The 70,176-nt window shown below is 37.1% G+C and overlaps 3 protein-coding genes across 3 annotated transcripts; all 3 read left to right on the forward strand.

Annotated features, from left to right (window-relative positions):
- The first annotated feature begins 8,330 nt into the window (after positions 1 to 8,330).
- LOC115960067 lies at positions 8,331 to 44,886 on the forward strand. Its single transcript, XM_031078763.1, has 10 exons — positions 8,331 to 8,979; positions 21,916 to 23,008; positions 23,116 to 23,427; positions 23,532 to 24,512; positions 24,598 to 25,119; positions 25,236 to 25,820; positions 25,911 to 26,500; positions 26,583 to 26,751; positions 28,446 to 29,132; positions 44,191 to 44,886. The coding sequence occupies exons 1-10, from the start codon at positions 8,465 to 8,467 to the stop codon at positions 44,884 to 44,886; spliced, it is 6,150 nt and encodes a 2,049-aa protein (XP_030934623.1). The 5' UTR covers positions 8,331 to 8,464.
- Positions 44,887 to 44,922: 36 nt separating this feature from the next.
- LOC115960718 lies at positions 44,923 to 48,352 on the forward strand. The gene is made up of 5 exons (XM_031079696.1): positions 44,923 to 45,469; positions 45,576 to 46,243; positions 46,907 to 47,548; positions 47,788 to 47,905; positions 48,005 to 48,352. The coding sequence occupies exons 1-2, from the start codon at positions 45,176 to 45,178 to the stop codon at positions 46,206 to 46,208; spliced, it is 927 nt and encodes a 308-aa protein (XP_030935556.1). The 5' UTR covers positions 44,923 to 45,175; the 3' UTR covers positions 46,209 to 46,243; positions 46,907 to 47,548; positions 47,788 to 47,905; positions 48,005 to 48,352.
- A 5,189-nt stretch (positions 48,353 to 53,541) lies between these two features.
- Positions 53,542 to 57,137, forward strand: LOC115960069 (putative disease resistance RPP13-like protein 1). The gene is made up of 4 exons (XM_031078765.1): positions 53,542 to 53,986; positions 54,029 to 54,148; positions 55,138 to 55,591; positions 55,673 to 57,137. Exons 1-4 carry the CDS (start codon positions 53,542 to 53,544, stop codon positions 57,135 to 57,137), a joined length of 2,484 nt encoding a protein of 827 aa, XP_030934625.1.
- Positions 57,138 to 70,176: the final 13,039 nt, after the last annotated feature.

Consider the following 70,176-nt stretch of genomic DNA (forward strand, 5'->3'; position numbering starts at 1 on the left):
GGCTAGCATGAAAACCACCTTTCTACTTGCTCTTATTTTCCTTCTTTTGCAAACTGAGTTTATTTCACTTGAAGCTATATGGTCCAATTCTAGTGCTGGCAACTCCACTGTGGGTTGCATTGACATGGAAAGGGAAGCCCTTCTTAAATTTAAAGAAGGTCTTGATGATCCTTCAAGAACTCTTTCCTCCTGGGTTGGCGAAGATTGCTGCAACTGGTTGGGAGTAGGCTATAGCAATCGAACAGGTAACATCATAAAACTCAACCTCAATGGCCAACTTTTATGTGATCAAATGTCTGGTTATACATGTTGGACGCCTTTGGGTGGTGTTTTATCTCCTTCTTTGCTTGAATTAAAATATCTAAATTACTTGGACCAAAGCCACAACTATTTCCAAGAAATTCCCATCCCAAATTTCATTGGTTCTCTCAATAAGTTTACTTACCTTAATCTCTCAAATAAAAAGAAGTTGTATTAGGTTTAGGGTTAGTGCCGTGGAGGAATAATTCAAATTTATTATTTTATAGAGTCTAAAATGAAGTAGGAAATACATTAAAGTAAAAAACCTAAAATAAAAAAGAAAAAGAAAATAGTGATGACGTGGAAAATTGTGGGAGTCTCAGAGGCTTCGGTTTTATATATATATATAGATGATCAGTTTAATTTAGCCATTTGTCTATTTTTTAATTTAAATATTTATATTATGATTTCTCAAACTTTTTTGTATATGTATGTGTGTGTGTATATAGATGTACATATATTCTTTAAAAAAATATATATAACAGATATAATTTTTTTATTTGACCTTGCAATTTGACTGATGACTTACTAGTTAAACCGGTAACCTAGTGACCCAGCTCATAGGCTGGTCAATGTTCGGGTGGGTTTAATAACTATAATGATTGCAATTGTTGAAAAGTATATTTCACATATTTTTCTTGTCTGTCAAGTTTTACAAAGTCCTTAAATAGGCCTCTAAGTCTGTAAACGTTTTTGATAGACTATTATTAATAAAATACAGGCTTTTTGTTGAATTCTTTCTCTAGTAGATTCTAGTTTATCACCTTGTGGATTTAAAGAACCCCTCGTGGATTCGAGGTTCACTACCCAAAAACTAACATTTTAGGTTCTGTTCATCAAAGAGGGCATCGTGTGTGCTTTCTTCGGACTTCTATGACATCAATTAGTATTAGAGCCTTGACTTATCCTGGCCTGGTGGTTGACGTATGAGACGGTAGCAATTCCGATGACAGAAAACTTAGCAAGTATTACGTGACATACAGTTAGCACTCATAAATATCTTTGCTAGGATACCGTTGTTGGAACATGGAAACAATACGGATAACTGTCGCAAAGACATAACTCATGGGCAATCTATTGGTAAGCAAATTTCATATAAACCTTATAGATGAATTGCAAGTTTTAATAGTTATTTTTATAAAGACGATTTTCTTAATTAGTTACTGGATCTAGAGGATTTATTTGACTATGAGAATATTTGTGATGAGAAAAAAAATTAAACTTGCTTTGTATAAACTTAGTGGATATGCCTTACATTGGTGGGAACGATTACAATCTAATAGAACCCAACAAGGTGAAGACAAAATTCGTTCATGGCCAAAGATGAAAAAGATGCTTGCTATCAACTTTTATCCTTTGGATTGTGATGAACTTTTGTCGTATACAAAACAAGATTATTATTGGCCAAAACTTTCATACTTGAATTGTTTTGAAGAGCCATATATTCCACCATTAAAGGAAGAATTGCATGTTGAAGAAATTATTGTTCTTGAAGATTATGTAGAAGTCAAAGAACAAAATATAGAGATTTTTGAAGAAATTAATGAAGGTCTTGTTATGGAAGAAGATCCTAAAATCAAGAAAATACCAAAATATAGAGATTTTTATGTAATTTATTATTTTTGGTATTTTTATGTAATTTGTTATGGAAGAAGATCCTAAAATACCAAAAATAATAAATTACAATAATTAAATAGTAAATTGTATCCTACATTAGGAGAGAGAAATGACGTGATGTAAGGGAAGGAGAGAGAAAAAGTGATTTCGGCAATGGTATTGTCAAAGCTCCCCAACTGAACTGACCTAACCGATTGTTTTGATTGAAACAAGGATAAAAAAAAAAAAAAAAAATTGAATTGTGACAATGCTATTGCTGAAATAGGAGGAGAGAGGAGAGAGAAAAGAATTGAATTATGGGAATCTCATTGCCACAATTCAACTTAAAATTTGTTTTTTTTCCTCTCATCATATTTTCACACAAGAAAGAAGAATCTCTTCAACTTTTCATTTTAATATATTTTTTATGTACCTCTATGTGTTGCAACTGTATTTTTTTTTTGGCAACTGTGTTGAGATGGGGAGAATGAGAACTAAAAATATAAGAGGCGGGGGATCATAATATGCAGAGGAGTCACACACTCACACCTATTCTTCATAGACGATGGTCACTTTATTTTTATTTTTTAGGCTATAGAAGGGGAATGTATTTACTTCTGATTAATACAAAATTTGTTAAAATTTAATCTAAAATATTTTTTAGATAATAAAAATTTATTGAGTAGTATAACATTAATAAATATTTGAGGGGTTAATTATAATTTTAATAATGGGATTTTATTTAAATTTTATTTTTTTATTTTTTTGCCTGAGTAAAAGTTGAGGGGATTTGACCACCACATTTCTAACAAAACATATAGGTGAAATGGCATTGGACCAGATGGCTATTAGTTTTTATGGCAACACCTTCATTTACCTCTTTTAATTTTCCTTAAGATTAAGGTAAGTGGCTCAAGAGAATTTATTTATTATTTTTTAAAAAGTTCAAGGACAAAAAGTATAATGTTTCCAATGATTATGGGGAAAAAAATGTTTTTTTTTTTTTTTTTTTAAGCTTAGGAGTTAGGAACAAAAATTGAATGTCATTCAAACTTTAAGAACGTACGAAAAACACCATTTTAGCATAATATGTGTAATTTTTTTTAATAAGTGCTTAAGAGTATTCACATCTGAAGTGCTAAAAACTTAGCATTTAACACCCCCAAAAAGCTAAAAGTGTTTTGGCTAAATATTGCTTAAACATGAGTTTATGGGCTTTATGTGTTTAAATATTGAAATATCTTCTAATTTTAGCTGTCTACTGGTTGTTTCTTACGGTGAAGAACTTTTCCTTTAAAGGGGAGCCTTTTAGATTTAGTATTTGGTGTTTGGAATTTCGGTAATGAATTTGGTGCTCAATCACCAAAAATGCTATATTACCATTCCAAACACTAAAAAAATAGCGTTTGCCCAAAAAAAAAAAAAAGGTGCCAAATATATTTAGATTTAATATATGGGATAAAGCAAGTTTTTTTGGTGTTTGGAATGCTAATATAGCATTTTTGGTAATTGAGCACCCCTAATGTGAATGCTCTTATTATATACATTATAATATTATATTTTATGCATAACTTTTCAATCATATTGCATGTGTTTGTGGCTAACTGAGGATATTCCTATCTTATATCTTTATGCCAAACTTTTCATATATATTGCATATGTTTGTGACTTAGTGAGGATGATATTTACTCAATGCACTAATTTTACGCAAATCCCTAATAAATCAACTGCAAAACAAGACATGAAAGGTGAATTTATTGATCAAAATCACGTTATAAAAATTGTTATAATGTAAACAATGAATAAGAATCTTGTGCGACATATAAAAAGGGAAAAAAAAAAATTGTACTTGCTAAGTAGATAGCATTATTCATTTAAAAAAAAAAAATAGATAACATTATTGACCCTATAAATTAAGCACAATCAATCAAAAAAACAAAAAACAAAAAAGAAAAGAAGCAAAAGCACTCGATATCCTTGTTTTTGTAATACTTTATATATAATAACTTGGAAGGAACCTCATAATATATTAACTTGAAAAGAAGATAAAAAAGAATGGTTATAATACGAATATCCTCCTTTTTTAAAGAACAATACGAATATCCTTTCTTTTTCTATTACTATAATGTCATATTGATTCATTGCATCTAATCATATGCATGATCCTAACAAATCATTTAACCAAAAAAATCAAAAGTAGAAATTATCATGTTGTGCAACATGCACATAAAAAAATAAAATAATAATAACAAAAATAAAATAAAATAAAAAAACTTTGTATGTGGCAACTTCCAAGTAAACCACCATTATTCTTCTCAAAAAAGAAAAAGTAAAAGTAAACCACCATTATCGTGGAGTTTCATTCCTTTTTAGCCTGTGGGCCGTTGTGGCAGAAAAGACTTGTCATTTCGGACTGGAGTTTTGTAGAATGCCTCTGCTACGTTCACCAAGTATTTATTTTTAATCATTTTTATTAGGGTAAATTGTAAATTACACCCCTAAAGTTTATGAATAGTTAGATTTTATACCTTGAAGTTTTAGAATTTATATTTTACCTCTTGACATTTGGGGGTGTTTGGATTTTACACCATGACATTTCAGAATTTGGATTTTATCCCTTATATTTTAGGGGTACACTCTAAAGTTTCAAAATTTGGAGGTGTAAAATCTAAACATTCCCTAACTTTAGGAGGAAAAATTCAAATTCTAAAATGTTAAGGTGTAAAATCCAATCACCTTAAACTTTAGGGGATAAAGTCCAAAGTTTGAAACTTCAGAATGTAAAATCTAAATACTCTCAAACTTTAGGGGTGCAATTTCCAATTTACCCCTATTATTATTATTATTATTATTATTATTATTATTATTATTATTATTATTATTATTATTCGGAGTTAAGTATTCTATGGAATGAGCTTTGTTGACTTGGCTGGTGAAAGAAACATAAAGTATCAACTGCTTTTGCAAAAGCCATATTATCTTGAAAACATTACAATAGAATTTGCAAATAGGATTAATTGTAATAGAAGTTGTGAGTATGTGATTATGATAGAACAGAAAAATAGTATTAATCGTATAAAACACACCCTGAATTAGGGATATTTGTATTTTGCAATCAAAACTATGAAAATTTGCAATTTAATTTTTTTATTTTATTATTATTTTTTTTTATGAATGAAATTTGCAATTATAACCTTGATTTTATCATAATAAATCATATAAATAATACCCTATATCATCCTTTTTTTAAAAATTATTTATTATAGATAAAATGAGATTTTAATTTATGACATCCATTATATAATAATTTACTCCCTACTATCAAATTAAGGCCCAAATTAAGTCGTTTTTATGATTTTTGTTGTTGTTGTTGTAAGATTCAATCCAGGTCCCTCATTTGATAAATAAATAAAAACTTTGATAGCTTTTTACTTTATGCTTAGTAAGCCTAATATATTAGTTTGCTTGTTTCTCTCTCTCTCTCTCTATATATATATATAGAGAGAGAGAGAGAGAAATACGTATACCTTTTTTAGGTTTAGAGATAAGTATGGAATATTATAAATAGGAGATTGTAAATGAGATTCTAATCAGAATATCAACATTAATGACTATCTTTTTTTGACCGTTGGATATACTTAAATCTAATGATTTAGAAAATGTGTAACTCTTTAGAGTTATACTTGGTGTAACTTGACCCATATATATATATATATATATATATTTGTATAAATTGAAAGTTCAATTAGTGTGAAAACACTAATACTTGTTTAGATCCTCAATTTTAAATTACGACATAATTGTTTTTACTCTAACTTATCTAAATGCAGAACAAGGGTAAATAAGGGCCTGTTTGGTAAGAGTATTCTTGAGTTACCTGTGGTTTGGCCGAAATTTAAATTACCTACCTGTGGTTTGGAATTTTACACTTTATCCACCTGAGGTTAGCTTAGTTAGAGTTCCATAACCCACACTGTTAAAAACAAAGCTAAATATGTAATTTTACTAAACTTTTATTTCTCTCTCCTCCAAAAATATAAAAATACATAAAAATACAAGATCAAATAAGATAAAAAATGATCTAGTGGAACACATGCATCATGGAATTTCAAAACACAGTTAGACAACTTAAATTTGGTGGATAAAGTATCAAATTTCAAATCACAGGTAGACAATTTAAATTTCAGTCAAACAATAGATGGATAAGTTGTAATTTGCCGTAAAATGAATGAAACTCATCAGTCTAGTCATGGCATTGGCAACTTCCATGAAAAAGGGGAACCCAAAAAAGAAAAGAAAAAAGAGGACAATTATTTAAAGAAATGACGTGACAATGATGAATTGTATAATTATTTTAAACGGACCAAAGGAAAGATCTTTTTTTTTTTTTTTGAGAGGACCAAAGGAAAGATCTTTAGAATTGTTTAATATTGCTACAGCAATTTTTAATGATACTTATATGATTTTTGTCACTAAGTTTATTTTTACTTCTAATCTAATTAACAAATTGGACTTAAAACTGGTTAATAGATGTTTTAACAAGGATCTAAAATCCAACAAAATACATTGCATAATTGATCTTATTAAACACGTTAGTAATTTGGCTAATTAAAATCAACTACATGCTTCTTCTCAAAAAAAAAAAAAAAAAAAAATCAACTGCGTGCTGTATTTTTTTTTTACTAATTGCCACCACTTCTTAGATGATTAAGTAAATGAGGATATACAAGAAAGATAAATATACTTCTAGGCAATTTCAATATATCGTACCTCACTACCAGGTTCTTTATTCTCACATCATTCCTTCGTAAAGTTATTTTAGATGGTTAATTATGGAGGACTACTTTCCATAATTTTTTTTATTTTTTTATTTTTTTTTGTAGTTAATGGCAGATGTGATTCCGATAATGTGATTAATTCATGGCTTAACTAGTGTATATAACACCACTAAGGCATGGGAGAATGCGTGAGTTGTTGAATCCGAACCTTACACGTGTAGCAGCTGTGAGGGAAGGGAGAGTAGGTGTTGGCTAAGAGATTTTGTATTTTGTTTTTCATTATTTATTTACAGGAAGATTTTTTTTAAAGGACTCGGTAGTTTACATTCAAATCTAAGGATAGAATGGGAAAAATAAATAATTCATTTAAGATTCCTAAGAATAAACCAGACATTATCATCTCACATTCCTAGGAATCTTAAAATATTCCTAATAAAATCAAATATAAGAATAGCTACATTCCTAGGCATCCAGATTGCAATGAATCACATTCCTAGGAATCTGGATGCTAGGAGTAATGTGGATTCCCTCGTACCAAATGCCACCTAAAGGCGTGGCTGCCTTGGAAAGGAAGTGAGATTTACGCTTGACACGGTACTCAAGCACTCACCAAAAAGGGACATAGTGACTTTTCAGGGTTAGAGGCTATGAGGACACTCCTTATTGGTTGAATGCACAATGAGTCACCTCAGGGACACGTGTACCAATCACAGTACTCTTGATGTCCATCTCAATATCCAAGACTTGTCTCCCAAGCAGTGACAAAGCTACCTACCTACAGGTCCCAGTGCCACGTTGGCACAGTTCTTATTCCTTAGTTAGCTGATAATATCAAAGGTGTGAAAAGATCCAAAAGAGAGAATATGATGACTTGACACCTGTCCTTTGTACGTAGCCATATTCCTCAGAGTATAGGACGAACATGCAGCTGTGCTATTAGGGCAAGAACCCAAGTAAATATTTTGAGATGAAAGTAGAGAGTTGATAGGAGACAAAGGCAACTTCATTGTAAACTGATTTCTTTTTCACACATAATACAAGCCAAGCTGAGTAAGAATGTTATGTTCTTGCTCAAATCGTGGTTTTTTATCCCTTCTCTAGGATTTTCCACGTACAGCTTGTATTGTTTTGATAATCAGTTTCTTTGTCTTGTTTAAATGTGCATCTTTTTCATGTTCTATCATCACTTTCTTTATTTCTTGTTTGAGTGTCATGTCAAAATTTGCATATATTCGAGCTTTCTCATGTAGATGTACTGTTAGATAACTGATTTCACTTTCATAAATAAGCTCAAATCTAACTTGCACGTGTATATATATGAATTATATTATTCATCTTATTATATATCTTTAAGTGTATCCATGCATATGCATGGGGTTACAAGCTAATTAATGATAATAATAATAGATGAAAGGATCACATTAACAATAATGGCAAACTTAGAGGCAAAATCGTTCCTCCAAAAAAAAAAAAAAATCAGAGGCAAAATCAATAAAAATTGAAAGTCTAGGTATCAAAATAATAACTGTCTAAAATGAACTTTTAATCTATTTTCAAAGCGTTCGGTGAGTGCGTTTTTGGTCATGTTCCCACTTAAGCACCTATAAATGCTTCTCCCACGTCGCCAAGAATTTAATACCGCGAATGATTCTGAAACATTGATACAGAAAGTAGAAGTTCTAATAAAGCTTTTCCCAAGTTCCATTCTCTCTTTTTCCTTTAAAAAAAAAAAAAATCCATTCTCTTTTAGTACTCCCTTTTCCATGATCAAGCCATAGGTTGAGTTTCCAATGGCTTCCATGTGCACTGAAAAAGCCTGTACATCCTTCTCATCGTCATCTTCTTCTAATCCTCTATGGAAATATGATGTTTTTCTTAGTTTCTATGGTGAGGACACCCGTAAGAATTTTACGGATCATCTATATGCTACTTTGAAACAAAAAGGTATTAACACTTATAGAGATAATGAAAATCTTGAGCAAGGAAAACCCATTGCTTCTGGGCTCATGAAAGCAATAGAAGAATCCAAGTATGCAATTATCGTTCTCTCAAAAAACTATGCTTTTTCAAAGTGGTGCTTGAATGAACTTGTTAAAATTCTTGAATGCATGAAAGACAAGGAGCTGAAAGTTCTGCCCGTTTTCTACCACGTAAATCCCTCTGATGTTGGGAATCAGAGGGAGACTTTTGGGAAAGCATTTCTCAAGCATGAAGAAGATCGCAAGGTTAGCATAGAACAGATACAAAAGTGGAGAACTGCACTAAAAGAAGTGAGCAAGATCCGCGGATGGCATTTGTTGGATAGGTAAGATTCTACCTTTTCTTCTGGTCATATCATCAATGATTTGGATAACCTCTGAAAAATTATTTTAGTTTTGTTCTAATTATTTGAAAAATTATATGAAAAAACAAACACACGCACTAGAAGCGTCGATTAGACAGACTAATAAACGATCAGATTTTTTTTTTTCTTATCTAATTGTGTTGAAATATGTCCATAGCATACAAGAATTTTCTCCTTTTATTTTCTTATAATTTTCTGAACTAATCTCACCATTCACAATCACAACTCTCAAAACCCATTCAAATTCAACGGGCCGCAACCCATCCCACAGCCAAACCCACAATCTCCACTAGCAAACCAACGCCAATCTCCACTGGAAAATCTAATGCCGATCTCCACAAGTAAACCAGTAAACAAGAGAGAGAGAGGGGGAAGAGAGAAAGAGAGGTCTGAGAGAGGGAAGATAGAAGAGAGTTTTTGAGAGAGGAGAGAGAGGTGAGACTTGTTGAGAAACAGAGAGGAGAGAGAGAAGAGAGATATTGAGAGACAGAGGCGAGAAAGAGTCAGCAGAGAGGAGAGAATATTGAATAAAAAATAGTAATTAGTTTTAGAATTTGTGACTACGCTTCTATCACAGTTAAATTTTTTGGTATTCTACACATCTCATGTAGAGCCATTTTTCATGTTAGGTGTGCTTAATGCCAAAAATTTGATATTTATTAATACCAAAAATAAATTAATATGTTCAGTTTGTTTAGCACAATTTGTGTTAGTACTCTATGAGCATTTACCATTTACATTAAACTAGCTAAAAATTTAGCTTTTAGCACTTTAAAAAATTATTTTATCTATTTTAACATATCGTTTTACAATATACCCTACATCAAATACTCTATTTTTACATACAACTTATTAAAATAATATAAACAAACCGAACATATTAATTTATTTATAACCTCTCTCTCTCTCTCTCTCTTTTTTCCTCTCCAACCTATGAAATTAAATAATTTAAGTATCATGCTATAATGGTTTGGTACTAGTAATAGATCACTGTAGCATGTTGCTGAATTTTTAGCTTTAGCATCTTTGATATAGCATGTACTTTGGTGTTTGAAGTGCTAAAAATAGTTTTTTTAATTGTTTTACAATCACCACTCTGAATGATCTAACACGATTAATATATACTTCGTTTTTCTAAATTTTATTCTAGGATCCAATCTAATAACAATGAAAACAAAATTAATTAACAAACATACACACACATAAAGAATTCAAAAATTTACGTGGTTTAGTAATATGCTTAACTTTGTGGATGACAACAAACATAAGCATATTATTCAATGGGTCTCTATATGGAGGGAGAGTCTATTTCATGGGTAATCTTTTGTTTCATGGATTAGACAGTGTACAAAGTGTCATGTCATTTAAAATTTTAAATGACATGGCACTTGATATACCTTTTGTTGTGAAAATGTTTACACAAGATTAAAGAGGAGAGAGAAGAGAGAAATCAATACAGAAAACTTATGTGGTTCGGTAGTTGTCCTTTGTCCACAATAGTGAGTGGCTAATGATCTATTATATGAGGAGTACAACAATGTTTAAAAAATATATAAAAACCCTACCTGGTTCAAATTCCTAAAATACCCTTAATAACTAAAATATGGCTCACTTTGTTACACGAATAATGCTAGAGATACAAACTATTTTACAAATTTTTTTACAAATTGTTGATATGGTGAGTGATTATTGGTAAATGAGAAAGTGATATTAATGGTGGGCCTAGATGAAAATCAATAAGAGGTTGGTCACATCAATATTTTTGTAAAAATATTGTAAAATAGTTTTTGGCTGTAGCATTACTCTTGTTCCACTCTACTTGCTCCACCCTTAAGGCCCCCAAGCTAGTGGCCTAAAACCAAATATAAGCTGACATTCACGAGCAATGACAAGCACTCTTCCAATAATTATAAAGACAAAATTATTAATAATTAATGGCTTAGTGCACATTGAAGAGAAAAAATTATTAATAATTTTACCTTATAGGAGAGATTTGAGGAGATCATTTTGCATTAATTAATTAATGCAGCAGTTTTTTTATTTTTTTATTTTTTTTTGAGGGGGAATTAATGTAGCAGTTTATATGAAAAAAACTCATTATATAATCTTACTGCTAGCCTTTCAACTTATGAACTTAATGAAAATGGGATATTTTTGGAGGTTATTTTTTCTCCATCAGTGTTTTAAGCCACGTAGTGTAATGTCAAGGAAATATTATTTTGGGATTTATTTTTAATTAGTCCTTTAATAAGTAATTTAAGGGTCTTGAAATAATGTAATGTCAAATAAATTTTTTCAATTTTTTTTTTTTTTAATTACTAGTGTACTATAAGTCTATAATGCTAACGGAATATGGACAAGTCTGGGTTTTTTTTTTTTCCTGGAGGATCAACGATGGTGTGTGATGGGTATGGGTTTAGGTGGTTTGATACTTTGATAATGGCAACTGGGTTTTCAGTTTGGCTTAGAGTGTTGGGTTTTCTTGTGGGTATGAAATTTTTTGATGGGTTAATGATAAGTGCTGGCGAGGTTTTTAAAGCCGACAAAGTGGGTTTGGTTGTTTTCCTTCTGTATAGAAATTGGACCCAATTTAGGCTTAGACATAGAGCCAAGTTGATACTGAAGCTGTAGGTGAAAAGTGATAAAAGAGTAACAAAAAATAACAACAGCAGCAACTAACGGGTGGTTAACAAAGAACTGAATTGAGAAAAAAATGAAACTTAGAAGACCGAAATGATAAAACTCAAACTTAAAAGATTGAAATGACAAATGGTGAAACTTAGAAGGTGAATTTTGCATTTTGGCCTTTTTTTAAGAGGAAGTGGAGTAGTCATTTTGTATCATCCTAAAATGTGTTAAATATGTATGACATGTACAATTTATTTTTTGCCATATGGCATTGTAAGTATACATCATTCTAGAAGATGACACAAGTTAATGTTATATGCATAGGTAAAAGAATACATGTCATCATTTTGTGCATCCACTAGTTTTGGGATTCAACTTTTATAATATATATAGATTGATGACGTTGTAAGTATACATCATTCTAGAATATGACTATGTTAATGTTATATGCAGATAAAAGAATACGTATTATCATTTTGTGCATCAATATCCAACTTTTATAACATGGTTTGACTTACCTCTAGTACTTTTTTTTTTAAAATCTCCCTTTGGTTTAATGAGAGATTGTCATATCATCTACTAATTAAATAAAAGGTGAGGATTAAAACTCATTACCACTTGCTATTGTATATTTAAAATAAAAGGACATGTCCAGTTAAAAAAATACCGAAGGTAAGCCAAACCCTTTATAATATATTATAGATATAGATATTATGGTTAGATATATTGATGATAATTAAAACTCAATAAATAATGCTATAATAAATATATTATAATACGTAATATACATTGCTATTTAATAATTATTTATTTATATTTGGTACTATAAAAAAAAAAGATGGGTTCAAGTTAAATTTGGTGTAACTTCACAAGATTTCACTTTTTTTTTTTACCATTGATTAGTATTAGATCTAAGGGTAAAAAAACACTTATAGTAATGTCATTATTGTTTTCTAGAAATTAGTGATTTAGGCATTAAATCTTCTTATTAAAGGAAACAAAAAAAAAAAAAAAAAAAATTAGTGATTTAGGCATTAAATCTTCTTATTAAAGGAAACAGGAAAAAAAAAAAAAGTAAAGTTAGGATCACAACTTTCCTCAAAACTTTTGCCACAACTTGCTCACATAGCAAGTCATGAGTGGTGGAGTAAAAGTGGTGGGTCCACAACTACACTACTCACGACTTGCCACGAGAGCAAGTTATGGCAAAAGTTGTGGTCTTCCTCGTCATCATCTTCTTGCTATCGGTTTCCCAAAAAAAAAAAAAAAATCTTCTTGCTATTGTGCAAACTAATGGTAAAGGAAGCAAGACAGAGGATGATTGTACATTTAGCTACTTAGGTTTGCCGTGACTTTCATTGTAGAAGTCGGCAATTAAATTGTTATTTTGGAGTGTGGCAAGCATTGGAGGAGGCTGTGGGCCATATCATGGAGGACATTAATTAAACTTCAACTCCAAGGCGGTGGTCCTTGGAGTGTTTGTTGATTATCCAAAGACAAATAGCGCCACCAATGTACTAACCTATTTAATTGCTTGGAGTGTTTGTTGCTTTGCATATATAGATGTAAGAGAGCCCATCTTTTTAAAGAGTTTTCAAGGGCCATGGTAGGAGATGATGATATGGTTGAGAGATAGTGTTGACTGTTGTTACAGCACTAATTTTTTAAATTGACTTTGGCCATGAGGGTTTTTTATCCTTAGAAATTCTCGGCCTCAACAATTATCCTCTAAAACAATTATGACTTTGGCCATGTATACTATTAAAAAATCAATGGAGGAGACCAAAAACTATTTAGTGCAAGAAGAAAGAAGTGAGAGAGGATGAAAGGAAGCAAATGATGACGTACAGGAGAGTGTGAGAGTTAATGCTGTTATTTATTTATTTATTTTCCTTTAATAAGAGTAATTAATGCCTAAATCACTAATTTCTAAAGAACAATAATGACATTATCATAAATGTTTTTTCACTCTTAGATCTAATAATAATGTCCAAAAAATGTGTTAACTCTTGTGAAACTACACAAGATGTAACTTGAACACATCTTTATATATATATATATATATATAAATGTATATATATTGTGTAGTAAATGGATTGAGGTATATATAGAATATCTTCCATATATATATATATATATATATTTATGTAAGATAATTGTAGGTGTTTTCTTAGATAAATAAAATCAATTGTTTAATTTTTTTTTTTTTACATCTAAACAGTAGTTTACACTTTGTTATTCACAATTTTCTTTTATATAAATTTGTTATATAATTAATTTATATAAAAAAATCTTAACTATTGCTAAATCTTCTGTTCCAAGTTCCAACTATATGTTGAACCCCTAAAAAGGCTTTAAAATGTGAAAGAGAGATGGTTAGAAAATTTAGTTCATAATAAATTATAAATATTTAAATGCAATGAAAGAACATAAGATACAACGTAATAGAGCTAAATGTTAATTTGTTCAAGTGGCGAGCCAGAAAATTTGTCTTGGGGGCCACGCTAAATATAAAATATATATAACTTATTATCTCCAATTAAAGATATGTTCATTGAATAAAATTCATCTATTATAATTTCTATAGTGAGTTTTCTTTTTTCTAAAAAAAAAAAATTATATAGTGAAATTCTTAAAATATTTTATTTGTGATATAAATTACTAGATTACCTACTAAATTGAATAAAAAAATTTCAATGAAACCTATCAAAATCTTCTAAAATACAAATGACCTAAGACTTTATCTGATACAAGAAGAAGCTATATAAAATGAAATCAAGTTAAAAGGGTGCGTTTTCTTTAAAATCACTAGGCCATTTAGCCATTTTTTAAATTTTATTTTAAGACTATCGAGTGAGCCTACTCAAATTAGGGGGAAGAGGAATTGCTATTGTAATGGGGGAAGCCTTTAAAAAGTTCTAAAGGCATATAGACTATGGTCTATAGAGTTTCTCATACAGTTTGTAAAGGATGCAATTATTATAAGGAAAAATAATTCAATTTTTTTCATGGATTTTGTAATATAAGATGTTTTAGGGTCTGTTTGAGATCTGCTTATTTTGCTGAAATTGAAAACTTTTTGTTGAAAGTATTATAGATAAAGGTAAAAGTTAGCTGAAATAGTACAGTGAGACCCATGAATAGTACCAAAAAGTGCAGTAGGGCTCATGAATAGTAGTAAGAATAACCTGAATAGTAAAATAAACTGAATAGTTTCTTTCCAGAAACATAGGCCCCAACATGCAATGGGTCTATAACTCCCAATAGTTCCATTCTCTCTAGAGAAGAAGAAATGGAACTTGCATGCAGCAACAAGAAAGTGAAGGATATACATCACGCAGACTTTAGATTCAACAATGGAGAGGGGGCATCCTCACAAGAAAAAACTAGAAACAATGGGTTATCTTTCAAGGAAAAGCTTCTGGGGGAAATACCAGGAGCCTATAATCAGGCCTTTCAATTGGATGGTCACGTGGAAGATGATGAAGACTTGGAGAGCACTTCCTATCCATAAGACCATGGGAGCCTAACTTTAAGCCATTAGCAGCAAATGTGGCATCCGTTGCAGTTTGGATTAGACTCTCGAACTTCCAATTGAATACTATGATATGGAAGTGCTTAAGTAGATTGGAAAGTCCATTGGGAATGTCTTGAGGATAGATACCCATACGACTTCTGAGTCCAAGGGAAGGTATGCTAGATTATGCATTCAAGTGGATGTTGAGAAGCCAATGACCACTTCGCTTATCATCGGAGGAATAGAGCAGCCTATTAGCTATGAAGGCATACATAAACTCTGTTTCTCATGTGGGCAGATTGGCCACCAGAAAGATGCATGTCCGTTTTTGGTATGCTCCACCTCGTCGAAGAAGGGAGAGGAAGATGGCATGCAGCAGGATCGGGAAGGGACAACATGCAAGAAGCATGATTCAGGGCCCCACATGCGTGAGTTAGGAGAGGACACGTTGTAAGAGAGTATTGATAGTATGCATGTAGAGGGTAGCTATGGACCGTGGGTAGTGGTGACTAGGAAAAGGAGTGGGAATAATAGTCCAAAAAAGGTTAGTGCCTATGCTAGCTCAGCTTTTGTACAAAAATGATAGAATTGGTTATTTAAATGGTGCTCTAGCTAAGACGATGACCACCAGTAAAGCCATGGGGGCTGAGTTGGGCCAAAAAAGAGATGGGAAAAGGAAGGCTGGACCTTTAATTATAGGCAAGAGCTTTAGTGGGCTTGAGGGCTTAGGCTAGGACATTGAACTGAATAGAATGGATTTTTTTATCAAAGCCTAAGGGTGCAGAATCTATAAAGGGTAAGAAGGTAATTGCCCATTCAATGGCTTCAGCAAACTTAGCTAATAGATTTTCTAAAGAAGTGCAGAACCAGCCGCCACTCCCAAACCAAAAGTAAGGAAGCTTTGCTTTTTCTTTGAATCATGATGTCCAGCCAATCCTCTCAACCTCACAAGGGGACGAGATGGTCCATAAATCTAGAGGGCTCAGTGGTGGAGATTCCAGAGATAGTCATTGCGGAGATTCGAGCAAATCCAACTCATTGATGGGTTGGTTTAACCATAAGCTGAAGAAAGCATGGAATTTCATATTTCCACTAACGGAAATGAGTGCAAAGGAGGGGACCCTTCCACTGACAAACCCGTTGTGGGGGGAGATTCCAAATCCTTGGTGGATATTTCAGTTAAACGATTTGTTACCGGAGGAGGAACGACGAGTGGTTTGGGAGACAAACCCATATATATCCCCAACTCTATTCCTTTGCAAGGTGAACTCGTTGGAGAAGCTAACAGAAAGGAGAATGCTTGAAACCATGCTGCTCTCAACCAACATCATGAGCAGCAGAAACTCCACAAAGCTCCTCCAAATCTTTTAGCTAACTCTAGAGATCAATCTGCACTCCATTTTGCACAAGATGGAAGTAGGAGTTCTAGACCATTGTCTCACCTTGATGCTAGGAAAGGGTCAGATGAAGGAGATAATTCGATAGATGGGATGGAATTTGAGGGAGGAAGCGAAATGCCGAACTCAAATTGAAGAATGCCCTACTCTTCACCATCATCTCATCATGAATATCATAGTGTGGAATAGTAGGGGCTTGCTATAGCCCAATTTTCAAAACCATGTTTAGGAGCTAACTCGATTGCATGACCCAACCATTTTTGTTGTGATGGAGACCTGGCTTAGTGGTGAAATAGCGAAAGAAATCACAGATATGCTGCCATTTGATGGTGCAATACATGCTGACACAATTGGGTATGCTGGAGGATTCTGGGTGTTATGGAAGTAGGAGAAAGTAGAGGTAGCTCAGCTTGTGAACACAGAGCAGGAGATTCATGTATTGGTTAAGGTTCATAGCTCAGACTTAACTTGGATTTTTTTTGCTATTTATTCTAGTCCTAGGGAGGCTGAAAGGTCTATTTTATGGAATAATTTGGTTAGAGTAGCAGATTCTCATAGTTTACCTTGGGTTATTGCCGGGGATTTTAACGAACCCCTCACTAACAATGATAAGCTTGGTGGTAGAAATGTTAATGTGAATAGGTCTTTGTTCTTTAAGGAGTGTTTAGACAGGTGTAACATGATTGATCTGGGATTTTCGGGACCAAGGTTTACCTGGACGAATCGCAGAGGCGTTGAAGATCTCATCCAAGAAAGGATTGATAGATATTTTGTAAACCCAGGGTGGTATAGTCTGTTTCCTGAAGCCAGGGTTACCCATCTCACCTAATGTCACTTTGACCACTGCCCTGTGCTATTGGAATCTCAGCCTAGGCCTGCTCTTTTCCTGGAAAGACCATTCAAATTTCAAATTTTTTGGATTTTGGATCCAACTTTTCCTTCTATGGTCTCTAATGCATGGAAAATCTCTACCCCTTTCCCAGAAGCTATTGAAAGTTTTTCCAAGAGTGCTGACCATTGGAACAGAACTCAATTCAGAAATATCTTTTGGAAAAAGAGGAAGCTTATGGCCAGATTGAATGGGATTCAACATTCTCTCGCCTTATCCCCTTCGAGTTTTCTAATTGAGTTGGAAAAGAAACTTCAAATGGAGTTGGATTTAATTCTCACTTAGGAGAAGGAACTGTGGGCATTAAAATCTAGAATTAATTGGATGATCTTTGGAGATTGGAACACTTCGTTCTACCATTTGTCTGCTATTGTGAGAAGAAAAAGGAATAAGATCCTGGCTATTAAGAATAGTGTTGGCGATTGGCTAACTGATGAGAGGGAGGTAATGGATTGCATTAGGAAGAGTTTTATAGAGCTTTACACCACCTCCCATAATCAATCCAATTGGAATCTGACTCTTCCTTCTAAATGGCAGCCAACCCTAACTAAGGAAGAACATGGCAGTTTGGAAAAGGAGGTGAATGATGAGGAAATTAAAGCAGCGCTTTTGTCTTTGAAAGCATCCAAAGCTCCGGGGCCGAATGGCCTTCATGCGGGTTTCTTTCATTGGTTCTGGCTACTTGTTGGAGGTTCAGTCAAAGATGAAGTTAAAAGGATATTTGGGCAGAAGATAATTCCAGGTTACTTGAACAAGACACTCATAGCTCTCATTCCTAAAATCCTTGGGCCTGAGACTATTGGGAGTTATAGACCCATTAGTTTATGCAATACAGTTTACAAAATGGTCACAAAGATCATAGTGGCCAGATTGAGGCCATTTCTAAGCAAGCTAGTGTCCCTTCTCCAAACAACCTTTGTGCCGGGTAGAAGGAGGACATATAACGCAATTATTGTGCAAGAACTAATCCACATCATCAATCGGAAAAAAGGAAGGGTTGGGTACATGGCAATAAAAATTGACCTTGAGAAAGCTTACAACAAGTTGGAGTGGAGCTTCATTAGGGACACCTTGAGATGAGTGAACTTACCTCAAAGCCTGACCGATATCATCATGAGTTGTGTCTCCACTATCTCCACCTTAATCCTTTTTATGGGGGCTGGCTTGAGGGATTTTTCCTAACAAGAGGAATTAGCCAAAGGGACCCTCTCCCCCCTTATCTATTTATACTCTGTATGGATTACCTTGGGCAACTTATTGAAGAAAAATGTGAAGCTAAGATTTGGACCCCGGTGAAAGCTTCAAGATGAGGACCTGCCTTCTCCCATCTGTTCTTCACCGACGACCTTGTGTTGTTTGCCAAGGCAGACCATATCAATTGTCTAGCTATTACGGAGGTATTAGACTGTTTTTGCACTAGATCTGACAGATTCAGTGAGTCAAAATCGAGGGTCTATTTCTTTCCAAATGTGGATAAAGATACACGAGAAGCCTTGGGGGGGATATTCTTGGCTTTAGGACTACTCCTGCTATAGGAAAATATCTCGGAATCCCTATCAAAATCTCGGGTTCATCTAGTTAAGATTTCAACTTCATTTTGGATAGAATGAAGCAAAAATTAGCGGGATGGAAGGTGAATCTGCTTTCCTTAGCGGGAAGAGCTATTTTGGTTCAAGCTTCCTCAGTAGCCATACTTGTGTATGTTATGCAATGTACTTTTCTCCCCAACAAGATTCTAGAAGGAATAGACTGGGTGAATAGGAATTTCCTTTGGGGAACCACTGACAAGGTTAGAAGGATGCATTGGGTTAGTTGGAGCAAGATAACGAGACCAAAAGCTGAAGGTGGTGTGGGTTTGCAAACAGTCAAGGGTAAAAATATTACCCTATTAGAAAAGTTGAATTGGAGATTTCATACGGAGGGTGAAGCCTTATGGGCTAGAGTACTAAAGAATAAATATTGTTCCCAGTTAAGAGTGAGATCAAGGAACCAAGATAAGCTTCCTTGCTCTTAAATTTGGACTGGAATGAAGAAAGGGAAGAATGTGTTCAAACTAGGTACAAGGTGGATGCCAGGGAGAAACAGCCAGTTGAGCTTCTGGTTTGATAATTGGTCAAAACAAGTTCTGTTAAGGTAGGTGATACAAGTGCCTCTACCCTTAGCTAGTGAGGAGGACAAAATGGGGGATGTGTTCACAAACCTTGGTTGCAATTGGGATGAGATTCCTTTTGAGTTTCCACCTAACAGTAAAAAGGAAATACAAGCAACTCCGATCTCCATAGTAGCTAACAAACAAGATAAGCTGATCTGGATGGGAGCAAAACATGGAGATTTTGATTTAGGGAGTGCTTACAGACTTGCTATGGACCTTGGTCCACCTCAGCCTTTTCATGGTAGTTGGATTTGGTCCATTGAAACCCTCCCTAGAATGCAAATCTTCTTATGGAAGTGCTGCCATAATAGTATTGGTGTCAAAGAGTGCCTGGCTGCGAAGGGTATGGAAATGGAGACTTGTTGCCCTTTATATCACGGTGGTATTGAATCCATTGATCATGCACTCAGAAGCTGTCCTATTATTGCTGTGGTTTGGAATGCACTAGGAATAATCAACATTAATGGGTCTTTCTTTGATCAAAATTTTCACACTTGGTTAGTCATGAACTGTACCACAGAGAAATTTGCTCCTTAAGGGCTACCATGGAAGGTCTTATTTCCTTTCGCAGTATGGATGATTTGGGACAACATGAATCAGGTGGTTTTCAAAAACAAAAACTCAAACTTGAACCTTTCTAAGCTAATAATGCAGAGAGTAAGGGAGTACTATCATTGTGCATATAATCCCAAGGAAGTAGAAACACGGGTTGTTAAGGCAATCAGATGGGAAAAACCAGTTAGAGGATGGGTGAAGCTAAACATTAACGGTTCCTCCTTGGGTAATCTTGGGTTGGCAGGTGGTGGAGGTCTAATTTGGGATGAGAATGGTGAATGGATATTGGGTTTTGCTAGAAATATGGGCATCACCACCAGTTTTCAAGCCAAGTTATGGGCCCTCCACGATGGTCTTTCACTGTTTGTTGATAGGAATTTTTCTACTGTTAAAGTTGATTTAGATGCTAAATTTTTCATTGATGTTCTGACTTCCCCATCTTGCTCTAACAATTTGACTTTCCTCTGGTGGATGATTGCAAGCTGTTGGCTACCAAAATTCCCTAGATCAGATTTAATCATTGCTATCAAGAAGCAAATAGAAGCGCTGATAAGCTAGCTAGGTTGGGAGCTGTCCAAGATAGCTGTTTTGAGATTTTTACCTTTCCGCCTATGGACGTAGTTAGAACTCTTAAGTCTGAGTCAGATAGTTTGTACTTAAACAGGGTGTGCCCTAAGACCTTGTATTCGATTTTGTTGCTGTAATGAATTTCATGTTTTACCATGATGGTTGCTTAATTTTGCTGAAGTTTAAAAGGTTCTTAGAATTTTTTTTTTAAACCTATAAGTTTATATTTGTGAAAAATTAAATCCTATATATTTAATTTTTTCAATTTAACCTCCATATTTTCATTAATGTGACAATCAAAACCTTTATTCCCACCACTTTTTGGTATTTTTTTTAAAAACAAGGGTGATGTTTTAAGTACTCTAATGTATTTTTCCCTTTTTGATAAATCTCTCTCTCTCTCTCTCTCTCTCTCTCTCTCTCTCTCTCTCTCTCTCTCTCTCTCTCTCTCTCTCTCTCTCTCTATGGGAATGAAAGTGTAGAGGTGTTTAAATTGACACAATTAAAATAGAGGGTTTATTTATTTATTTTTAAGTAGAGATAATTACAATATGTAGTTAACTCACAGCTAGAACCTTTTTCCCCCTCGACCTTTGTGCATGAGAAAGTACCAATTCAGCTATAAGGCCCTTGGTTTAAGTATGAAAGAACAAGTTATTTTATTATTATTATTTTTTGCCTTTCTTCATCTTCGGGTTGTTTTGACTGGTAATAGCATTCGCATCAGTTCGTGCAAAAATTCCTGTCTATTTTAGCATAAGAAACTACTTTTTATATTTTACATATTTAGTTTTCAAAAAACCACAAATTAGATTATCTATTTTGCACTACATTTCGTTAAAATATCAATTTTTCTTGATTTTTTTTAATTTTTTTTTATTTGCATACAACAACTACCATTCACTCTCTTTCTTTATCCTCAAGATACATAAAGAAATAATAAAAAACTAAAGACAAAATGAACAGTGCCATTACAAATTTACCCAATTACTATAACAAACTTTAAATTTATACAATTATACACTCACTGAGTCATTTTTAAATGCGTAAATTTTACACATTTTTCTAATACTCTTAAAACATGGCTCGTATTTTTCTACTGAAGCAAAATATCTTACATTTAATGCTGTTTTGTCTCTTTGTGGCTAGCACCCTTGTCTCATCAAAATTATTTTTTTATTTTTTAATACAGTCATGAATCAGAAGATATTCAGGAAATCACAAAAAACATATTTGATGAATTGAATCATGAAATCCCAAATGATCATGAGCACCTTGTTGGTATAAACTCACGTGTGAAGGAGATGATGAACTTATTTAGTACAATGTCAGATGCTGTGCACTTCATAGGGATTTGGGGGATGCCAGGGATTGGTAAAACCACTCTAGCACTTGCCATTTATGGCAGAATTTGTCATCAATTTGAAGCTAGCTGCTTTATTCGTGATGTTAGAGAAACAATTGAAAAAGAAAAAGCTGGTCTAGTTAATTTACAAAAACAACTTCTTTTTAAGACCTTGAAGGTAAAAGAAGAAAACATATGGGACTATCATGAGGGGATCAAAGTCATAAAGACTAGACTATCCAATAAGAAGGTTCTTATTGTTATTGATGATGTTGACAAAGTTGAACAACTACAGGCATTAGCAGGGAGTTGTGATTGGTTTGGCCGAGGGAGTAGGATCATTATCACAAGTAAAGATAAGCACTTGCTAATAAGGCATCATCGGGATACTATTGTACATAGGGCAAATGGATTAGATAATGATGAAGCTTTGGAGCTCTTCAGTTGGATTGTGTTTGACCAAACCTATCCTAAAAAAGATTTTGAGGATTTGTCCAATGGTTTTGTGAAGTATGCTAATGGGCTTCCTATAGCTCTTAAAGTTATGAGTTCCTCCTTGATTGATAGACCAAGAGAGGTATGGGAAGATTACCTACATCAATTAGAAGAAATCCCTGAAGGAGAAATTCTTGATAAACTTGAAATAAGTTATAGGGGATTGAATGAAATAGAACAAAATCTATTTTTGGATATTGCGTGTTTCTTCAAAGGGGAGGATAAAAACCGAGTGGCACACATAGAAGGTTTTGGTTGCGAGAAGAATATAGAAACTCTCGAGGACAAATCTCTCATTGCCATTTTAGGGGGAAAATTATGGCTGCATGATTTAATACAAGAGATGGGTTGGAGAATTGTTCGTCGTGAATCACCTCAAGAGCCTGGAAGACACAGTAGGTTGTGGTTTTGTAAGGATGTGTTTCATGTGCTAAAGGAAAATACAGTAAGTGGATTAGTATATAGACATAAACTTAGAGAAGTGTGTATTTCTGTCTAGCAATTTTTTGCTATATCTTTCCCAACGCTAATTTCATTGTTCTTGATTACCAGGGAACAGAAGTTGTAGAAGGCATAGTTCTTGATTTCCAGGGAACAGAAGTTGTAGAAAGCATGGTGCTAAACTCACCTCCACGTAAAGAAAACTTGAATGACAAAGCCTTCTCAAATATGAAAAGTCTAAGGTTGCTTAAAATTTCTAATGTGCACCTTCCTACAGGCCTCAATTTTCTTTCTAATAAGTTAAGAATGATGGAGTGGCACGATTATCCTTTGAAATTCATGCCGATCAGTTTTCAACCGGACAATCTTGTTGAACTCATCATGCCTCGCAGCCACATTGAGCAATTACCAGAGGGACTTACTGTAAGTTTTCCATTAATGCATGCTAGTGTTGCTTTTTTATTTATTTTTAAAATGCGGATCGAGTTCTTGACTACTTAATTTCCAATATCTATTTACTATCGTAGAACTCGGCCAAGTTAAGACTCCTGGATCTTAGCGACTCTAAAGTCTTAGCCAAGACTCCTAACTTCATCGGATGCCCAAATCTGGAGAGGCTGATTTTTCAAGGATGTACAAGTTTGTATGAGCTTCACCCATCTGTCGGAGCTCTCAATAAGCTTACTTTGTTAAATCTGAAAGATTGCAGAAGTCTTACTGGCCTCCCTTGCGAAATAAACTTGAAATCTCTAAAAATTTTTATTCTATCTGGCTGTTCAAGTCTCAAGAAGTTTTCAGAGATTGGAACTAATATGACAAGCTTGTCAGAGCTGTATTTAGATGGGATTGCTGTGGAAGAATTGCCATCATCACTCAAGCGTTTGACTGGCATGACGGTCTTGAGTCTTCAAGGTTGCAAAAACCTTTCGAGTTTTCCAAGTGTCAATTTGCCGTCTCTGAAAACTCTTAATCTATCGGGATTTAAGTATAAACCACCTAAATCCTGCCTTTCGCACGGATTCTCTCTCGTCCGTGCTGCACATGCTTTTTTCCAAGGTTGCTTCCCTATCCAAGAGGCCATCAACCTGTTGTTGCCTAGGTTAAGATTTATTGTATCTCTAAATCTAGCTGACCGCAATTTATGGGACGGAGGACTCCCTGATGATCTTAGTGGCTTATCCTCGTTGCAGGAACTGGATTTGAGCGAAAACAACTTTAAACGCCTGCCTGATAGTATTTCTCAGCTTTCTAAGCTTAAATCTCTTAAGATGAATGAATGTAGCAGGCTTCAATCATTGCCAGACCTTCCGTTAAGTGTAGGATATGTAAGGGCAAGAAGATGTCCTTTATTGGAAAAGTATTCAAATCGGGATGTTGCATGGACTTCGGGTGAGACAGGGTTCACTATGGTTGTTTGTAACAACAAGGATGATGACCAAAAGTGTTCAATCCGCATTCCGATCTTACCATACGATGACTTCGATCCATCCTTAGAAAGATTTGTTGAGGTATCTCTCTCGCACTCACAACACAATGTCACAAACACCCGCGTTGAACAACTTTTTTATGCTTATGCATTTTAATATTTTACAGGGTGAAATTCAGCAAAATAAGTGCTTCTGCGACTTTTCAAATTCAACTGAAACTCCAGAGTGGTTCAGCCATCAGAGCCCTGGGTCATCTGTAACAATTCCGCTACCTTCTGATCTGCGTGATGATAGTAGTTGGATAGGGATTGCTTTGTTTACTAGTGTTGTAATCCTTGAAAATTTGAACAATATTTCTTCTGCCCAGGATGGTGAAGTTTCTATTGACTTTATTTGTAGATCAGACATAATTGAAGTTCCACGTATAAATTGTCCCTTAAACATAACCCGATATCTACCTGTACCCCTTTTCCATGCTCGTTCATTTGGATTGAAGGTACTTATTCCAGCCGGGAAACTTAAAGACCATTTAAAGGATTGCAGTTGCATTAGGGCTTTTATTAGGAGCAAGTGCACTTATTTCGAGATCAAAATGTGTGGTGCGCGTGTACTGTACGAGCAAGATCTGGTAAAGTTTATACGAGTTAATGGCAACCTTGATGAGGTGGAATCTTCTAGATTGTATCAGGTCTCCCCCTATTCCATCACTTAACTTCATATTTCTGTATTTCTTTTTATCTCTCTCACACAACACAAACACGTGCGTTGAACATCATTGTAATTATGTATTTTAATATTTTACAGGAAGAAGATCAGCAAAATAAAAGCTTTTTAGAGTTTTCAAATTCAACTGAAATTCCAGAGTGGTTCAGCCATCAGAACCTTGGGTCATCTATAAGAATGCCACTACCTTTGGATCCGCATGATTATAGTAGTTGGCTAGGGATTGCTCTGTTTGCTGTTGTTGTAGTCCATAAAAATTTGAACAGTCAGGATTATAAAATTTTTATCGAATTTAATTGTAGACCAGACATGGTTGAAGGTCCTGTAGATAGATGTACCTTGGACCTTGACATCTCGGAATTCGTACCTGAACCCCTTCGCCATGATGGTTCATTTAGTTTTAAGTTATTTGTTCAAGCTTGGCTACTTAGAGACCTTATAAAGGAATGCAGTTGGATTAGCACTTTGATTACGAGTGACAGCCCTTATGTCAAGATCAAGATGTGTGGTGCCGGTGTAGTTTACAAGCAAGATCTGGAAAAGTTTGTACAAGCTGAAGGCAAGATCAATCAAAGATCCAAATGCCAGATGGATAAGGTGGAATCTAGTCAGTCCAACGACCGGCTTAAAGGAAAGCTAATGTCATTGCTTTTAAGAGTGTATCAGGTCTCCCCTATTCTTCACTGAACACTATATTTCTATATTTATTTTTGTCTCACTCATTGGAACTATTTTTTAATTCATTTTATTTTACAGGGAGACTTGGCTCGAAACCATAAATATGATTATGTCTTTCCTCATACGACAGTCCCAGACTGGTTCAGTAATCGAAGTTTTTGTTCCGACATTAGAATTAGACTCCCCCCCAATTTGCAGTGTGATGGGAGATGGATGGGAATCGCTGTGTGTGCTTATTATACTGTCCACAAGCAACCAGCAATTTCTGGTGACAATAAGAATTTAACAAGTTTTCTCAACTTTTATAATCCTTTAATTAGCCGTCGAGTTCACCTCACTCGTCACAGAGTCTTTCAGGAATCTAAAGACATTTTTGTTGAGTCATCCCATCGAATTTTGGTATTTTATATACCCCACGTGTTACTTAGGCTGAAAGAGCGCCAACATATCGGGGCTTCATTTGAGCACAATAAACCAGATGTGCAGGTTAAAGAGTGTGGACTCCGCCTTGTATACGAGCAAGATGTTGAAAAGTTTGTGCAAACATTAGCCCAGTGCATGTTAGAAAGTCCAGATGCCTATCATGAGTGTTTTTATCAAAATTTGTTACATCAAGTTGAGGAAAGAGTGGCAAGCAAAGATTTTGGTTTCTCTTCCTCACTGCAATGGTATTTTAACTGGGAACAATTTTTTATTAACCTGAATTTCTAAGATGTTGAATTTCTAAGATATGTTCTTTGATACCTGCAGGATGCCTCAACCCACGCCCATCCTTCAACCAAGTATTGAAAATATAGCCGAGGGCTGTACCTCTTCGGAAACAAGTCCGAGCTCTTTTATTGGTTTTCTCGCAACAGCTAGGAAAGAGCAATGTGCAAGTATCATGTCAAGTGAATCTTTGATCAAAGCACGTTTAGAGGTTCTCTCTCTTTCTCTCTCTATCAAGAAATTTAACCTTAGTATCATAACATACATACAGAGGATAAACAAGACACAATTTAGTCTTTTCTGCTCACAACTAAAATTATTATAGTTGCTAATGGGAAAATACATAATAAGCTTAGAATTCATAGATACATTTAAAACATCAATATGGATAATCTAGTCAAGGTTAATTTGTCATTTTTTACATTGCCTCCTTCAAATTAAGTTTTTAATGAAAATACTATATGCAGATGCCATCATTTTGAAGTTATCATAATAATTGAATGGTTCATAGGAGTAGAATTACCGTAGTATTAGTACCCCTTTTATAATGTGCTTGAGACCTACTTTATAAGCTTCATTCACTTAGCCAAAAAAAAAAGTGTTTATGTAGAATCAACTTTCTAAGTGTCTTCACCTTCACGTACTTGCATGATCAATGCACCATTTGAGTCCGTCTTTGTAAAGGGAACCTTCCTAAGCTATTCAGACATCAATTAATTTTTGTTTTTTTGAGTAATCTAAGCCATTCAGATTTATGATCTTAGTTTTGAACACCATCCTTGAGTGTCAATAAACTTTCTATTCGTGAGAAATCATTAACTTCACAGCACGTCCTATAAAAACAATGTGAATTTATAATTTAGCAATATTACTAGACATATGAACTGATACAAACTCTAACAAACAAATTATATCGTATTTGGAAACCAAAATTTGCAAATATTATTGGAAAGCAAAAGTATATTGAAACTTCAAGGAATCAAGAATTTCCATCTTGTCAAGGTAAATCAAGTAAAAGAGTATTTGCTCTATGTATGAACAGAATCTTTTATAAAATTTTTTTTCCTCAATCACTTTACTTTCTTTAACTACATAAGTCTAGAAATTTCATTTGCTGCAAAAACAATTGACCAACTAGTATTTTTCATTAAAAACAACTTTCAGCATTTCAACTTCTGGATTTCGATTGTACTAGAACCTGACAAGCAACGTTTATCAACCTTAATTCTTAACAACTTAAATATTCCTTCAATAAAATTGAATCGATTATTTTTTGATGTGTCTTCAGTTACAGCATTAATTGTCACCCCCACATGCCGTATTTTTCTAGAGCCAATTTTTTCTGTCAACATATTTATAGGATATATATATAGTACAAGTTGTATTATTCTCTCTCTGAAACTCTGTTCTTTCAGAATATCTTTTTAGCTAAACGGGGGTTTTAGACCAACAATTAAGTATTATTATAAATAATAAAGACTGTACAACTTGTTCACTCATTGAATCAAATCGGTCACAAATATTCTCTTCAATATTTTTCACAATTATTGATGTGCAAAATTGTAATTGAAATAACAACCCTATCACATTGGTATGACATTACTGATCATAACATACCATCTCATCAGTACCGTGAAAAGGATTTTAAGAATTTTTGTGTTTTTAGACTTTTTGTTAAATTACCAATATATTAGTAGATTTTAGTTAGCTCAAATTGCTCAACTAATAATATTTTTTGTTGTTAAATAAGGGAAATGAGTTCGAATTTAGCCTACACCAAAAGGGAACTCATTGGTGTATGGTCAAAGAATAATAACCATTTACAGATTTCAAATACCATTGTATCTAAAAAAAATAAGAAAAACTTTGATCACGCCTGATATAAATTTCTGCCATGTTTTCCAGAAAAATTTCGATGAGGGTGAAATTTTCCATTGCTGTTTTGCTGAGCGTGAAATCCCACGGTGGTTTTGTTGCGAACATAAGCAGTCAATGGGAACCCCGCTATATAATCCTGATTGGATGGGATTTGCACTATGTGGTCTTTTCTTATTTAATAGGCATCCAACTGCCGTTCGACAGAGTCTGGGTTCAAAAAAAGCTGTAGCGTTCCCATTCTGCTGTTTTTTCCGGACCAGCTCTTGTCATTCGCGTTTAGTATGCAATGGATTATTGAATATCAACAACGAATTAGTTACATTAAATCAACGTGCATTCATTTGGGTAATGTTCATCCCACGTACAACGCATGCACATTTTTGGAGTCAAAGTACTAAGGTCGAATTCTGGCTTAACAGCTCAGTTCCAGATTTGTCTGTAGAGAGTTTTGGGATCAATCTTGTATACCGGCATAACATGGAAGAGTTAAGGCAAATACTGGTGCAATGCTCTGCCCCATTTGATAGCTTCCTTGACTCCTGCAATCCCCGGGAATTCTGCGATATATGGCATAATCATCCTGAGGTATTCATTGGAACAAAGAACTCTTATGAGGAACTACACCCCCAAAGGTTATTCATTTCTCAGGAGGAGACTAGTGTAACTGCTCAATATTCTTATGAGGAGGACTCATACCCTCACAATTGTTTCCGGGTAAGAATTCTTAACTATTTGTGCAAATTTAATTAATTCTATGAAATATTTATAGTCGTCTGTGTTGGAAGTTGGTGGGCCTTCATAGACTCTCAACACTGACGTCAAGGATCCTGGATTTTAAATTTCTTTTAAGCAGTATATAACTATATATATTAATTTATCAAATTTGAAGCTTTTTATTAAAAAAAAAAAAAAAAAAAAATCATGCATGGCCTCCCTCCAAAGGGAAATTATTGTGTACTCCCGAAGTGTCATAAATACATACTCTCTCCTCTTACATGAATGGTGGGTCTCACTAATTAAATTCATTGTGGGACCCACATTTATGTGAGAGAAGGAAGTACGCATTTATGGTACTCCGGGAGTACTTAATAATTTTTCTCCTCGAAAATTGGAAATGAGCTCTTAAACCAAAAAACTCAAAAATTAAAGTGATCACCTAAGAGATTAGTAACATCCTAAAACGAAACAACAAAAAAATCCATTTTTACTAACCCAAAAAAACATCTCATATATATATATATATGTACGGCACCAAGATCCCAAAGCCCATACTGGCCTTGGGCCCAGGCCCATACAGGCCCTGGGCCCAGGCCCATATTGGCTTTGGGCACAGGCCCAACGGAAAGGTCCAGTTACCCTATGCCCTTCTTGAAACTGCCTTAATGTAAAAACAAGTTTTGGGTATTGAGTTCCAAGAGGTGATCGGTTAAACTTTCCCGGGCAAGCGTATGAGCCGTGTCCGGGAAAATCATGATATGCACGGGAAACTGAGTTGCCGAACATAATCGATCAAGTTGGAACCAAGTTCCAAGGCCATAAATGCTGCACCGCCCTCTCACCTAAACATCCACTTTAACCAGATAATATTGGACCTTCAGTAGCACCAACGGTGGCTGTAATCATGATCTCCCCACTAACCTTGGCTATAAATAGAGGAAATTTGGGAGAAGAAGGGGTTCAGAAAAACTGAGAGAAAACAGTCAAGTGAGAGAGTATCAACTGAGTGTTGCTTTGAGTCTCTCTACCGAGAACGACCCATAGTAGGAATTCTTCAAGCCCACTACAAATAAATTGTGAGCCCAAGTGATTTAAGGCCCAGAAGTCTCATACTTGGTCCCTACAATTGGTGCCCCCCGTGGGGCTCTCCTACGAAGCTGTGGTTCGACTGAGACTCAAACGAGGGAAATGTCTGAGGAGCGTTCAGGAGAGCGTGCACCGAGCAGTTCCATAGGATCTTCTCTGGGATCAACGTGGAGGGAGAGAAGGCAGAAACGGCGGGAAGATAGGAGCACCCAAGAGGGGAGGAAAGGTCCGGATTGGGAGAAGGGTCGGCCCAGACACACCGGACGGTTTCAGGCGTCTCGACGCATCGGCAGTATGATGATAGAGACCGAGAGCTGGAGCGGTTGCGCAGACTGGTAATGGATTTAGAGCTGGAAGCAAGGGGTCGGTGACATGAAAGGAATCGCAACCCCCAGCGAAGAAGAAATCAGGGCGAGGAGGGCTCCAGCCGATCTGGTACGCAACGATCCCGAGACCGATCACGCTCTCAAGAGTCACACCGGCAACCATGGGAACCACGTCATCGGCGGAACCGCTCACGGTCGCATGGTTACGATGACCAAGGATCAGAATCGCCGGAGGAACGACAGCACCACAATGCTGCCATGGATGCTATGAGCCGAGCCTTGCGGATGGCGGCCCGGTCTCCATTCTCCGATGAAATTGAACGGGCCCCTATGCCGAGCAGATTCACGCGACCGCCATTCAATTCTTATAAGGGGAGGACAGACCCCGTGGAGCATGTTAGTCATTACATTCACATGATGTCTTTGCATGCGCACAATGATGCATTAATGTGTAAGGTATTCCCCTCTAGTCTTGGCTCTACTGCACTGAGATGGTTCAATGGGTTACAGAAAGGTTCTATCCACAGCTTCGCCGAGCTGATTCAAGAGTTCGACAGTAGGTTCGTGACCTGCAGCCGAGTGCAACAGCCGGTTGACGCACTACTTTCCATGAAAATGAGGGTCGGGGAAACCCTTCGGAGTTATGCCAGCCGATACTGGGAACTCTACAACGAGATTGGTGGAGGAAACGAGAAAATTGCGGCAAGCACCTTCAGGATGGGGCTCCCCGAAGATTCTGAATTACGGGAGTCGCTGACGAGAAGACCCCCCGAGGATATGAGGTAACTGATGAGACGCATAGAGGAGTACAAACGCCTGGAGGATGACCGGCTGCAGAACAGGGGGAAAGCTCCATTAGTAGGGAGATCTCAGCAAAGCATTTTGCCAACGAAACCAAAAAGAGACTTCAGAATGCAGGAGCCAGAGGTGCAAATCGAAGGGGTTAATGTGGCGTTTAAAGAGCCCGTGCACAAAATCTTGGAACGGATCAAGAACGAGTCATTCTTCAGGTGGCCAAACAAAATGGGGGGCGACCCATCTCGGAGGAACCAAAACCTATACTGCACCTATCACAGAGACAAAGGACACACCACCGAGCAATGTCGGGTATTAAAAGATCATCTCGGACAGCTAGTAAAGGCAGGGTACCTGAAAGAGTTTGTAGTAGACTCCACTGACCGAGAAGCCGGACAAGGCGTCCAACAGAAAAGGAACCCTCTCCCACCTCCACTGGGGGTAATCGAAGTCATCCATGCCGCACCAAGAGGAACAGCAGCAGCAAAAAGGGTATTGACAGTGGCTTGCATGGGGGAAGAATCATCCGAGAAGAAAAAGAAAGTTGGACGGCTAGCCATCTCGTTCAGAGAAGACGATTTGGAAGGAACGGTCCAACCTCACGACGATGCTTTGGTGGTGACTGCCCGGATAGGCGGATTCCTGGTGAAGAGGGTAATGATTGATCAAGGGAGCGGGGCTGACGTTATGTACCCGGACCTCTTTGAAGGGCTCGGGTTAAAGACCTAGGATTTGGCGAAGTATGACACGCCGCTGGTCTTATTTGACGGGAGAGTCGTAATTCCTGAGGGACAAATCTTTCTCCCGGTGGACATGGAAGGCAAGGGAGTTATAGTTACCTTCATAGTAATTCGATCATTCTCACCGTACACCGCAATCCTGGGGAGGCCATGGATTCATGCCATGAAGGCTGTTTCGTCCACCCTCCACATGAAAGTAAAATTTCCTACTGAGTATGGAGTTGCCGAGGTAAGGGGGAACCAACAAGTGGCGAGGCAGTGCCTTGTCGCCGCGGTCAGATGGAAAAATGAACAGTTCGGTCAAGCCGAGCATGCCGAGAAAGAGACTTCATAGCAATTACAGAAACCCCAAGGGGAAACAGGGGCGGATGTTGCCGAGGAGGTGTTGAAGGTTAGAATTCTTCCAGATACTGACAGATATTTCCAGATAGGTACAAGCATGAATGACCGGGAAAGGGTAGAGATGTTGTTGTTCCTTTTGCAGAACGTAGATGTTTTCGCGTGGAACCCGTATGAAGTGCCCGGCGTAGATCCTGAGTTCATTGTCCACAAACTCAACGTGGACCCATTATTCCCCCCGAAGAAGCAGAAACCGAGAAGAGCGTCAAAAGAACACGTCGACGCAGTAAACCTGGAGGTCCAGCGGCTGAAGGAGGCCGGAGTCATAAAAGAGATATTCTTCCCGAGATGGTTGGCAAACACTGTTGTAGTGAAGAAGAAGAACGGCAAATGGAGAGTTTGTGTGGACTTCACAGACTTGAACAAGGCATGTCCCAAGAACCTATTCCCAATGCTCAAGATTGATCAGCTAGTAGATGCAACTTATGGGCACCCGAAGATGAGCTTCCTAGATGCCTTCCAAGGCTACCACCAGATTGCCTTGGCACCCGAGGACCGAGAAAAGACAGCGTTTATTTCCCCGAACGCAAACTATCACTACGAGGTCATGCCGTTTAGATTGAAGAACGCCGGAGCCACGTATCAGCGAATGATGACGAGAATGTTCCGAGAAAAAATTGGATGCACGGTCGAAGTTTATATTGACGACATGGTGGTAAAAAGCAGAATTGAGTCACAGCACACCGAAGACCTCCGGGGAGTATTCGAGATACTACGGCGGCACAAATTGCGCCTGAATGCCGAGAAGTGCACTTTCGGAGTGGGGGCTGGTAAGTTCCTGGGATATCTGATCTCTACTCGGGGAATAGAGGCTAACCCCGACCAGATAGAGGCCGTGAACTGCCTCAAACCACCAAGCAATCCTAAAGAGGTGCTAGTGCTCACTGGAATGTTAGCTGCCCTGAACCGATTCATCGCCAAGTTTGCCGATCGCTGCCGGTCGTTTTATCAGCTTTTGAAGAAGTGGAAGGGGTTTCGATGGGACGAGGGATGTGATGAGGCTTTTCGAGAGCTGAAGGAATACTTGGCAAAGGCGCCGAGATTGACAGCCCCGGAGCCTGGGGAGGATTTGTTTATGTACCTCGCAGTCACTGAACATGCCGTAAGTGCTGTGTTGCTAAGGGACCAGGGAGTACAAATGCCAGTGTATTACGTAAGCAAAACCTTAGTAGATGCCGAGACAAGGTACCTGCCCCTGGAGAAGTTAGTTTTAGTCCTGGTGCACGCCACGAGGAAGTTGCCACATTACTTCCAGGCTCACATGGTGTTCGTCCTCACCGAGTATCCATTGCAGTTCCTGTTAAAGAGGTCTGACTTCACAGGTCGAATTGCCAAATGGGGGACTCGGCTGGGATCGTTTGACATAAGATACCGACCTAGAAGCTCGGTGAAGGGATAGGTTCTCGCTGATTTCATCGCAGAATTCACACCCAAGAAGGATTGCAAGGTAATCTGTAGTGCAGAAATTCGCCCGTGGAGGGTATTTGTGGACGGCGCATCAAATGCTATGGGGGCCGGGGCTGGTATTGTCATAATCACCCCCGAGGGTATACGACTAGAACACTCCTTCAGATTGGGATTCAAAGCCTCAAACAATGAAGCCGAGTATGAGGCCCTACTGGCCGATTTGAGGGCCGTATTGCATCTGGGCGCAAAGGATGTGGAGATTTACTCGGACTCTCGGCTGGTTGTTTATCGGATCACAGGGGACTTCGAGGCTCGGGACTCTCGAATGAAAGCTTATTTAAGTACAGCAAAGCAGATTATCGGTCAATTCGGAACGGTAAAGATATCCCAGGTAGCTCGGTCACAAAACAAGCACGCTAACTCCCTTGCCACGCTAGCCTCATCGGCTACCGAGGATACGCCACGGCTAGTCACAATAGAACTTATAAGGGAGCCAAGTATCTGTGTGAAGAGTTTTCCTGACCAAGTCGGGGTAGAGGTTGCGCAGGTAGCAGTGTCTGGTCCGTGTTGGATGAACCCGATCATAGATTTTCTTGCCGAAGATAAAGTTCCAGAGGATGAAGACGAGGCCAACAAGATTCGCCGGGTGGCTCCTCGGTACTGGCTGTCTTCGGATCGAAAATTGTACCGAAGGTCCTTCGGAGGCCCTTACCTCTTGTGCCTACATCCCAAAAAAGTCAAAGAGCTTCTGACCGAGCTGCATGAGGGAGTGTGCGGCGGACATGTTGGGGGACGGTCTTTAGCACACAGAGCGATGACCTAGGGGTTTTGGTGGCCACAGATGCAGAAGGATGCCGCTGAATACGTTCGGAGTTGCGAACAGTGTCAAAAGCACGCCCCTATGATCCATCAGCCTGCAGGACGTCTAAATCATGTCAGCAACCCGTGGCCGTTTGCACAGTGGGGGTTAGACATCCTCGGACCATTCCCTCGAGTAACGGGGAACCGCCGTTTTGTATTGGTGGTTGTAGATTACTTCACAAAGTGGGCTGAAGCTGAAACCTTGGCTAATATCCGGGATACTGACGTGAAAAAGTTTGTATGAAAAAACATAGTTACAAGGTTTGGGGTGCCAAATTCGCTAGTAACAGACAATGGGCTACAGTTCGACAGCAACGCTTTTCGGACCTTCTGCTGCGAGCTCGGCATCAGGAACAAGTATTCAACCCCGGCTTACCCACAAAGCAACGGCCAAGCCGAAGCAGTAAACAAGACTATCTTGAACGGGCTTAAGAGAAGGTTGGATGGGGCGAAAGGAAGATGGGTAGAAGGGCTACCTAGTGTATTGTGGGCTTACCGCACTACCCCCAGGAGGTCCACGGGGGAAACCCCGTTTTCTCTGACATTCGGAGCGGAGGCAGTGATACCAACCGAGGTGAGCTTATGCAGTGCACGGGTCGCCGGGTTTGACCTCGCCCAGAACACCGACCTGATGATAGAGCATTTGGATTGGCTAGAAGAATGCAGGGAGGCCGCGACCATACGACTCGCCGAGTATCAGCAGAAGCTGGCCCAAAGATACAACCGAAACGTAAAAGGAAGGGAATTCAGTGCCGGGGAACTAGTGTTAAGAAAGGTTGTGGGAAACATGCGAGACATAGCTGCAGGGAAGCTCGCTCAAACCTGGGAGGGACCATACAGAGTCACGGCCATCGCGGGTGCAGGGGCCTACTACTTGGAAGACCTCGACGAGAGGCCGCTTCCCCGACCATGGAACGCCAACAACTTAAAGAAATTCTATGCATGATCATCCGTGTAAGCCAGAACTTGTATTTCGTTAAAATTAAGATTATGATGAACTTATTTGTATATGCTGTTTTTGGCTCCGTGACCACACACCAAGAGAATTGCAAATAAAGTCCTAAGGACAGAAACCTGACCCTCGGCACGATCAAAATCGCCGAGCAGGTGGAAACCTTACAAATAAATCTCTAAGGACAGAAACCTGACCCTCGGCTCGATCAAAATCGCTGAGTAGGTGGAAACCTTACAAATAAATCTCTAAGGACAGAAACCTGACCCTCGACTCGATCAAAATCGCCGAGCAGGTGAAAACCTTAGAAATAAATCTCTGAGGACAGAAACCTGACCCTCGGCTCGATCAAAATCGCCGAGCAGGTGGAAACCTTACAAATAAATCTCTAAGGACAGAAACTTGACCCTCGGCTCGATCAAAATCGCCGAGCAGGTTGAAACCTTACAAGTAAGTGCTCTAAGGACGAAAACCTGGTTCTCGATTAAGCTAAAGTCACTGAACAGGTTTAAACCTTATAACTAAATGCTCTAAGGACGAAAACCAGGTTCACGGATAAGCTAAAATCACCGAATAGGTTTAAACCTTATAACTAAATGCTCTAAGGACGAAAACCTGGTTCACGGATAAGCTAAAATCACCGAACAGGTTTAAACCTTATAACTAAATGCTCTAAGGACGAAAACTTGGTTCTCGGTTAAGCTAAAATCACCAAGTAGGATGAAAATCTAACCCTTTACAAATGCTAAGTCCATTAGCGCTCTCGGATTCCCCAAAGCACCGCACAACAGGTTTTGGGGGTATCATTCCATTAAATGGCCAGAACGTTGGCATGATCCAAGCAAAGCATACAAATAGAAATAAATTCATTCAACAGATTGAAACAGAAAAAGAAAACGGTTTACCAATTAAACAAACAAAGGCAATTGTTCAGTCACCACATCTCGGTGACGTAGGCAAATAAACCAACAAATTAGAAATACGATAATAATAAAAGTAAAATCAGCTGGGAGGTTAAGTCGGCGGGGTCACTTCCTGATGGTCGGTCAGGGGGAAAGGCGGGTCTTCACCAAGAAGCTCCTGCACAGTCGGGATGCTGGTGGATTCCATTTCCTCAGGCTCGGCGTGAGCGTCAATTTGTTCAACCAGCTCCCTCATGCTGGCCGTCTCCTCCTCGTCAATAGCAACCGGGGCTTTCTGGACGGCAGGCACAGGGCTCGTAAAGGGAATTTGGCCGGGGTCTCTCAGATGCGAATCTTCGGGAACTCCCATTGCTTGGAGAGCGGCGAACCACCCGGCCTCAAAACCCATATTCCGAGCCCGAGCCACTACCGGCTCTGCAGAATTTTCGGCATCAGGGAAACCTTCGTTGTACCACTTTTGCTCCGCGGCCGCCAAGGCTACCCTGAGGTCGGATAACTCCTCGGTGTTGGTAGTATTGAGGCTGATGGCTTCAGCTAACTTGACCTCCGTCTCATTCTGCTTGGCCAGGAGGTCCGCACACCTCTTTTCTGCCAATGCCCGGTTCTTCTTCGCTGCAGCAGCCTTTTTCTCGGCAGACTCAGCAGCTTTCAGCTTTTCCTTCGCCGTTTTGACCGCTGACTCCCGCGCCCCCTTCTCGCGCTCGTTTTCCTTGGCCAGATCCCGTGCCCGGGCAGCCACAATGTGAGCCAGTTGAGCAGCCTAACAAGCACAAAGGTTAGAAAAGAAGCAGAAGGAAATCAGTATGAAGGAGTAGATAGACTAAAGAATTACCGCAATGGCGTGCCACTCTAACCGGCGCCCCACAGACTCCTCGGATCCATCCTCGAAGGCGTGCACGTCATCGGGGAGAAGAAGACCCTCGGCCAGCGTCTGAGCAATTCGGCCACCTTCACCCTTCTCCCACATCCGCACGCAGGCGGTAGAAGGCAAAGGTTTGCCGTCCAACAGGAACTTGGGTTTCCACGCTGGGGCCACCTGGGAGGAGGACGCAACCCCCGCTCCAACCTGGGTTTGCGGCTCGCGGATAACAATCCCCCCTGCTGGTTGGGGAGTAGGGATGGCAATTTAGATCCGATCCGTGGATACCCGGTCCGGCCCGACCCTAATGGGCCGGATTTTACCCGGTCCGATAAAGAATAGGGTCGGGTATGGGTTTTTAAAAAAAAATCCGAAGCGGGTCCGGGTAGGGTTCGGATTTTATAAAAAAAATCCGAAACTCGACCCGAAACCTGACCCGGATAAGACCCGGTTATATATATACAGTATTACTAAATTACCCTCACATATATATAGTTAAAAACCCTGAACTTTTCTACACTCTCCTCATTTCAGACTTTCAACTCACAGTCACACCTCCGCCTCTCCCTCTTCATCTCTCAGCTCTCTCGCATACACAGCCACAAGAAGCCCACAACACACACGGCGTCACGGCCACAAGCAGACTGAGTGCTCTGCCCCTCTCATCTTCCTCACGTCGTCGCACAGGCTTTACCCACGCTGCCGCCGCACAGGCTCTCTACTCTCTCAACTCCGTTTTGTCCTCGCTGTTGCCGATCTCGCACTGTCGCACAGACGGCACAGTCCTCTACCTTTCTCATCTTCCTCGCCCATGGCCACAAGCGTGACACGGCCTCACTCCACCTCATTCTCCATTTTTTTTCTTTTTTCTTTTTTCTTTTTTTTTTTCTGGGTTCTTCACCTCAATCATGTGAGTTTGTGTTTGTGTTTGTGATTTCTGAAAGGGAAAAATGAAAATCATAGATCTGAGATTCTGAAATTTGTGTTTGGTTTGTGATTTTGAAAGGGAAAATCGTAGATCTGAAATCTGTGTTTGTGATTTTTGTGTTTATGTTTGTGATTGTGTTTGGATTTATGTTTGTGTATGTGATTTGGGGCTGAAAAATCATAAATCAAAATTTTTGTTTCTGATTTTCTCTCCAAAAGAAAATTTTGTTTTTGATTTTGGGCTGGACTGGTCATGAGGGACGGGGCCCGTGGAGCCGGGTTCGGATCCCAGGAAAAAAATCCGTTTAGTAAACGGGCCAGGTTCGGGCCGCGGGTCTTGGCCCGCGGGTCGGGTCCGGGTATGAAAAAACCCGGCCCGAACCCGACCTGTTGCCATTCCTATTGGGGAGGGGTATGCACGGCAGAATCTCCCAGGCCGGTTGAGGGTTGATCGGTGACTTTTTGCTTCTTTTTGGCTCGCCCTGCCTGGGAAGAAGGTGGAGGATGAGGCACCTGAACCTGACCCTGAGAAGGTGGGGGCTGATTGGGTTGCCGAGCACCGGGCACGAACCGGTCTATTGTCATGACCTTCCTTGATACCATCCTTCCACCAGGTTGGATAGCTTCAGCTAGCAAGACAGCCACTTCTATCACTTGTTGTTGAGGCTTGGCGGCTGGATTCTCGGGATGGGGTTGCTCTTGGACTTGGTCTTCTGGCTGTATGGCTTCGTGGGCTATCTCTCTGAGGCGCCGAGATACCCATTTCGCAGACTCGTCCCGCAAAGGAGCTAGCTCGTCCGAGCAAGTAAACCGCCGACCAAATTCCCTTGCCTCCCCGGTTGTAAGTTTCGGCGGCAAAAAGTTTACGTACCGGACGTCTATATATGATAGTAGGGGGCTATCAACTAATAGTGCCTGCTTGAAGTGTTGCCAGGTAGAGTAAACTGGCTCTACTCCGAGGATCAAGTGCGAGGCCCGGAGTTGTCCGTCCCAATGCATGTATATCTCGGAACGGAGGATGAAGTTCAAATCCTTGGCGTGGACGGCTCTGATGTCCTGAACAAACACTTTGCCGTCTGCAAAAAAAAAAGAAAAAAAAGCAAGTGTCGCATTAGTCTCTAACAATAAAAATTCACTTCAATAAGAAGAAAAGGGGAAGTGGAGGAAAGCAATTATATCAAGGGGATGGTACGAACCCACTTCACGCCGTGAAAGGGGGCAAGGGACGTTCCCGGCAAACCAGTTGCCGCGCACCCTAACGAACTCCCCGGCGGAGTTCCTGTTCGAATCAGGTAGGCATGATATCAGCCGTACCCGAGTATCTGTTGTCTTTAGGTAATAGTTGGTGGCTTTGTTTCCACAGAGGCTATACATTTGGTTAATGTCATGGTGGTTTAACTGTAAGTTAAAGGTGTGGTTCAACTTACTGACGCAGCTAACTACCCGGTAAAAGTTGGGGGGAAGCTGGTCAGGACACAGCCCGTAGTAAGTGAGTGTGTTTATCAAGAGGGGATCCACGGGGAACTTGACCCCGCCTTCTAAAATTGATATCAAAGGAAAGAAGGCTGTACCCCGCCCTCGGTGGAGTTCAATATCACTCTCATGGCAGTAAGCCACATCCACGTCATCGGGAACATTAAATTTACTCCTAAAGGTGGCCAAAGCAGCCGAGGATTCTAGAAGGTAAGAGTAACCCATCTATAACGCCTAAAACTACAAAAGGGAACTTAAAGAAATAAAGCTGAAGGAACACGAAGGGGAAGAAAAACTTACTTTGGGTTCTAAGGAGGAAAAGAACACTGGGCAAGCGGGTAAGCGCACAGAAATTTGGTCGGCAGAGAGTAAGCGCGAGAAATCAGAGGCGAAGGAAATATGAAATGATGTTCAGAGGGGGACTATTTATAGAGCCAAAAAGAAATAGGGGGAGAAGAAACGTTTAATCAAGCAATAAATGGGCACGATTTACGAGCGGCCCAACAAATGCCAAACGTAACCGATTTGCGCGCCGTTTCGGTTCATGAACCGTCAGGCAATAATGGCGACTGCGCCTAGTGCCGCGAAACGGCGCGTCTTTTGAGATGAATATTAATGAGAAGCCACAGAGTCCCAGGTTATAAGATTCCCGAGGTCAAAAGGCCCAGACAGCTCCTTGATTCTTCTCGGCGACCGAGTATGAATCAAGGGGGGACTATTGTACGACACCAAGATCCCAAAGCCCATACCGGCTTTGGGCGCAAGCCCAGCGGAAAGGTCTAGTTACCCTATGCCCTTCTTGAAACTGCCTTAATGTAAAAACAAGTTTTGGGTATTGAGTTCCAAGAGGTGATCGGTTAAACTTTCCCAGGCAAGCGTATGAGCCGTGTCCGGGAAAATCATGATATGCACGGGAAACTGAGTTGCCGAACATAATCGATCAAGCTGGAACCAAGTTCCAAGGCCATAAATGCTGCACCGCCCTCTCACCTAAACAAGCTAAACATCCACTTTAACCAGATAATATTGACCTTCAGTAGCACCAACGGTGGCTGTAATCATGATCTCCCCACTAACCTTGGCTATAAATAAAGGAAATTTGGGAGAAGAAGGGGTTCAGAAAAACTGAGAGAAAACAGTCAAGTGAGAGAGTATCAACTGAGTGTTGTTTTGAGTCTCTCTGCCGAGAACGACCCATAGTAGGAATTCTTCAAGCCCACTACAAATAAATTGTGAGCCCAAGTGATTTAAGGCCCAGAAGTCTCATACTTGGTCCCTACAATATATATATATATATATATATATATATAACTCCACTAAGAAAAAGGTAAATAACTTCACTACAAGAAAAAAAGAAAAAAAAAAAAGAAGAAGAAGCTATTTTGCGACAAAGCTATTGCAATAAGGGGTGTTCGCAGTGCAATGCAGTTTTGGGCATTTTTAGCACCACACTTTGTGGTGCAGTTTAACTAAAACTATAACTGCACTGCACCTTATTTTTGCGGTCATATGTGCGGTGTGGTGTGATTTAGAGTTTAGCCAAAATTATAACCGCACTGCACCTTATTTTTACGGTCACATGTGTGGTGCTATGTATAAGATGCAATTTGAAGTCAGTATATTTTTCAAATTTTGGGCTTTTCCTACCCAGCCCAAAACTAATTTTTCCCTTTTTTTTGGGGCAAGTTTTAAATTATTGAGTTAGTTTTTCTTTATTTTGGGTTGGCTTTTCTAGTCAACACTTGTTAAGGTTATCAAACTTTTTTCTTTTTGGTTGAAAATTAGGGTTATTAAACTATTAATAATATATTTAATATTAAAAATAAATAAATATATTAATATATAGAGAGGGTGCAGTGCGGTGCGGTTTGTGCAGTTTGTGCGGTTTTCTTATTATAAAACCACAAATTACACAGCACCATGCAATGCGGTGTGGTGCGATACACTGTTACTTGCGGTTTTGGTGCGGTTATGCCATTTTGTGGGCAGTTTTGGTGCAGTTTTTGCGGTTTGTGCAGTTTATGCGGTTTGATGAACACCCCTAATTGCAACAAAGAGAGCAATAGACATACATATGTGGGTATATTACTTTTTGTTGCAATAGAGATTTAAAAATACTAATATATTGCAACAAATTTTTATTTGTTGCAATAAGTTGCAATAAATTTGTTGCATTAGAATTATTCTCTCCCGCATTTTATTTTTCCAATTTTTTCAATTTTCCACAGTTACATTCCCCTTTTCCTTCTATCTCACAAAATCAAAAGATTCAAAAATTGAGTTCATACACTACGGGTTTTTAATGGTGGATTGGATTTTGAGGTTTAAAGCTAGGTTAAAAACCCTAATCCCAAATGGCAGTGACCTCCATGGCCAAGAGCTCTAAGCTCTGTCGCCATGGCTAAACCTAAGCTCTCTTCTTTCTCTCTCTATCTCGCATTATATCTTGATCTCTCTTCAACTTAGACCCAAAACTCCATGGCTATGGACCAGTACTCTTCGGTGGTGATTCTCTTTGAGTCCCTTCTCTTGGCCCTTAACACCCCCCCCCCCTCTCTATCTCACTTTCTCATTCCAATCATAGTGGTGAGGTTTTGGGTATGGTTATTTGCGGATTCAAGATTTGGTTATAGACCTATAGTTGTTGATTCTGCATGGAATTGTATAGTCCCACATTGACAAGATGTGTATATGGAAGTGATTTGGTACATATCAATATTACTTAAGACTAACTACTCATATGAATTTTTACATTTTTGTTTCGTATTGATTGTGATGTGAGCTCTCTGAATTGCCCGTATGGGATGTATATAATCACCTTTTGATTTTTGAAAAAAATCCTATTTCATTTCTTTCTAATGATGTTTTTGAAAAGTTAACATCATTGATTAATTCAAGGCATTTGTTTCGTATATGTTTTTGAAAAAAAAAAAAAAAATCCTATTTTGCCTATATGTTTCTTATAACACTTCAATTGCATCATTTTAGGATCCAAAAGTAAATTGTTGTAGTGGTCTTTTCTTTCACCATTAGTAGGATGACCTCACAATTGAGTATCATTATTAACTAAATATTTCCAATATCAATGCAGAAAATTCTCAATTACTATAATTGAAGCATGAATTTAGTGAGCATGTAGTTATTGTTATCTCATTTTGGATCCTCAAGAGGTATATAAATATTTTTTAGATTATTAGTAAGACTTCACAAATCATGAAAAAATACTCTTAAAAATGAAAATTCACCATTATGAGCATAATGTAGTTCGACATTTAAATTTCAAAAAATTATTAATTTTTTTAAATCATGTCAATGACTAATATGGACTATGAAATCAATAGCCTAATAATTTGCTTATAAAGTGAGTATACTTACACTATCACTTTCAGGTTCTATTGCAATTTTGGAGTTGTAGACACCCCATATAGGAGCATGTACATTTTCAATAATGAATAATGTCTTTCGCAACAAAATGGAATATAATTTTCAAATAATTTCTTTGATTTTTTATATTAAAAGGGAAATTGCTACAAAATTTAGTAAAAACTAATATCCTACATATTTTTTGGGATATAAAAATCATTGAGTTCCATTTTAATGGATCATATATGATTGAGTTGAAATATTAAAAAACACTTATATTGTATCTTTTATTTTGTTAATGCTTAATAAATGATAGTTTTATTTTTCATTTATTAATTTAGCTTGGAATTTTAGTGTATTTTTTATTCTTAAATGGTCAAAAAAATTATTCATGTTTTGCCCACACATATAAAATCTCGGTTTCGGCTTTGATTCACATAACACTAAATGAAGAAACTCACATTCACACGAAGAGGAAGAAAACTTTTAACTACTTTTTTTTTTCTCCTATTTCACTCTTGGTTCAGAATGAAATAATGCATGGGATATATATAGTTATATATATGCAACCTTTATCTCAATTACATATATTATATGAACTCCCCACATTTATAAGTATCAGGATCCTCTTCATTTTACAATCAATTTCTTGTTATAATTAAATATTACAAATATAGAGGTATATCCAATACTACATTTAGGATTTTACATGACATAATATTTTGTACACTATTGTATTCAAGAAAATAAAATTTTAACTTGAAAATGAACTGTTTGTTCCCATTTATAAACTCTCCACGTAACATCAACAGACTTCTCACAGGAATTCACTATATTATTGTCAAATATTAAAAAGCTTAATTAAACAATTTTAACTTCTAACAGTCTTCTCTCTCTCTTCCTCTAATTGAACACTGTATTTCTGTTTTGTATCTATTTTGTAGTACTTTCATCCATCCACTTTATATAATTCTTGTTTCCCAACAAGAAGAACTCCAAGGTGGTTTAATCATCATTGTCGTCTTGGGCACTCGATGACAATTGAGATACCCCCAAATTTGTACGAAGACAACAATTGGCTGGGGCTCGCTCTATATGCTTCTATTTTAATCCCCAGGGATCAAGAAAATGCAGTTTCAGCAAATTCATCTCACTTTCTATATTGTCAATTCCAAACTAGTAAAGCTAGTCTAGACAATCAAATCCTTGTTTGCCGCATCACTGATGAAGAAAACAACTGGTTACATCTATTGTTTGGACTCATTTGGATATCTTATATACCTGGTGAGGCCTTGAAGGATATGCTGCATCAATGTGGCCACATTAAGGCTTCGTTTGTTAGTGATTGGCCAAGCGTGATGGTGCAAAAATGTGGGCTTCGTCTTTTGTACCAGCATGATCTGTCACAGTTTGAGCAACAACTAAAACATTGCAATGCTTCCATTTCTGCACTTCGGGATTTCATATGTCAATTTAGCCGTAGTGACACGATACAAGAGGAAGGATGGACGCATATGCCTAACATTCCTAACGAAGTTGTATCTCCACTCAATAAATATGACCAGCTGGTAAGAAATTATGAGTACTTTCTTTGTTTCAAGACAAAACCTAATATTTCCTCTCCCTCTCTCGCTTATTAAACACAATATTTCGGTTTTACAGGGCTTTGATGGATCCTGTGACTATAATTCTTGTTTCCCTCCAACTGAAATTCCGCATTGGTTCCACATTCAAAGTGATGAGTCCCACGTGACATTCAGACTAACTCGAGAATTGCAAAATAGAAGTACTTGGCTGGGAGTTGCTCTATGTGCAGTTTTTTTAGCTACAACGGATGTGGCTAGTTGCAAACTTATTTGTCACTTGCAAGCAAGTAATGGCCTGAGTGTGAAACCTCGCCATATCTATTGGCCAACTAAAGAAAATCTCATGATGTCACTGCTAGGAGGATTCACTTGGCTGACCTACATACCACGTGGGTCGTTTCCTGATTGGCTATATGATTGTGCCTTCATTAAGGTTTCATTTGAGACAAATTGCCATGACTTGAAGGTGCAGAAGTGTGGCCTTCGTCTATTGTACCAGGACTCGGTGGAAGAGTTCAAGAACTGCATGAAGCCCGAGTCTGATTTTTTGGGCATCCTTGATCAAAAAAAGACTGAGAATATAAATAGACACATTTGGTCTGGGATTCAGAATGTAATCCGCAAAACTGACACACTGGTAATTAATAACTATGTTGTTTTTGTGTCTCAAACAAGATATTCCATCTCCCTCTCTTTAATTTCTCTCACTCTCACCCATAAAACACAATATTTCTGTTTCACAGGGCTGTGATGGATGCATTTTCTATAATTCCCGTTTGCCTTCAAGTGAATTTTTGGAGTGGTTCAATCATCGGAGCGATGAGCCCCGGTTGAAAATCCCTCTACCTCCAAATTTGTACAATGATAGTACTTGGATGGGTTTGGTTCTATGTGCTTATTTTGCTATAGATGAGAATCCAACTACCCACTTTGACATTCTGGATTCAGATATTACTTATGGCCTTGTATATCATTTGCAAACCAATGTTGGTAGTGTGAGACCTCTTGTTGGTTATCGCCTGACTAAAGAAAATCTCGTGATGTTACAGCAAGGTGGATGCATTTTGCTATCCTATGAAGGGCGTGGGTCATTTCAAAATTGTCTGAATCAAGTGAGCTGCATTAAGGCTTCATTTAGAGCTGACTGCCCAGGTTTGAAGGTGGAGAAATGTGGCCTTCGTCTCTTGTACCATTATGATTTGGAAGAGTTTGAGCAAACAATAAGCCATAGCATGAACTCCTCGTTGGATGGTTGGAATATCATCTATCAAGGAACATCTAGTAGAACCTCCAGCTCTAGGAAGGAGTCTAATTTTGGAAATCTGAGAGGACCCATTGATCCTAAAGTCAAGGGCAAGCGAGTTCTGGAAGAATAATCTCTCTTATTGGGGTCTTCTTTCTAAACTTATTGGTAAGTCATCCTCCATCTAATTTTCAACTTTAACCTTATACCAAAGAACTGATAATCTCTACTACGCAGAAAAATAAGATGGAAAACATCCTTTGAGACAATGGGAAATTGTTTCTCAAAAGAAAAAGTCCATGGACAAAAAAAAATTGATAAAACATTTTCACATCCGCTAATGTGGTAGATTGTTAGTGATAGGTTAAAAAAATAATGTCAATGGTGGGTAAGGATAAAAACCAGTAAAAGCTTAGTAACTCATTCTAAAACCATGAATTGCTTGGACTGTGCAACAACTGTGTTTTTTTTTATTATTCTTATTATGTGATTATGTGAAGATATAATTTTACCATGTTTTAAGTTGGACTGATCTCAACCTTATCTTTTTTTTTTTTTTTTAATAATTTATATTTCAAACCCTATTGTTTAGGAGTAATTTTAAACTAATCCTACACTTTTCAAAAATTTCAATTTAAACTATGCTTGTTCAAAAGGTTTCAATTAACCCTTCCATTATTTTCCAAACATCATCGATGAAAAGGACATTTTGATACGTAATTCAGTGAAATGGTGTAGTTTTCTATTAGCAGCGTTAATAGGAAAATAATGGATGGGCTTATTTGAAACCTTTTAAAAATGATAAGAGTTTAATTTTGTCTACTTGTACAGGGTTGAGCTTGGAGTGAAGGGGACTGTTCTAAGGCTAATCTAATTGATCCATCTGACCAAACCTATCTGATCCAAAGCATTGAGGACTGTTTTGAATGAATGGGTCAGTTGAAATTGGGTATGGAGGTTCAAAAAATAATTTGGGTGGCTGGGCAGTTGGCGAGTTTAATAGAGTTCCTAGGTTCTTGATTATGTAAATTTGTCAGTAAATGTGTAACATTGGTAGTATATTTATGTTTTCAGTTGTTGATGTAAATTTGTGTAATTTTTTTGTCTTTTTGATGAGATTTATAAATTTAAATGTCTTTTTTTGTTAAGAGTAAATTTGCAGAGAAGTGAAGGTGAGCTTTCTAGAAGCATTGAAATTAAATAGACTTGTGAATATCATAAAAAGCATCATTTTTTTTTTCTATTTATGTCGTTGAGTCTAAAGTGCTCAACCTAGCACAGTAGGTTATGCCAATTATTTATTTATTTATTTAATCCTTCTGTTCAATTTGAATTTCTATTATATAACATTTGGGTTTATTTATGTTCAATCAATTTCAAATTGTGATTTAAGAATGGCAGAGAGGAAATTTTATATAAGCTGATATTGTGCATTTCCCACTGCAATCAGGAGTACTTGTCCACCCTCTCTTGGTTAGTGATCAATCCTCCATGTCTTGGCTAGAGATTTTAATTTTATAGATACTGTTGATTGCAAGTGCATAACAAGCTGTTACAGATTCAATGAGCTTAGTATTCATGATTTGCAGTTTCTATAGTAATTTCCCTTCCCAATAGCGGGCAGTGACACTAATACTACTTACATAAAGAGAATTATTGAATATGGCTTCTTCCATGTTCATTGAGCTTATCTGGAATGTGCTCTCTTGCAGATTTTCCCAATTCATGTGAAGGGGGCTGCTAGTAGCTTGATGGTGCTGGTGAACTGGTTTAGTGCTTAGGCAGTTTCCTTTACATTCAATTTTCTTACGAAATGGAGTTCCTCATGATGTAAGGAAAAATTTTCCCTTAGCATCAGACGAATGCATTGTCAGTCTGCATTTTTTTACAACTGACATTGTCACTCCTATGTTTGATTTTCTTTTCCAGACTTTTTTCATCTACCCTGCATAGAATCCAAGAGGGGGAGAAGGCTACAAATATTTGAACCGACAATAGCTGGAGATACTAGACCATTGGATTATATTTTGGCTCAAGTATCATCTTTATTTGGTGCTGAGAATTCAAGTTCAAACACGGCAAGAAGAATTTAAACCATCTGTTTTATTAACAAATTCTTTGGGCACCAAGTAGATTAAATTTATGGGCAAAAGAAGGGAAGATGAAATGAAAATTATTTGTGGGTTGGACAATAGATAGCAGAGACAATTTTTAACAAGCATAATATGTGTACTTGTGCTCATGTAAAAGAACACAGGGATAACTACTTCTATCCAATTATTGCCGAGTTTTCTGTTATACTCTCGCATTGCAAGCCAGAAATAAATTTTTTTGCACAGTAAGTCTAATATAATAGTTTGCTAAATGCTATGACCACCTGATGCATGAGTTGCTAGCTTTGAAAGTTTAACGGAAAGTTGAAATTAAAAGAAATTCAATTAAATAATAATGTAGGTTTTTTGGTCATGGTAAATTAGCAATGTACAAAACCAGTTCTAATATTCAAGAACTAGTATGGTTTGGTCGTTGATTGAGGCTTTGGGTGGAAAAAAGGCAGGGGAATATACAGGGACGCAGGGTTCAACAGTTGATTGTGGCTTTGGAAAGCAAACTAGAGATCTTTGGCTCCATTCTTTCTGGCTAAAGGCACATGACTTGCGGCTGCGGGTGATCAGGTGTATAATCAGATCAAAATAAAGTTTTTATTTCATGTAAATAATATTAGTAAGTAATTGTTTGAGCAAACCAAATTTTATTAAGTTTGGTCTCCTATATGTTCCGCATGTGGCTTGAAGTGAAACTCGAGGAATTATAATTCGAAAACTGACTTCATGGATTAAATGGCTCACCGAAGAGGACTTTATGTCGTAATGCAAGTAACAATGAAAAATGAAAAATATAGACACTACAACTGTGACAAAGCGCTGAGATATTTAATCCAAGTTATTTCAAAATTCTAATGCCATTGATTCAAAAAGTCATGCAACAGTACAAGGCTTTTATCAAAAGCCTAAGGGCTATTCATTTGTACAATCTTTTTATCGAGGGGGTCCTAAAAATAAAATATGAACACATTTCTCTCCCAAATTTCTGGCCTGTACAGACAAAATAGGCTTCCATCTATTTATCATGGTAATCTTGAATGTCTCTCAGTTAAAAGTTTCTGAATAGTTTTGCTACTAATAATTTAGGTTTCCTCAACTCTCAACCCATCCTTGATTAACCTTTAGATAGCTAGTTCAAATCCTCAAAAGAGAGTGGGTCTCTAAGACCTCTCCTGAACTAAGTTTATGATTACTAAATATTCTAGAAAAATGTAAACAGAGGAAAATGCAAAAAGGACAAGAAAAATGTCTCATAGTATAGGTTTTTATTTTTCAAGAAAAAAAATTGCTATATCAAAAATGTTTTGTTTGGACTTTGGATTAGATTATTTAAAAAAAAATCAAGGGATTTTGAAGAATGACTATTAGTATAAATTACTTTATATAAATTTAACAACACGTTTTATACAAAATAAAAAACCAATATATGTATGTGATGAAGTGGATTTTGGAGATTTACTCAAATTAAAACACACAATAATTAGTTAAATCAATGCTACATTTTAATAAAGCTCAAATATTTCCATAATTTTTCATCAATTAAAATAATTGAAATTTCATTCTCTATTCAAATTATATTTCAATCTAATTTTAAAAACTAAAATTTTCTAATTTATTTAAATTAACCACAGGAATTGAATATTAAACAAGTTAGGACAAGAATAACAGATAAAAAATCTTGTATTTCAATGACATTGCTTGATCTCCTTAAGAGAACAAAGGCTAAATTATTTAAAAAAAAAAAAAAAAAAAAAAAAAAACCCAGAAAGAGGGGGCCAGGAGTACAGGACCAGTTAAAACAATACCAAACGCACCAGACTTCAAGGCCCACTTTCTGCAGGAATGGGCTGCTTCATAGGCTTCTTGTAAAGAAAAGATTTCTCTGGAAACTAACAGAACTTCAAAGAAGCTTAGAGGGAGTAAAGAAGACTCTGATTGAAAACTGTATATTGATTATGAAGAATGAGTTTACATAAATAACTACTCTTCCTTTATATACAAAAACAGAGAAAGCAAAGAAGCGGGAAATTAGGAATTCCCTAACTAATTTCCTAACTAATTACACTGTGTAACTGCTTAAGGCTTCAACCAATAGATGAGTGACAACTGGCTCTTTGAGTAACTGAATCTGCCTCGCTTCTTCTCTCGTGTGAGCTATGTGGGCTGCGTGTCTTCATTAAACTAAACGCTACCGTTTCCTTCATTGTCTTATTTCTAACTGCAAGGCTACTTGGTGTCGTTTTCTTCTCATCTTGTTCAGCCTCTTTATCGTTTAACCTCTTTGTTATATCTGTAGCAACTCTAACAACTGGTCTCCAAGCATAGCTTCATTAAAGAAAGGACTAATGGGAAAATCAATTTTTTTTTTCTTTTTCAATGGGAAAAGACGGTAATAAAAGGAGGCATAACAGAATGGTTCAGAAAATGTTTTACTCAATATAGTTAATATTTAATACAGTTATTACCAATAATATGCTATAATAAACCACCTTAGAAAGTTGCAATTCATTACTTTCTATGATCAGAAACAAAAATACAGCGGAAATATTTTGAATGCAAGTTGTCTTTTGGACAAAACCTTGCTTCCAGGCAACATTTAGAGTGTTGGTTGCGTTCTAGAAAATGCCATGAAAAATATATTTTTTATTACTTTCTCACATTTTCTCATCTCTCAAGAACATATATAATAAAAATAAGAAATTTTTAGATTAAAAAAAAAAAAAAATCGTGATCGTTATCGGTGGTGGCAGTGGCCGGTGGCCACCTATCACTTGCGGTAGTTGGCCATTGGAGACTGGGGACGTTAGTGGGGGTAGTGGTTGGGTGGCAAACATGTGAGGTGTGGTGTGGGGGGTGGAGGTTCAGTTGATAAGTTTTGAGTGAGACAGAAAATAGTTTACGGAAAATTAAACATTAAACCAATTTTCGTTATAAGTGCTTTTATTTTACAGTCAATTGGAAAACAATTTTTGGTTGATCAACATTTTTTGTCACCCCCAAACACTTGTAAATGCAGAAAATATTTTCCAGAAATCAATTTCCATAAAACCAAACACAACCTTACACTTAAATCTATAATCTATTGGTATTTTGCACTTAAAGTTACTTTTGAGATAGGCTTATTTGATCTATAATCTATTGGTATTTTTTGGTATTTTGCCATCTTGAAATTGAATAATTGAGCTAGTGGTCTATTTACACGTATATATGTTGTGTTCTTCCTCTCCGATTTTCAGTGTTTTTGGTCATTGGGAGCTTTTATTTGCTTGCAAATTGGGGTGGCCTGTTTGTGTACATTGTAGTGTCACCAGCTGTGAATTTCTCTTTACATTCATTCTGTTTGATTTGAATTTCTATTATAAATTTTTTTGATTTTATGTTCAATTCAAATTTCATATTATGAATTAGGAGTCCATGTCAACTTGTTCTTGTCTTGGCTAGAGATACGGTTGATTCCATGTGCATTAAAATTTGTAGAAGTTTGCTTCAATAATTATTCTTCTAAAACGTTGTTTTAACAAACTGTTATAGATTCAATGAGCTTGGTATTCATGCTTTGCAATTTTTATAATCATGATTGTAATAGGTTCCCCTTCCCTAGGGGCATAGCCAGGAATAATTACTTGGAGGGACTGGGTTGTAGTAAAGATATACTAAATATAATAAAGTTTTACCTCAAACATAATATTTTCTCTTCCTATCTTTAATTTCTCACAGACTTATTAAACACAATATTTTTGTTTTACAGGACTTTGATCCATCCCGAGATTTATAATTCTTGTTTCCCACAAAAGGAAATTCCACATTGGTTCAAAATTTAGAGTGGTGAGACCTATGTGAGATTTTGTCTGACTCGAAAATTGTATAATAACACTACTTGGATGGGAGTTGCTCTATGTGCTCTTTTTTCAGTTGCAAAGGATGTAGCTAATGTCAATGACATTATGGATTCACAAACTTCTTTCAAACTTATTTGTCAATTGAAAGCAAGTAATGGACCTAATGATCTGAGTGTGAAACCTCGCCATATCTATTGGCCAACTAAAGAAGATCTCATGGTGTCATTGCAAATGTTAAAAAAAAATTGGGTTTTACACCAAGTTAGGATTGAAGGGCTAAAACTTGGGTTTTACACCACATCCTTATAGAATATAATCTCTCATGTCATAAACGTGTAATTCGTATATATACATAATAAATTAATAATAGATCTTCCAAAAGGCAAATAAGAGATTTGTAAAAATTAATCAATCATGTCTAACCATATTTAATCTTTGATTCTCTCAAACCTTAAGTATATAATTAGATCAAATTTATGAAAATTATCTTAAACAAAAGGCAACAAACACACAGAGCCTATTCAATTTAATGGGAAAAAATAGAGAAAATAAATACATATCTTAAGCTTATGGGTACAGTAGTTGAGCAAAGGGAAAAATTACATCAAAAAGCCTTAGGTAAGAGAAGGGAAGAATACACCAAAATTTATATGAACAATACAATAAAATTCAAGTTGTTAACTTGTTGGACTTATTGAAGCTAACGTGCATTCCATAAAATAAAAATAAAAAATAAAGATGGTGTTTACATCCAAAAAAATTTGTCAAACTTCAATGTGAGGGCCCAAATTTTATTAGAGAGTATACAATATGATGTAACTTCTTATAATATATGGGTCTTACTCAATCTTTTTTTTATTTTTTATTTTGGGTCCTATCCATTTCATTGTGGGTTCCACTCATTTTGAATGGAAAAAGTCACAGTACCAACACACCACATGCTGCCTCTTATTTATTTATTTTGCAAAATGACAAATTTTTACCACAATTATATTATGTATCACATTATGAACAAGTGTCTATCACTTTCACATACATATTCACCTACCGCTTACAATTGACTTACTATGTCAACAATTATGACACGAATTATAGCATTTTACGGGGGTCTTTGAATTTTTGTTTTTATAAACATATACTGGCTATCTAAGGAAAGGCACGATGGCCTTGTGGGATCCACCACAACATGCAATTCCTTGACCCACTTAAAAATCAGGACAAAAGACCCTACCGCATACCTTTAATATGGTAGTCATTTCATAAGTATAAGTGTTTGTGGGGTGTGAGAGGTAAGAACCGAGATTTAAGTCTCTAAGAAGGAGGTTCACACACATATATACTTAGATTAGGTTAAAGTAAAAATTCTATCTTGTATCAAAAAATCAGGATAAAAGACGACGTAGTAGAAGAGTGTCTTTGCAAAACACTTGCACACAGCGACCAATCTCTTTCTACTCTTTTGCCTTATTGCAATCACTTCCCTTGACCTCTCTCCCAAAATTCTTCCTACTAAGAAGAAATCATGGTTGGAGCCTTGGTGGGTGCAATCGTTGGATCATTGCTCTCTGTATCCCTTAAGGCGGCTTATGACAAGTTGACTTCTCCTGACGTTGTCAACTACTTCAAGCGAAAGAACAATGATTTATTGCTGACAAAATTGAAGATGCTACTGAATTCTGCTGATGCAGTACTCATTGATGCGGAGGAGAAGCAAATTACAAACTCAACCGTGAAAAAGTGGCTGGACGATCTTAGAGATGCTGTTTATGTTGCGGATGACCTCCTGGATGACATAGGCACTGAAGATTTAGTAGCTGAATTTTCGGATGATAATGAGGTACGTAAATTCTTATCTGATACATTTAATTCGTTTGACAATCGGATAAAATCAGATCTGAAAAAAATCGTGGAAAGGTTAGAAAATGCTATGAAAGAAAAGGATGTCCTTGGTCTGAAAGCGTTTGCTGGTGAATTACCACCATGACAATTAACAACTGCTTGTCCCGAAGAATATGGTGTATATGGTAGAGATATTGATAAGCAGGAGATATTTAAGAAGTTGGTATCAGATGGTAAGGTTAGTGGGGATGGGATTAGTGTTATTCCTATAGTGGGCATGGCTGGGGTTGGTAAAACAACCCTTGCTCGACTTGTATACAACGACAACAAAATTAAGAAAAATTTTGATATCAAAGCATGGGTTTGTGTTTCTGAAAAAATTGATAATTTTAGAATAGCAAAAACTATTCTTGAGGAAGTCACTTTATCCAATTGCGACATTCAAAACTTGAATCTGTTGCAAATTAAAATAAGTGAGAGTTTAGCAGGGAAGAGATTTCTCCTTGTTTTAGACGATGTTTGGAATGAAAATTATGTTGCTTGGGATGAGTTGGTCAGAGTTTTTAGATGTGAGGCAAAAAAAATTAAGATAATTGTTACAACACGTAGTGAAAAGGTTGTATCAATTATCTGTCATTTTCCACCTCATCCTCTAAAACAATTGTCAAATGAAGAACGTTGGTTGTTATTTGAAATACATGCATTTAAAAATGGGAAATCTAGTGAATATCAAGACCTCGAAGTAATTGGTAGAGAAATTGTCCATAAGTGTAAAGGCTTACCTTTAGCTGCAAAAACACTGGGGGTTTGTTGCGCTCAAAACAAGACCAAAGAGAGTGGAAAAGGATTTTGGAGAGTGATATATGGGATCTATCAGAAGGTGAAAGTGGTATCCTTCCAGCTCTAAGATTAAGTTATTGTTATCTCTCATCGCATTTGAAGCAATTTTTTGCTTATTGTTCGATATTTCCAAAGGATTATGAATTTTCAAAGGAAGAATTAGTTTTGTTGTGGATGGCAAAAGATTTATTGCAGCCATCCAAAGGAAATGTGTAGATGGAAGAATTAGGTGAACAATACTTTGATGATCTAGTATCAAGATCATTTTTTCAACGATCAAGTAACAACCAATCATGTTTCATAATGCATAACCTTGTTAATGACTTGGCAAAATCTATATTTGGGGAATTTTGTTTTAGGTTGGACATCAACGATTTATTTGAAATGACAAAAAAGACACGTCATTTGTCATATTTTACAACTGAATTTGATTCCTTAGGGAAATTTGAGGTGTCTTATAAAGCTGAGGGTTTGCGGACCTTCTTGGGACTAAAATCATCATTTGAGCTGTCTTCACCATCAAATAAGATAACACTGATGGTGACAGATGGTTTGCTGCAAAAATTTCAGTGTTTACGGGTGTTATCATTTTCTACCTATAAAAACATAATGGTGCTTAAATCTATTGATAATTTGAAACATCTACGTTATTTGAATCTTAGTAGCACTAACATCCAAGACTTACCTGATTCTGAGTGTAGATTGCATAATTTGCAAACCTTGTTATTGGGGGAATATCGATTCCTTGAAAACTTGCCAATCAACATGGTAAGCCTAGTAAACCTACGGTACCTTGATATAAGTGGAACTGTTTTGAATGAGATGCCATTACAGATGGGTCAATTAAGAAGCCTCCAAAAATTAAATTCTTTTGTTGTGGGAAAAGACAGCAGGTCTAGCATTAAAGAATTGGGGAAGCTTTGACATCTTTCTGGAATATTGTCTATATCAAACTTGGAAAATGTCCTTTCCAGTGAAGATGCCAAGGAGGTTAATTTGAAGGATAAAAAGTACTTGTCAGAGTTGGAGTTGCAATGGGGATGGGGCCATATCATCTCCCAGGATGGAAATGAAATAGATGTGCTGAAGCATTTGTGTCATCATACAAACTTGAAATCTCTCACCATCCGATGTTATTATGGTAAAACATTTCCAAATTGGTTAGGAGATACTTCATTCTCTAATATGGTGTCCCTGAAGCTTTGTGATTGTGAGTGTTGCTCGGCCTTACCTTCACTTGGAAGTCTACCTGTCCTGAAGAAACTCTCAATTGAAGGCTTTAATGACGTGGTAAATGTGGATAAAGAGTTCTATAGGAATGACTCCATTACAACTACGCCATTCAAATCCCTCGAAACATTAACATTTAAAACGATGCCAAAGTGGAAAGAATGGGCCACATTTGAAGGTGACATTTTCTCTACTCTTCGAGAACTTCACATTATTAACTGTCCCGTGCTAATTGGGAATCTACCCAAAACCCTTCCCTCTTTAACTGTACTTGAAATTATAAATTGTAAGCCGCTTGTTGCTTCACTTTCTAGTTTTATGGCTCTCCGTGAATTGCACTTGACAGACTGTGATAAGGTGCAATTGAGGAAAGTACCAACTAGTCTCCAAAGTCTCACAATTGGAGGATGCCATACACCTTTCCAAATGGGTGGTCTACCCGGTACATTAAAATCACTTGTAATCTCTGGGATATTACAATTGTCAAGGGATTATAACTATCCATCAGTTGAAACCTTGAAAGTAAAGAAGGGCCCTGGTTTGCTCTGGTCTTTACAACTAGAGTTATTCCCAAATCTCAAACGAGTTGAAATGTTGGACTGTGAACATCTTCAATCTCTTTCCATATTGGAGCAATCTTGCCAGAGTCTTACTTCTCTTACTTGTTTGGAAATCAAAAATTGCCGTAATTTTGTGTCCTTTCCTCGCAGTGGACTTTGCGCCCCAAATTTAAGAAAGATTGAAGTTTCTGATTGCCAAAAGTTAAAGTCACTACCTGATAGTATGCACACCCTCCTCCCATCTCTTATGGCTTTGATATTGATTCGGTGTCCAGAACTCGAATCAGTTGCTGACTGCAGTTTTCCCTCCAACATACAAAAACTTGAAATCAGCTACTGTGACAATTTTTTTCCTTCTTACATGCAGTGGAGTTTACAGAGTCTTCACTCTCTCAAAGAATTCATTATTGCCTATCGAGGCAATAAAGTGGATTCCTTTCCGAGTAAGGCTTCGTTGCCCCCTAGTCTTATCCGATTCTCCATCTTAACTTTTCAAAATCTGAAATTGCTGGATGGTAAGGGACTTCAACACCTTACCTCGCTCCAAGAATTGTCGATTATTTGGTGTAAGAATCTTGAGAGCTTACCAGAAGAGGGCTTGCCAGATTCACTTTCCTTCCTATATATATTGACAAGTGCTGTAAGCTGAAACCATGGTGTTCCAAAATAAATAAGACGAATTGGTCCAAGATTGCTCACATCGAGAGTGATTCCACGTAAGCGATAAGTCAACAAGCGCTTTTCCCAGGTAATTGTTCTGCACTAGTTTTAATTTTATTATTGCACAATTTGTTTATTCTGATGCACCGTCACTACCAGCGTTTTAATTTTGTTTGTTATTACCAAGAATCCTTATTCAAAGAATTTGCTTTTTATATTATTTTTAAATGGACTTGCATTTGATTCGGGGAGCATAAATTAAAATCTCAGACAAAATTTATTTTATAAATAACTCATATTGTGTGTTTTTCAAAAGATTATTTGTCTATTCATCAAACTTAATAACTCCTAGCCATAAAATAGCGTCATCAATATTTTAAAATCTTTTGTAACAAATCATTTTGTTTCATCTTAATTTTTTTTTTTTTTATGAGAAGCTTGAAAAAAAAAATGATAATACAATTAATGAAAATGGACAAATAAAAATGACTGCATCAATTTGAGACTTAAAAAAAAAAAAAAAAAAAAAAGGCCTACAAACACAGCTAACTCAAAACTAGCAATCGACCGTGTTTTACATATAGAGAGGAAAAAAAGAAGATTTTTTCTTCAATTTAAGTTCTAATCAATAAGAAAATCAATGGCTATTAGTTATTGGATTTTTTTCATGATAATGTTTTGTTGTAGAAATATTAAAATTGGGTTTTATAATATTTAGGCTTGTTTATGTTGATAAAGACATCACATGGCTTAACTCTACATGCCATATACCATGTTTTATGATAGCACAATTTTAGTTTTGGTTGGATTATTTATATTTTTTTAAAAGAAAATAAAATTATAGGAAAACTTCAAAACATCGAGAAAGTATATATATATATATATATATTTTTTTTTTTTTTTTCTAATTGTAGAAGTTAATATATTTTTGGTATACCTATTAAGAGATGTTAAATGCTATTCTACCCAAGACCTTGGAGAGAGAGAGAAGAAAAAAAGAAGAAGCGCTATATCATGCTAATTAACAAAAAAATTAATGACCTATGCGATTTTCACATGGCGGTATATGCTCATTTCCTTGTCTTTCTTTTGCAGGGTCACTTTCTGTTGTCAATGACAAGTGCCTTACCCTTTGCAGTCAATGCTCATTTCCTTGTCTTTCTTTTGCAGGGTCACTTTCTGTTGTCAATGACAATTGCCTTACCCTTTGCAGTCAATTTTATGCCACTGCTAGTTTGATCCTTTAGCATTGTGTACAAGCTCTTATGGGTCTGTTTGGATTGAGCTTATTTTTGCTGAAACTGAAAATTGAAATTGAAAATACTGTACCAAAATAATTTTTAAATATGTAAATAGTGCTGTGGGACCCATTTTTAATAAAAAAAGTTGTTGAAAAGTGGAATTTGTGGCTCCGTATACAGTACACAGGTGCACTGTTTACCATGGAAAAGTCAACCTTTGTGGCTACTGTACATGAACAGTGCGTGAACAGTAGCTGTATTACTCCCTGAAAAGCGTGAAAAAAAAAAAACTGGAAAACACAAACTTGTAAACGCAGACGCCCAATCCAAATGAATACTATATGTCTTCAAGTCATATACAGTTCATCCTTGTTTAATCCAAAAAAAAAAAAAAAATTTACACTCATTCTTTCGGAGCTGCTTTGGCTTCATTATACATTCACTGCATTTCTACTTTGGACTTTTGATATACAAGACAAAGACCTTTAAGGAATGATTAACCCAAGGTGGGACATTTTTTTCCAGAATATGTATTTGATGATTAACAAATTTTTTTTCTAAGTTTTAGACTATTTTAAGTAATTATTGGGATTTGACTTGGGCAATATGGTGTGCTATTTAATCTCAGGTAGACACTGGGGCAGTTGAAAGCTATGCTACTTCAAAAACTTCTTACATATCAGTTGAAACACACTGCTTGTGTGTGGAGAGGGACTTGCTCAGGCTGTCTTTGAGATTTCAAAACTTGTGGTGAATTGGAATATGTATAGTCCTCTCTAGAGGACAGGATGCTGCTTTTGGTTCTTTCTTCTATTCCTAACTTGAGAGAGCATAAATGGTTCAGCTCTTGACTACCTTTGCTGTCCTCACCAGTTGGAGCTGTCAAACTCAAACACCCTCTCTTACTGCCATAAATTTTATTGTCCTATGGTGAGGCATTGCAGCCAGATTGCTCAGGTGCTTGTTCAATGACAAATCAAGGCCAATTTCAAGGCACTCTCATGTCATTACCAGCAATTACTAATCTATATATTACTAAAAGCTGAAGCGTAGCGTTTAATGCCGCTGCTCTCACATTGCGCCACATCAGCTGCCACGTCATTCTTTTTTTTCTTTTCTTTTTTAAAATATAATTTGTCCTACAATTTAAAAATGGTTTTTACAATTTTCAGTCCTATAAATGCAGTCCACTACTTATTTATTTACTTCCACTATCACCCTATAATAAATTCAGTCCACTACTTATTTATTTACTTCTACTATCACCCTATAATAAATTTGTATAATTAATTCAACCCACCACTTATTTATTTAGTTCTACTATCAAGCCCAACCCAAAACCTTTTCAGTTCAGCTTTAGGGTTTTGTGTGAGCTTTTTTAGCTTAAAGGAAAAAAAAAAAAAAAAAAAAAAAAAAAAAAAAAAAAAAAAAAAAAAAAAAACCCTCTACATTAATATCATTCTTCCTCTTTCCCTTCATCTACCTTTATTTTTGTCTCTTCTTATTCACACTATCTTACTATAAATTTGTCACTATCTCTTCTATTCTACGCATAGTTTTCTCTCACAAAAAAAAGGTTCCCTCTCTCTCTAAATTTTTTGGTGGATTTTTTTATTTTTCTTGCATCTCTACTTTAGGTTGATAATTTTTTATATTCTTTAAAACTCTATTTTGGATTAATGCGATTTAGTTTTTTTTTTTTTAAATTGTGATTTAGTTTTGTTTTTAATTTTTTTTTATTCTCTTTGATTGTTGAATGTTATCCTATTGCGTTCTAAAGAATTAAATATAGCATATAAAAATATATTATTATTTTATTACATAGCATGATTTGGGTAATTTGGTATTTATTCTGTTATATAGCATGATTTTTTATAGTGCTCAATTTAGATGTTAAACTATGAGACTTTACTAATTTTTGTTTATTTTCTAATCCTTTGTGGTGGACAAAGTACTCTTAATAGTTGTATTAGAAGAACTCTATAATGCCATTTATTTGAAGAAAAGCAAAGGTTAGCCAAACGAAAATAATCGGATAGGTGACAAATTTTAACTTTTACAATTTTATTTTTATTATTATAATTTTATAACAATGCATGTATAGAAATTTAATTCTTAGATCTTGCTAATAATAGTTTATTTGATAATATGTTTTCGGCGGCCGAAACTATAATTTCTACAAAGAAAATAACCTTAATAGATTATCAAAAACAAAATTTTATCCTAATATTGGTTCAATTAATCATTGTTAAGTTTTATTAATTTTCTTTTAGTTTACGTTTTTTTGGTGTTTAGGATTGTTCCTATATTACATTTATGATTGTTCCTATGATAAATAAAAATATAATTACGAAATACATTACTCATTATTAGATTAGTTTAAATTGTAAAAAAAAAAATTAATAAAGCCACCATAAAAATAATTATCACACGTAATGCGCGGGTTCATGGCTAGTACATTTTTAAAAGCCAAAGATGATTTGTGCCTGTGGTTGTTAGGTTTGTTCAATTGAGTTGTTCTTCTTGGTATAAACTTTAGGCCTATAATCATAATTTTTTTTAAAACTTTGTCAATTCTTCCGCAGGTTTTCAGATTCAAATGCACAAATTATTGATGCATCTGACAATATTATATGTGACAATTCCTTCAACTCATTTTATCGATGAATAGAATATTTATAAACCTGTTTGAGAGCTGACGGAGTTGCTACCGTCCAAATGAATCTCCTGCGATCAAAACTTCCAAAGAGCTTTTTATGTCCAATGAGTTGATGTCTTCTGTCAACATGTTCTGTTTACTTCAAGTTTGGACTGCCATATATACAGTGTTTCATTGAAGAGCATTGAAGGTAATGGTGTCTCTTAGCTCCAATTTCATCTCGTTTGTGACACCTTGACAACTAGATGACAAAGTCATTATATGAACTAAAATTCCAGTTTGAGCCAAGCCACCATTTTACAGTCAGGTATTTCATTCTACTCGACCAGTTTCAGTTTGATTTTATTTATATCTTTTTTTAAATTTATCTTTTGATAAATACATCTCAAAAAATGTTTGAAGGATTAGCTGAAGAACGCCTTCCAGAAGATGGGGTTGCCTATCTCCCTTTATTTATTGAGCATTGTTGAGTATTGTCCTTTCTTGAAGGAATGGTGCCATAAGAAGATGCAAAAACAAGGGTGAATTTCTCATTTTAACAGCATGTGAATCAATAATGAAGTGATCATGATTCATATGAGCTGAAAGTGTAGGCTGAGTCCCCATCTGCTGTTTTCTTCATTCACATCTCAACATTTTAATATTAAAGTAAGGTATATCCTTTTCTACAGGAACCAGCTAGTTGTCAAATTGATTTAGTACCTTTTTTATTGGAAAATCAAATTTTGATTGGTGTGAATTCTGACAAAGCAAAAGGCTTTCCTGCTTGCTTCCTTTACTTTTTCAGACATCATGATCAATTTCTCTGTTAGAATATCTATCTCTCATGTGACTATGCGAGCACCTGAAACTAGAAGAAGCCCATACAAAATCGTGGAGAGGTCTGCAATTCTTCAGGTTTGTTCAGTTGATATGTGTTTCTATTAGATTCCCGTTGCACTATGCTCAATTCCTCATTGTGTTCTTTTGTAGGGGAATTTCTTTTTGTCAATAACATTTGCCTCACAATCTGTGTCAAATTTGTGTGACTAGTTGCTTAAGATTTCTAAAATTCTCAAGTAGTTACAAGTCACCATTAAAATTAAAATTGAAAAAATAATAAAAAACTATTCTTGAGGATATCTGTATTGAAGAGTCCTTTTCATACCAATGTATTTGTTGATTAACAGATAATTTTTGGGGTTTGAGTAAACTATGTTTTTGTAGCATATAATTTATTGTAGACATTGTGGCAGTTTGAAGCAACTTTGTTTGCGTACCTTCTTACCTTGGACATGTTTTTCATGGCAGACAACTGCTTGATCTAACAACTCTGGTCTGTGTTACATAATCTTTTCTTTCTTTTTCTTTTAATGTTGTTGTTTGTTTCTTTTTTTTAGGAGAATAAGAATGGTCTACAGGGGAGAAAATTGAACAAGGAATAAGAACTCAAAAATGTTCCAAAAAATAGCAAAAAAATGTTTTTTAAAAGACAATCTCTCCCCCCCTTTAAAAGACTCCCTCACCCCCCCTCCCCCCAACCCACCCCCCAAAAAAAAAAAAAATCAGTTTCCTTAAGAAATAACAAGAAGATTAACGTGTATTAGAACATATTTTTGCACTGCCTATGTTTTTAAATATTTAATTATGCCTTTTTTTTCTCTCAACTCCTTTCTTGGCCTGCGTTTTTTCTGGATACACTGGAATTTTCCAGGTGCTGAATATTTGGCTTTCGTCTTTAGTACTCAAGTAATCTAAATCATATTTCCATAAGAAATTTCAAGCCAGCTTTCATCTTCCATATTCATTGGGAAATGTAAAGAATGATGTAATTGGGGTGGACAGCTAGATACTGATTAAATAAATACAATCATTGGTTACTTATTTCTTTAGATCGTATGCTAGTGAAGGATAAAACCTTGTTCATTATTTATTATGTTTTCCAATTTTTGTTCTGTTAGCAGAATCTCCTTCTATTGGCCTGTTCCAAGAAGAGCATTGATCTGGTGCATTTATATAGGAAGTGCAATGGTTTTGCAGATGAGATTTGAAACTTATATTTTTAAGGCTGTCCTTTGCAACAATGATTGTGGCAGACAGAGTCTAGTTAAGCGTTGTACAGGATTGCTGATGTCTATCACATACAGATTGACAGCCTTCACAAAATGTAGTTTATGTGCAACGATTTAATTTGGCACCCAGAGAACTTCAAACAATTTATAGTACGTTCCACCCTCTTAGACAATGTTGTGGCTTTCTCAGCTTTACTACCAGCAATTTCAGCTAAACATTATTCTTTGTTCTGTTTTAGTTTATATATTATTTTCAAGGATGCTGCATCATTCTATATGTTTTCCAGTTGACATGTATTTCTTTGCATGTTCTTCATTGGGTGCTTCCAACAATAATATCTTGTAAATAGCTCCGTGAGATTCAAGCGAACCAACTAAATTGGAGGTGGCTGCAGCAAACCAACTAAATCTTCCTTGCAACCAAGTCTTCCGGTAAGTATTCAAATCTTATCATTCTTCAAGACTATAAACAGCTGTAATTCCCCCTTTTTTCCCCAAGAATTCTAGCATAAATTTCCTAAGCTCTATTGTTGCTGGAGCCAGGAGGTAGGCCCTGAGAGCATGTATTGTTTGCTTTTGTTCAAGATTGGACTTCCAAGAGCAATTGAAAAAGTGGCCACAGTTGGACCTCAGTTTTAGCTTTTAAAATGTGATTAAAAGGAAAGCATTTCCTTTAGGCAAATTGAGTATGAACCATAATATTGAATTTTACAACTTGATTATTTTATAATTCTGTTCCTTTTTGCACATGGTTATTGAATTTAATTTATACTTTCTAGGACTCTTCATTTGCTCCACGAGAGAATTGAGGTTGGGAAATTTCAGAGAAAGAGTACCTTTAAATGAATATTAACAGTGGCAGCATTTCACAGCTCACCAGGTACTCCATCCTAGTTCCCGCTAAACTTGTTTGATAAAAAAATATTATAACCAACAAGACTGCTCCTGCATTTATGCATTTCCATGCTTCAAATCAATTGAATCCTTGTTTTTCCCCTTCAAAAATATTAAAAAATTATAAGCAGCATATCAAGTTTCTGGTAGTCCTCACTAAAACTTTTACTTTGTTTATGCACACATGTCATATGTTTCTTTTACTTTGTTTATGCACACATGAAAAAGGCCAATGTTTTGGCTTTTTCAGCTCACCACCATCAAATTCCCTCTTTGGCTTTGGATAGGTTTGGTGTCTTATCCACAGATCACTAGAAGCTTTTTGTTCAAGCAATCCAGTAATATAACATCGCAAGAGATTGCAAGGAACAAATCTACCTGACTTCAGGTTAGTCCTAGGTGCCAATGCCATCCTCTAATTTTCTTACAGATGCATACAAGTGCAATTTTGTTGTCGAATTTTCAAGGCCAGAGAAGTAGTTCCAATGAGAACTATGTGGGCTTGCTAGTCATGGAATGCATAAAGTCCATACAAATGGATCATGCAACTAAATGGGGTTAGCTCACTTGCTTCAAACCATTGCTCTGGTTTGTCATTATCTAACAAATAGAGAAGCATTTATGAACAATTCCTTTATTGCTATAAGAATTTCTTCTTCTGTTTTACTAACCAATATTTTGGTGCTTGATAATGCCAAGTTATATCCCATTGAATACTTATCAAAACAATTATTTCCCACTAAACATAATTCTTTTTTTGCTTATTTTCATAGCATGACTGTAAAAATCCACCATCCAGAATGGATTTATCACAAGCAAACGGTGGATTTTATTTTACTAATGTAATTAAAGTGGGGTCAAGGAATGAAATTCAGTATATTTCATATGCCTCAGTTTAAATCCAATTTACATAATCAGATGCAACAAACACACCTGCAAGTGGATATGGGCTTAATAAGATACACTCTCCAAGATTTTGGAATTGGTGGTGAACTTGAAGATGTGAAGTCCTGACGACAGGTTGCTACTTTCGGTTTTCATCTTTCTAACTCCAGACAGCTCAAAGGATCACAAATCACTACTCTAGCTTTGGTTGCTATTGTCACCAGTAGGAGCTACTGAACTCTCTGTTTTACATGAAGAATATTATAAAGTCCTATGTTGAGACAATGTTGCCTGAAAGAGAGAGGAAAAGCTGGTTGCTGTGCCATTCTTGAGGCACTCATGTCAATACCAGTATTATGTGATCTCCAACTGGAAGAAGGTGCTATGTGATTGCAGGTTCGTTCAATTGATTGATTTAATTATTTTCACCAAGTTAAAAGTAGATTAGCAAATGAGCTTTATAGATCTTCAATCGATTTATGTTTCTTAATATAAGCTTTGGACTTTTATCGAGAGTGATTATTGTTAAAATCTTTGCAAACTCTTCCACAGATTTTGAGACGCAATATGTGCAACATGTTCAAGGCTTCTACAAATGGTATACTCCGCAATTGGGTCACATAATTCTATTTACCGCCTGATTGAAGATTTGTGATGGTTGCTACAAGCCAAATTTATTACCCGCAATAATAACTTCCAAAGAGCGAAATTTACATCAAATGAGTTGCAATGATGAGTGTCCTGTTAACATGTTCTGTTTACTTCAAGTTTAAACCTCCCTTTGCACAGTTATACTATGAAGAGCATGGTGCCCCAAAACTCCAGTTTTCAGCACCTATATTTGGTTGAAAAATTTTTTCTGTAGGCAATTTGTATGATATCATTTGTGATTGTGACATGTCTAGAACTTTTTCATTTTCCGTGAGTTTTCTAGGATGTCTTCCAAAAATATTTTCCTGAATTTGTCTTCCTTGGTTACTTCTTCAATGCTATCAAGTATTCACCTTATTTTTAGCAAATTTGTTTTCTCTTAAGAATTCTATATATTGTGCCCATCTTTGATAATTTTGGCATCTGTCTTGTTTGTTAGTTTCGTGGGCTTCGTATAGTGTTCGATCCAGCCTAGGAGGACTAATTTTTCCTTAGAAATTGATACAAGTTCAAGATTTGAAAATACTAAGCGGTTTAAAGGCGTCACTTTATGGAAGTGCCAAATTTGCTTAGTCAATTGAATTTCAACACAAAATGTTTTTGAGATCGTAGTGAGATCAAAACAGTTTCAACTTCAATTTTACACAAATTGATATGACAAAGGAGCATGAGTTCTTCAATTTTGGTTTCAAGTGTGAGACATTAAAGGGTACGTTTGGTACACTGAATAGGGATTACGATAAGAAATGTAATCTTTATTACTAATAATAAAGTGTGTTGTAATGTAATAACTAAATATATTCATTAGTTTGGTTGTGAATTATAATATTAGAATGAAACTTAACATTTATTTTAGGAAATATCTTACTCATACAATTATATCTCCTTAAAAATTATTATTTTTAAATTTAAGAAAGATATGTGTTATTTTTTATGATTTTTTATTTTTATAATTGTTAGATGTATATAGAAAGTTTTTTTATTTGGAAATATATTAAATTTTGAAATTATTACTGTGGGGCCCAACAATTCGTGGGCCAGGCCCATTTATCCTTAGAGCGTCCGAAGGCCCAATCCGAGGAGAGCTGTGGCCCAAGCTCTACAACGCAGAGCACAAAACAATTTCTGGGAAGCAGCCGAGGACAGTTTAGTCCTCGGCAGATCCATAATCCCACTAGAATAAAGGGGAAAAACTGGTATAGGGACAAATTAGTAAGGAAATCCAGAATATCTTGAGGAAGTTATCCATACTACCCTTCTGGATAAGACCCGACGCCTGACAGAGCCGTACTCTGCAGCCTTATCAACCATACCCAACAATTCCGGGATTAGACTGATGGGACAAATATCAGTCTTATAAAGATTGACCCTACACGTGGACGAAGGACAATGAACACGGACGAGTATAAAAGAAGAAAGTAAATAAATCTTAAAGGGGATCCAAGGGGACCAGGAGGAAAAAGAAAGATCACATGGGGGAGAACATCTCAACAACACCGGACTCCACTGAAAAAAATTCGTCGTTGGATAACCGGGGGATGGCCTCAATGGTCCTCGGATCAACTCCGAGGAGTCCCATCCCATAGGGTGCGACGTTTTAGGGCTTAAATGTTCAGGCCCAACTCCTTTTTCTACCTGAATTCCTATAAAGCCAGGATCGGATACCGCCCCGTGACCAGCGGCTAGCTTTTCAAGCCCACTCCTCTACAAATCAAATAGTGAGGGATCTTTCATGCGCGAGCCCAACATCCTTATTGGGCCGCCAGAGAATTGTGTCCTTACAATTGGCGCCGTCTGTGGGAAAGCTTGCGCGCTGGCACAGGTGGCGGTGGAATCAACTCGCGCGCCAAGCAGAAATTTCTGGGATCTCCTCCGTCTCCGGCGACATATAGTTGTTGCTCCGACGTAAGCTTCTGCTAGGGGCTACGCCTCGCAGTGCTAAGGGCGCGGGCGTCTCTAGGGGCTTCCAGCCTCGGACCAACTGTCCCCGCCTTGGTGTAGGGGCTGGTGGTTGAAAAACAAAACAAGTAAAAAGATCATAAGTTTTGGACAGAACCAAGGCCTTGCATGGTCCACGGACTCAAGCCTGTGGGGAAACCAAGTACATAAAAAGATCACAAGTTCTGGACAGAACCAAGGCCTTGCATGGTCCACGGACTCAAGCCTATGGGGAAACCAAGTACATAAAAAGATCATAAGTTCTGGACAGAACCAAGGCCTTGCATGGTCCTCGGACCCAAGCCTACGGGGAAACCAAGTACATAAAAAGATCATAAGTGGACAGAACCAATTAAAAGAGTACATTAAAAGATCACAAGTTCTGGACAGAACCAAGGCCTTGCATGGTCCACGGACTCAAGCCTATGGGGAAACCAAGTACATAAAAAGATCACAAGTTCTGGACAGAACCAAGGCCTTGCATGGTCCACGGACTCAAGCCTATGGGGAAACCAAGTACATAAAAAGATCATAAGTTCTGGACAGAACCAAGGCCTTGCATGGTCCTCGGACTCAAGCCTGTGGGGAAACCAAGTACATAAAAAGATCACAAGTTCTGGACAGAACCAAGGCCTTGCATGGTCCACGGACTCAAGCCTGTGGGGAAACCAAGTACATAAAAAGATCACAAGTTCTGGACAGAACCAAGGCCTTGCATGGTCCACGGACTCAAGCCTGTGGGGAAACCAAGTACATAAAAAGATCATAAGTTCTGGACAGAACCAAGGCCTTGCATGGTCCTCGGACCCAAGCCTACGGGGAAACCAAGTACATAAAAAGATCATAAGTTCTGGACAGAACCAAGGCCTTGCATGGTCCTCGGACCCAAGCCTACGGGGAAACCAAGTACATTAAAAGATCACAAGTTCTGGACAGAACCAAGGCCTTGCATGGTCCACGGACTCAAGCCTATGGGGAAACCAAGTACATAAAAAGATCATAAGTTCTGGACAGAACCAAGGCCTTGCATGGTCCTCGGACCCAAGCCTACGGGGAAACCAAGTACATTAAAAGATCACAAGTTCTGGACAGAACCAAGGCCTTGCATGGTCCTCGGACCCAAGCCTACGGGGAAACCAAGTACATTAAAAGATCACAAGTTCTGGACAGAACCAAGGCCTTGCATGGTCCACGGACTCAAGCCTATGGGGAAACCAAGTACATAAAAAGATCATAAGTTCTGGACAGAACCAAGGCCTTGCATGGTCCTCGGACTCAAGCCTGTGGGGAAACCAAGTACATAAAAAGATCACAAGTTCTGGACAGAACCAAGGCCTTGCATGGTCCACGGACTCAAGCCTATGGGGAAACCAAGTACATAAAAAGATCATAAGTTCTGGACAGAACCAAGGCCTTGCATGGTGGAGCCTAGAAACCAAGGAGTTCTGGATAGAACCAAGGCCTTGCATGGTCCTCGGACCCAAGCCTACGGGGAAACCAAGTACATAAAAAGATCATAAGTTCTGGACAGAACCAAGGCCTTGCATGGTCCTCGGACCCAAGCCTACGGGGAAACCAAGTACATTAAAAGATCACAAGTTCTGGACAGAACCAAGGCCTTGCATGGTCCACGGACTCAAGCCTATGGGGAAACCAAGTACAGTTCTGGACAGAACCAAGGCCTTGCATGGTCCACGGACTCAAGCCTATGGGGAAACCAAGTACATAAAAAGATCATAAGTTCTGGACAGAACCAAGGCCTTGCATGGTCCTCGGACTCAAGCCTATGGGGAAACCAAGTACATAAAAAAGATCACAAGTTCTGGACAGAACCAAGGCCTTGCATGGTCCTCGGACTCAAGCCTATGGGGAAACCAAGTACATAAAAAGATCACAAGTTCTGGACAGAACCAAGGCCTTGCATGGTCCACGGACTCAAGCCTATGGGGAAACCAAGTACATAAAAAGATCATAAGTTCTGGACAGAACCAAGGCCTTGCATGGTCCTCGGACCCAAGCCTACGTGGAAACCAAGTACATTAAAAGATCACAAGTTCTGGACAGAACCAAGGCCTTGCATGGTCCACGGACTCAAGCCTATGGGGAAACCAAGTACATAAAAAGATCATAAGTTCTGGACAGAACCAAGGCCTTGCATGGTCCTCGGACCCAAGCCTACGGGGAAACCAAGTACATTAAAAGATCACAAGTTCTGGACAGAACCAAGGCCTTGCATGGTCCACGGACTCAAGCCTATGGGGAAACCAAGTACATAAAAAGATCACAAGTTCTGGACAGAACCAAGGCCTTGCATGGTCCACGGACTCAAGCCTATGGGGAAACCAAGTACATAAAAAGATCACAAGTTCTGGACAGAACCAAGGCCTTGCATGGTCCACGGACTCAAGCCTATGGGGAAACCAAGTACATAAAAAGATCATAAGTTCTGGACAGAACCAAGGCCTTGCATGGTCCTCGGACCCAAGCCTACGGGGAAACCAAGTACATAAAAAGATCATAAGTTCTGGACAGAACCAAGGCCTTGCATGGTCCTCGGACCCAAGCCTACGGGGAAACCAAGTACATTAAAAGATCACAAGTTCTGGACAGAACCAAGGCCTTGCATGGTCCACGGACTCAAGCCTATGGGGAAACCAAGTACATAAAAAGATCATAAGTTCTGGACAGAACCAAGGCCTTGCATGGTCC

The sequence above is a fragment of the Quercus lobata genome, chromosome 9, assembly GCF_001633185.2.
Source record: "Quercus lobata isolate SW786 chromosome 9, ValleyOak3.0 Primary Assembly, whole genome shotgun sequence".
Taxonomy (NCBI): domain Eukaryota; kingdom Viridiplantae; phylum Streptophyta; class Magnoliopsida; order Fagales; family Fagaceae; genus Quercus; species Quercus lobata.

Bases quoted from the DNA above. Each gene is read 5' to 3' on its own strand.
- LOC115960718 (XM_031079696.1), top strand. From the start codon at position 45,176: ATGATGTCACTGCTAGGAGGATTCACTTGGCTGACCTACATACCACGT. The intron at 45,470-45,575 runs GTAATTAATAAC...TCTGTTTCACAG, and splicing joins TCCGCAAAACTGACACACTG to GGCTGTGATGGATGCATTTT.
- LOC115960067 (XM_031078763.1), top strand. From the start codon at position 8,465: ATGGCTTCCATGTGCACTGAAAAAGCCTGTACATCCTTCTCATCGTCA. The intron at 25,120-25,235 runs GTCTCCCCCTAT...AATATTTTACAG, and splicing joins AATCTTCTAGATTGTATCAG to GAAGAAGATCAGCAAAATAA. The intron at 26,752-28,445 runs GTTCTCTCTCTT...CATGTTTTCCAG, and splicing joins TGATCAAAGCACGTTTAGAG to AAAAATTTCGATGAGGGTGA.
- LOC115960069 (XM_031078765.1), top strand. From the start codon at position 53,542: ATGGTTGGAGCCTTGGTGGGTGCAATCGTTGGATCATTGCTCTCTGTA. The intron at 54,149-55,137 runs GTAAAACAACCC...TTGATTCCTTAG, and splicing joins AGTGGGCATGGCTGGGGTTG to GGAAATTTGAGGTGTCTTAT. The intron at 55,592-55,672 runs GTCTAGCATTAA...TGTCCTTTCCAG, and splicing joins GTTGTGGGAAAAGACAGCAG to TGAAGATGCCAAGGAGGTTA.